General features: G+C 33.4%; 2 protein-coding genes across 3 annotated transcripts; one reads left to right on the forward strand and one right to left on the reverse strand.

Moving 5' to 3' along the window:
- Window positions 1-2,507: 2,507 nt before the first annotated feature.
- LOC148597601 (uncharacterized) lies at window positions 2,508-40,993 on the forward strand. Its single transcript, XM_088563053.1, has 10 exons — window positions 2,508-2,568; window positions 12,821-12,921; window positions 15,170-15,341; window positions 17,391-17,671; window positions 19,615-21,752; window positions 26,953-27,036; window positions 29,264-29,327; window positions 30,946-31,096; window positions 33,818-36,358; window positions 37,693-40,993. Exons 2-10 carry the CDS (start codon window positions 12,883-12,885, stop codon window positions 37,959-37,961), a joined length of 5,739 nt encoding a protein of 1,912 aa, XP_088419179.1. The 5' UTR covers window positions 2,508-2,568; window positions 12,821-12,882; the 3' UTR covers window positions 37,962-40,993.
- A 1,899-nt stretch (window positions 40,994-42,892) lies between these two features.
- On the reverse strand, window positions 42,893-59,632 carry LOC148597602 (uncharacterized). Of its 2 annotated transcripts, none has more exons than XM_088564397.1 (5): window positions 59,535-59,632; window positions 53,013-53,109; window positions 51,898-52,081; window positions 50,713-50,859; window positions 42,893-49,230 (listed from the first exon to the last, which is right to left on the reverse strand). In XM_088564397.1, the coding sequence occupies exons 2-5, from the start codon at window positions 53,100-53,102 to the stop codon at window positions 45,821-45,823; spliced, it is 3,831 nt and encodes a 1,276-aa protein (XP_088420523.1). In that variant the 5' UTR covers window positions 53,103-53,109; window positions 59,535-59,632; the 3' UTR covers window positions 42,893-45,820. The 2 variants fall into 2 exon arrangements, with proteins under 2 accessions (XP_088420523.1, XP_088420524.1); XM_088564398.1 differs by lacking the exon at window positions 59,535-59,632 and adding an exon at window positions 59,297-59,429.
- Window positions 59,633-61,230: the final 1,598 nt, after the last annotated feature.

A 61,230-nucleotide genomic window follows, 5' to 3' on the forward strand; every position in this document is an offset into this window, starting at 1 on the left:
TAATGTTTTCATATCATTGTTTCAATCGTGAGTACATTTTTATTGGAATGTTATTGATTTTGAACAACTATTTTTAGAACGACAACATTGACGATTGTTTACACATACATTTTCTTTTGAATTGGCGTATTTTGATCGTATGCATCCATATCTCATTATTTTGCGTAGATTTATAATTAATCAGCTTAATTCTATGATATTTCAAGTTAAAAAGTACTTTGTCAAGTTTGGTTTTTACGATTTTGTTGACAGGTAAATAAACGTGAGGCTCCAAGTAATTATTTTATTGATTTTTTTAGAAATACTTTATAACCGAATTTATCGTAATTTTTCATGGTAAATTGTGCGTTATTTCATATTGTTTTGATGCTTCATGAACATGGTTTTGTACTCACACAATTTTATTGTATTTTTTACAGTTTTGACGTAGATGTTTATATGCAGTATCAAAGAGATTTCATTCATGGATTATTGTTGAAGTGTTGCGTAATATTGCGTTTCTGATTGCGAATAGATAAATGTTATATATTGCGAAATCCATATATAATATTATTGAAATCACCTCACGTCTGACAATAAACATTTTCAGTACAAACTTTTGGGTTTCAATTAACAACTCCTCGCGGTGGTTCGATCACTGCCGTGATGAATAGGCTTCTGGAACAGGGTTATGTTGCTACAAAATTGAAGTCATCTCTACAGAAGTATTATGGTCGTCATCGTGAACTCGTGGATAGTTATGGTGCATCCATCAGCACCATGAAAACTGATTTATTCAACGGGTCATAGTTTTCCTTTCTTCGTTTGCCTACCCCGGACTTGACTTTTTATGAGCAACTCGGTGGGTGTTTCTATAGAAAAGCAGAGGACGCTTACCCTACCGGTGCACCTGGTCCATGCTCCCAGTTTTTAGTGGATTCCGAGTTGCTCATTTGCTTTTGTTACTTTGTATGTATGATTTTAGTTACTTTATGTTCTTTGTCGTGTGTGTCTGTTTTCCATGTCTGGTCTTTGTCCCTGGATTACATTCTTTTAATTACCGCTACAACCTTGGTTCCCTTGATTACTCCTACGTTTGATAACTTGTGCCATATCCCATTTGTTCTAGTTGAGCCAATGAAATTGTTTTAAAAGCATACAAAATATTATTCATTTTTATTGTCGAACTTTAACTATTGCCCTTTAGATTGGCATTCTTGTGGAGAAGGTACATGTAGCACGGAGGAAGTAGAGAAATTACAAGAAGGGTCCTAAGGTCGTCTATAACGACACAGACAGTTCCTATGACATTGTACTTGCTTGTGAATCTAAGTTACCTTTATTGAGATTCAGGAGGCTGCGTTTTATGGCATGAGAAACTTTCAAGATAATCAATAAATTTAAAAGTTCTGCATACATACATGATCAAGTAACAATAAAAGCCAATTCTTATACCTTTTGGTACAATGGTACTATAATTTTATCATGTTAACAGATATAGTCTACATTCACTGATAAATGGCACGGCTAATATGTGGAATGACCTTCCAAATGAGTTTCAGGGGGAAATAAGTTTAATCATTTAAAAAAATGGGAAGGGTGTTTATGCTATTTCTGCATCTATGCACTTTTTTATATTGGTGCTCTTTTACTTGAACAACAAGTCAAGTCTTGAAAAAGTTAAGTCAAGTACATTTTATTTAAAGTCGGTACATTTGAAACAGTACATGTACAACATAAGCCTGACTGTATGTCAAGCCAAAGTGGACAAAAGTACATATTTATTGATATTTATAAATAATTATTTATTAATATTTATAATTCAATTACAAATATTTAAAAATCATTTATTAATATTTAAAATATGGCAATTATAAATATTTATAAATGAATTATAAATATTAATAAAGGAATTATATATTTTTTAATTAAATTCAAAGTGGACAAAAATGCCTACTTATAAATAATTATAAATATTACTAATTCAATTATATATATTTATAAATGATTTATAAATATTAATGAATGAATTATTAATATTCATAAATTAATTATAAATGTTTAAAAATATAAGACAATTATTGATAATTATAATTCATCTATGATTATTTATAAATCATTTATAATTTTTTTAAATTGAATTATAGATATTTATAAATAACATCATTAAACATATTTATAAATTAATTATAAATATTAATAAATGAATTATGAATATTTATAATTCAATTATAAATATTTATGATTCAATAGCAAATACTTATAATTATTTATAAATATTTATAAATAGGTATTTTTGTCCACTTTGGCTTGCCATACGACTGGGCTTTTGAAATCAACCAGCAGAACAAACACACACTAAAAAATTAGCTCTAAAACCATTTTACTTACCCCAAATAAAATTCACTTAAACTTCTAACATTTTAATACTAGTTTTTACCTCTTTATTGTCGTAGAGAAAATAATTTTTTTCTAACGTAGACTAATTTATTCCAGTCGGATAAATTTTCTGGCTTCTGTAATGCGGATATACAGTTCAACTCCGATTTTGTTTTTGATTTAGAAAACTAGGTGCCATTTGCAATTTTCGTAAGTTTGGTCTTTTCTTAACTGTATTCAAACAATTCTGTGAGATACAGGCCTCATATTTATGTCTGCGTTTTTTCATTTCTTTTCAATGACTTCACTTTAAAAAATGTGTGGTTGTGTGACGACATGTAATGAATATAACCTATCGCGTCGTTGTGTCTTGTATCAACACTATAAGATAATTTCCGATCAACTATCAGGCACGAAACCACAATTAATTTTCCCACTGTCTTCTTCATAGCCTTTCTGTAATTTAAAAAAATTCCACCGGCGCAATTCAATTCAGATTTTCAGGGACGTTAATTTGAACCTTCCAACAACTTATATAAAAATATAAAAAAATTTACCATTATTTTTTCAAATTTTATGCATAAACACAGAGATACCCTAAAAAATGACCCAAAATGGCTTCTGGATGTCACAAACTTGACCTTTTTTGACCTCACCAAATCACAACCTAAATGTCAAATTTCTCATTTCAACACATCTACTAAAATAATTTCATTATTCCTCTTCCATTTGAGCACAAAAAGTATGAGAAATTCTGAAAGGAAGTGTTTCTAAAAATTTTTTGAAAAATCCCCTATTATTATAGGAACTATATTCGTATACAACGAAAAGCTAAGGGCAGATAATTGTGGTCTCGTACCTATTAGATGCGCTAAAGTTAAAATACTGTAATAAAAAACCATCTTCTGTTATTTCATCATATTTCCAATCATTCTGCAAAGTTTCGATCAAATCGGCTCATTATCATGTCCACAAACCAGCTTCAAAGACAGCTACCCAAAACTGTTTGCAGCTCTTCTTTCTTATCTGAAAAATTCCAAAAGTTAGATATGACCACTTTTATCAATATTGCAATAACTTTTTTACTTTTGGAGATATTTTCACAAACTAAAGTGTTTTTTTCTCTTGGATAATTATAGTATTTGAATTACAAATTTTCTTTTATCAAAATAGTTTTAAAGTGGTTTAATTTTTTTTTTCAAATTCCAAATATGGAAAAAAATAGAATTGAATCAAATGAAGCTAAAATTAAAAATACTTCTACTTCATAAAAAATATAGAAAAAAATATTGTAAATTACTTTAATAATTCAGAAAACAGCCCCAATTTACAGATTCTTGATAAGTTGAAAAGTATTTGTGTAAATAATTATTTTCTACAGGTGGCAATATGACCAATAATCTAAAGGCTCAGGGTTGCATACTCATACATAAAGTTCTTCAGATAAGAAAATTTTTGAATAATTACACAGGTATTTTAGGAAATTTTCATCACAGCAAGTTTTTTTCTTCACATTTTAAAGAAAACAAAATTGATTTATCACATTTGGGTCTCAAAGAACGAAAATTATAATATAGTGGTGCAAAAATGGTCAATTTAATTTTTTTTTTTTTTTCTAAAGGCATTTTATTTTTTTTTACTAGTATCTACTTAAAAAGTACAAAAACAATCCCAAATCAAATATTTGTTATCAATAATACGGAATTAAACCACCATATTGGCTTTCCTTTGATGATTCTTTGAAAACCCCCCATCACTCAGGGGGCAGTCTAGTATCCTATTAGGATCAAATTATCTGATCTAATGAGTAAAAGACTGCACCCTGAGCCTTATTAGAACTAAGTAAACATTGTCAGCATCTAGAAATTCTCACCTAAACTATCAAAAGAACCAAAAAGTACAAATAGTAGCCCTTTCGAGACTAAAATCATACCAAATTTTGTTGCGGAACCATACAAGAAGAAGATTCAAATATGTTTACTGATGGTAATACTCCACACAACAAAGGCAAAACTGGTCTAGCAGGAAGCCACAAGGTTAGTAATGCTGGACGGTTCAAGAAAGGTCATACTCCGTGGTCGAAAGGTCTCGTTTTTGAGAATGCAGTTTCATCAGATGAAGAAGAGTCAAAAGCTTACATCCGAATGAATCTGCAAGATCACCAACAAGACGACATCAAAGCTGATTCCGTATCCAGGACTGACAGCTCACAAGTGGTAAAAGAAGTTGGAAGTGGTGTGATTAAATCCAGTATGATCCTGCGGCCACGGTTCCTGAAAGCAGACAAAGAAAAGGTGACATCAAATAATTCTCATATTATTGAGAGTGAAAAGATGTTTGACATGTTCAACTTGGCGTACCAACAGCACAGGGAAACACCAAAAACTTGTAAGAGGCCATGGATGGAGCCACATAGTGACAGAAAATGGGGTGCCTGTATCATGTACAGAGTTCGGTGTGCAAACTGTTGGTTTGTGACTCCAACACTAGCAAAGTTGTACTCAGAAGTTGAAAACAACAAGCCAGGGCCAAATCCAGCCGGTACTAACATTGCGCTAGTTTCAGCAGGACTAGATAGTCCAATAGGAAGCACCAAGACCCAGGAGATTTTAGCGCGTGTAAGTGTTCCACCTCCATGCAAGAGTGGTATGCAGAGAAACACCGACCGAATTTCTAAAGTTATGGTAAAGCAGAACAAGGACGACATGAAAGATAAGGTTGAACAAGTGAAGGCATACAACAAAAAGAAGGGACAACCAGAAAATGTGATAGATGTGACCTTAGATGGCAGGTACCCAACTGCAACAAGGTCCAGCAGGAAGAAACCAGGGTTAAATGCATCACAGGCACAGATGCTTGCGATTGAACAAAATACTCCATGGCAGTTTGTAGTCGCATCATCTTCACTAAACCAGCTATGTTGGAAGGGAGCTTGGCTCAGAGGAAAGGGATTTGATGCAGAGTGCCCAGGCCATGAAGACTGTACTGCTACCCTTCATAGAACTATACCAATATCAGAATATGCCATGGGAAAAGAAATTGGAAATCAGCTTGCACTGCAAGGTATGCTTATCCGTTATGCCACAACAGATGGAGATGCACGTTCCGCTAAAGGAGTAGAAGATGCCATACATGTACTGTATCCTATGTGGGAAGTGCAGAGACTGGCGGACCCAGTACATCTAAGCCAACATCAATTCCGAGCGGGAATGCGAGCTGAGTTTAGTGAGACCATGTTTCATGGACAAACTAAAGAAGAGAACAAAGACTTGAAGAAAATGTTTAGCCTGGACTTGAAGTGTCGCAGTTCCATGATATTGAACCAGTTAATGAATGAATATAACAAGGACACAGAAAAAGTATGTAAAAAATTACCTACCATCCTTTCAACTACAGTCCAGTGTTATGGTGGAGACTGTTCATCTTGCCTGAAGGAGTCTGTGGTATGCAAAGGTACAGTCAGTGATAACTGGTGGACTAGATCCTTTTACCTAAGCACTTACAACATCACTGTGCTGAAAATAGATGAAATTGATGAAATTATACTGCTAGAACTACTGAAAATGATACTTAGTGAGGAAGCAGTCAATAGCATGAGAATGTTCCACACAACAAATAAAAATGAAGGAGTTCATCGTGCATTGAGTGTGAGTTTACCAAAAAATGTAACTCATGGAAAAAACATGGAAGGCAGACTTCATTCTGCAATACACAGGACCAACAACAGACCTGGTACATCAGCCAAGATGAAAAGCAAAGAGTTGAACATTAAAGTGTCCGAAGACTGTGAGACCTTCTTTGATAAAATGGACAGAGAGTATACTTACAAAAGGAATTATGAGCAGAAACCTGAAGTAAAGATAAGAAGGTTACAACAGACAGCTGTCAGACTGGAGGAACACAAGATTCATAAAGAGCTCCACAAAAAGAGACCAGACTATGTAAAAGGGCAACTAGATCCTGTACCAGATGAGCTGATGCATGATGCATACTGCAAGAAGAAGATGCCTAAGTAAAAGACAGACAGCTTAAAAAAATCAAAGGTCCTTTTAAGGACCACCCAAATCTTTCAAAAAGATTTCTTATATTGATACGAATAAAATGAAATTTAATGAATAAATGAACACTTTCCCCTGCCCATTTTCTTTTAAATCCATTAAAATACCTAAATTATTATCTGGCATCTTAAGGTGCACTAAACAGGGGGGAAAGGGGGCAATGTGACCTATACATTCCCCTTTCGACACACATGTTTGCCTACTGTTGTTGATACCATGTGGTTCCAACACCAGATGAGCTACATTTATGCATTTGGTATTGTGGCACAGGTGTGATACATCAACAGCTGCTAACTGTGCAGCCCTATGCTGTATCATGTATGCAAGCCTGTGCACATATAATAATTTCCACCCAATGGCACCAGGAAATCTACAATTTATGACCCCATATTTGCCACTTGGTGTACATGACCCTGTCCAAATAAAACACTCTCCATTTAGCCCAAGGGCACATTTTTCCTCTAGCTTTTGATGATACTTCTGAAAAAAGGCATCCATTTTGTAAAGTTACTTTTTCAAGCAAGATTGAGTAGGAATATTTCTCAAAACGAGGATTTGGTACTCCTCAAAACCACAAAAAAAGTCCAAATTTGAGATATCCATCTCCTATCTTTTGAAAAATGGCTAAATTATGCAAAATTTCCTCAAAATATAGTAAATTTGATATATTTCAATAGTACTGTACCTCTACTACACATATGAAACATAAAAATACTCACCAGTATAAAAATGTAGCCATATCAGCTGTTTTTGTATGCAAACATACCTCTCTATTAGGCACGAAACCACAATTAATTTTCCCACTGTCTTCTTCATAGCCTTTCTGTAATTTAAAAAAATTCCACCGGCGCAATTCAATTCAGATTTTCAGGGACGTTAATTTGAACCTTCCAACAACTTATATAAAAAATATAAAAAAATTTACCATTATTTTTTCAAATTTTATGCATAAACACAGAGATACCCTAAAAAATGACCCAAAATGGCTTCTGGATGTCACAAACTTGACCTTTTTTGACCTCACCAAATCACAACCTAAATGTCAAATTTCTCATTTCAACACATCTACTAAAATAATTTCATTATTCCTCTTCCATTTGAGCACAAAAAGTATGAGAAATTCTGAAAGGAAGTGTTTCTAAAAATTTTTTGAAAAATCCCCTATTATTATAGGAACTATATTCGTATACAACGAAAAGCTAAGGGCAGATAATTGTGGTCTCGTACCATCATTCTGGTTCTGTGCATCCTGAAAGAATGTTTTACCCAAAAGAAATTCTCGACCAAAATATCAAGCATTGTTTTCAGTGTGTGTTAGTTTTTAGTTTCTCCATGTCTTTGTCCTTGGGTTTCCGCTAGAATTTGATTACTTAAATTCAGGAATTCATTTTTGAGGAAAATGACTTAAATGTATGAGACTTGGAAGAGTTGTTAGATATATTTTTATAGATTTCTTTGACAATCATTTTTTTCATGAAAAAAAAAAGCATTTAACTAGAGAGTTTCTGTATTAGACATCTTCTTGTATAATTTCGACTGACCATATTTTGCTACAAAGTAACCTGAGTCCTGACTATTAAAGAACAAAGGGCCTTATGAAATTGGAAGTCAAGAACATCTATCATTATATATTTAATGAGTACAGCTACTATGTTGTCTCTTATTTACACAGAAGTAGAGAGTTTTTTTTCTCAGACCAAACTGGTGAAATGTACTGTCATAGAAACAAGATAAAACAGATCTCATTAAATAATGTAATTCCAGAGGTGAATTCAGACAAGGGCGTGGCAGGTGTGCGCCCTCTAAAATTAATAAGATTTTACATGTTAGACATAAATTGCACCAAGAAATGTCATGAAGCTCTGTCAAATTTATTTTATAAACTTAACCCTATACTACATGTAATTCAGTGAAAAAACTATAAAGTATATATTCATACATGTATGACTGTAAACCTTACATGTACTTGTAGAAGACCTGCTTCCTACCCTTTTGAAATCCTAGCTGTAACACTGAAATAAAATATAAAATATTGTTATTCATGTTACAAATGTCAGTGATTTTCCAACCCTTATTTTAGGTCCAAATTTTGGCCCCATTCTCAATAAGAAAAAGGCTCTAAAAATCCCAATAGTTGGTTGTAAAATTCTCAGTTGTCAGTAGACGTCCGGTCGCCTTGAGACTGCGATCGTGTTGTAAAAATTCTTCCGTATCATACTTTGTTTATTTACATTTGGATCATCTTTCGGGGTGTTTCGTTAGTTTTCCTTATACTATCAATGCCTTTATGATTACATTGCAATCTGTTCAATTCTATGGCATTGTTGCACTTTAAGGGGACTAAAAAAAGTTAACAGACAAGCCGAAAAATGACCCATACAATTTGTTAACAGAATATTTCTGACTGGGCAATACAATTGCTATTGTGGTGATGTCTCATAATTCCAAGTTCTATTTAAAAAAAATAAAAACTGCTCAGCTGATAGTGCTTAATGTCAGAAATTAGATTCATTTGGCTTAAAAAATCAACATGAAAGAAAACTTAAATTTTAATATATTATTAAATTCAAATGACAAATGTTTTTTTAATGTTTGAAACTAATGAAAAAAGAAAACAATGTGCATTATTGAGATGAATATTTGGTGAGAGATATATATGTACACACTTTTCTTCAGTCTCTCTTGTATCCAAATTGTCTTCCAAAGGAGATCTGCAATCTTCAATACTGAGGGAACTGTAGTGTTTCTCATTTATGTATCATTTCCCAAATTAGCGAGTTTACACGCTTTTTTCCCCAATTGCATGGGCCCTGGGCCCCTTCCCAAAAATCACTGAATGTATTTACTGCTGTTCAAGCACTTTTACAAAGAAAGAAACTAATTGATAAATATGACATTAATATCAGTTTCAGTATCAAAAACAAAATGTACCTCTATTTAAATCTTTACAAGGATTTTTAACTTAAAAAATTCATATTTTTACTATTGCTTGGACTGAATATGAAGCAATTGTCATATGATCTTGATATTGTTGCAGAACCAGGTTAACTCTCCAGCGCCACAAAACTTGAAAAATTACTTTATAGTTGAGTATCAGTCAATCCCCCTATTAAGTCGGACCCCCATTTCTGTCAAATAATTCTGGAACCTAGCCTTGACCCGCTTATAAGTCAGACTGATTTCCGACAGCTGCACTCTCCTTAGTTACAATATGTTCGTTTTGATACAATGCACCTGGTCCATGCTCCCAGTTTTTAGTGGAGTCCGAGTTGCTTATTTGCTTTTGTTACTTTGTATGTATGATTTTAGTTACTTTACATTCTTTGTTGTGTACAGTGTATGTCTGTTTTCCATGTTTGGTCTTTGTCCCTGGATTACATTCTTTTGATTACCACTATAACCTTGGTTCCCTTGATTACTCTTTCAATAAATGTTGAAATTAATTATTATAAGTCAGAGCTGTTTTTATAGTTGTAAGTAATTAAATTCTTGACATTTAGCCTGATTGTTGTATTAATACAGCCATTTTTTTATTCTTTCTAATTTTGATGCAACAACCCATAACCCAAATTAATATCATAAATATAGGGAACAACAAGGAATAAAGCCAGGAAGTTCATAATAATCTAACAACTTAATATTGATAAGATATTTCTGTAAGTTAAGAGGCTTTATCTTAAGAAAAAAGAAATTCACTAAAAGAATTGTAATAACCAACTTAAATATTGATTACTTTTGTCACAAATTATGGTACCCTATTGGGTTATGTTTCTATTACACCTTCAGGTATTTGGTTATATGAGTGTGCACAAGTAAAATTAAGCATTACACCACAATTAATTTTCAAGTGCATTTCAATGTACACATTTGAGCTGATTAAAAAAATCCACTGGCACAAACTGAATAAAACTTCTCCGGCCTAAAGATACATGTACCTACTAACAGGATTTTATATATGTGTCATAGGTGCAAAACTCATTGCACAAACTCATTGCACAAAATTTTAACATTTTTGTAAAAAATTTACCTGTACTGGTCCTCCAACATCAAAGCCGCTCATGATAGAGAGAGGCATATGCGTCAGATTTGGATAGCTAGTGGGCGACCTAGAAGTATGACTTTTGAAACTTACAAAAATTATAAACACACTAAAAGTGACTTTAGAAGGGTCCAGCAGGCACCTGCTGATGAATATATACGCAAAACATATGATGACATTAATAAAGCCGCTGAGTGTGATATCCACTTCTTCTGGAAACTTGTTAAGCGTAAAAAACAATCTCAAAGTATACTCTATCCTGAAATTATTTATAACCAGAAAGTTAGTAATTCTCCGGCAGAAGTTGTTGATTCCTTTAGAGAATACTTTGCTGACCTTTATAACGAAACCTCAAATGACAATTAAGACGTAGAGAGTAGAATCGTCCTATCTTGATCTTAAAAACTTGGCATTAGAAAGTGGGACGTTGACTGGTGGTGCTATAACAGAAGACAAAGTCAGTAACTTTATTAAAGACTTGAAGCATTGGAAAGTTGGTGGGTGTGACCGTATTCAATACGAACATTTTATTTATGGTGGAGATCTGGTTGTACAATTCCTGACATTTTTTTTTTAATTGTGTATTTTCTTGTGGACACATCCGGAAGTCTTGAAAAAAGGACTTATCGTTCTGTTATACAAGGGAAACGGAAAACCGAAGAACTCACCGGACAGTTATCGTCCAATAAGCTTACTTCCATGCACTCTAAAATTGTTTAAACAGATAATTTTAATTAAAAGTCACGAATGGAAGGTGTAATATCTGAAAACAGAATTTTTCCGAACCCTAAGCAGCAGGGATTTCTAAAAAGGTCTCAGTTGCCTTATGGCTTCCTTTAATTTGAATGAAACTCTATATTATAATTTAGAATTGTCGAACCGTGTATATGTTGCTTTCTTAGATAGTAAGAAAGCATTCGACACAGAATGGCGTAAGGATCTAATGTATGAACTTACTCAGTTAGGAGTTAAAGGTAAATTGTGGCAAATCATTGACGATTGTCACATTGAAACGCATAGTGCTATTGGAGTAAATCAGCACCAGTCACGTTTTTTCGAAGTATTTGAAGGTGTGAGACAGGGTGGGGTTTTGTCAGGTTTGTTGTATTTAGTTTTTATTAACGATTTATTGTATGATATTGAACGTTCAAATCCTAATACTAGTATCATTAATATTATTAGCTGTGCCCCGGGCCTAGCAGATGATATATCATGCATCGGTAATAACATGGCTACTGTCCAACGTACAAGTATGTTGAATGTCTGCTTCAATTATTCTAGGAAGTGGCAATTCCGATTCAGTGCAAAGTCTTGTATTGTTCGTTTTTTATTGAATTTTAGACCTACCCCTGTAGATTACGTATGGAAAATAGGTTGAGACATTGTACCTGTGGTAGAAAGTCAAACATATTTACATATTGAATTGAACTCGCAATTCAAATCATACGACAGAACTTCAAATTTTTGTAGTAAAGGTAGAAACTGCTACTATGCTTTAAAAGGAATTTCTTTCGATGGTTCTAGCGCAAATGTAATGTTAAAATTTTATTAATCTGTTATCTTACTGTCATTTCTATATGGCTGCGAAATGTAGACTAATTTGAAAACTAAAGATTTGTCCTTGTTGAATGTGTTCCAACACTTTATTGCAAAAGACATTCTTGCACTTTCTAGCATCGTCTTACAAAAAGTAGATCACATAATTAAACCCTCGGCACTGTGCCACAAAGATTATAAAAGTACTTAAGTCTGAGAATATTCTTACTGTAGGAAAAACAAACTTTGTCACCAGGCCCAAATTTTACAGAAAAATTGGATGAAAATCCATGAATTTTTTAATTATGGCCTTATATCTGTGTTTCTGCTTTTGATTTTGCTCGTAATAAATTTCCAGAAGACACATGGGAATTCCATTAATCATTCTAATATAGAGCACTAACAAGAAATCTATCAGAGCATGCTTTAAAATGGCTGAAAATGCTTGAAAATAACTAGTGTCAGATCACATTACTAATGATTAAGTTGATCTAAAATTTTGGCAGCATGGCACACATCCCACTGACCCCCTGTTGTTTCTCTAGGACATTAATAGATGTTTGCAACCAGTGTTTTCTTAGAATGGATGTACTGTTTGAAGGTATGGGAAGAACAAGCATTTTTGACAAGCACTCTGGGGTCTCTTCAAGGTGGTAGTCCTAGGGTAAGGACATAGCTATTGAAATCAGTGATATGTTTGTATTATATTCAATTTCCCCAAAGCCTATCAAGCTTTCATTTGAAACAGAAGTTACTTTGATGCTTACACAAGATTGATGTCAAATGAACTGATGAAGATGTTTCTAATTCAATTTCTTAACTATTTTAGCTTTACTGAGAGATGTGATTTATTTAAGAAACCCATGCACACTAGAAGTTCAGAACAGGATAATGGAACGAGAAAAAATATTTGAACAGATACAAGGGGCTGTAAGTATTTGTTGTGAGAATGTGTTATTATGGTCACCGAAATATCATGGGGAGGCTCAAATTATATGTATTGTGGTATCTGTCACTAAAATTGTTTGCTCAGTTCTGGTGAAAATTAGTTGTGCAAAATATTTTGCTTGGTGTTCACAAAGAATTTTTCAGCACACCCGTTGTACAGCATTTGCTCACCTGAACTGAATGTTGCAGCTGATTGAGCTTATAAAATGCCATCAGTTTGCATCTATTATCTGTCATCCCTTAACTTCATAATTTGCTCAACTGCATGAAAACCCAGCGACTAATTTTAACCAAACTTGGCAGGAATGATGTATATTGAAGCTTCCACCAAAGATCCATCATTGGTTCTGCATAAACAAGATTTCGAACATCAACTCCCCTGAAACTGCAGTGGCCAATGTTTTGAAACTTAATATGTTTAATGCATCTACAAACAATGCACTTTTTGTGTGGCTCAGGTGGCTGCAGCCACCTAAAGTTGCCATTGAAACTTTATGGGGACATACAATTTGGGCTTTATCTCTGCTTTTACTAAGACAATAGTGACCAACATTGCGGAAACAATAATGGGTCCGCTTTTAACATGTGATAACATTGATAAATGCGTTTTACAAACTTTCTACTTTTTTTTGTGGCTGAGGGGAACATCCCTGAGTCTGAGAGCTCCCCCATTATGTTTCATGCATTTTTAATTTTTTCTTAATATGATCACTATCAAATATCACTATCAACAGCTTTTGAAAAATATAAAAAAGATGTACATACTGTACATGTACATGTCATGTGGCTTATCTTGCTGCAACAAACAGGACAAATTTGATGTTGATCATAAGGCCAAACTTACAGTGATCAGGGCCGTAGCAAGGTTTTCTGAATGGGGCAGTGAACTGATTGTTGAGGGGTCTGGGGACCACTTAAGAACCCAGTGAGTCCAAAGGGGCAAAGCCCCTGGAAGCTCTGAAGCAGGAAAAGTAAATATCTCAAGGATTGTAGCTATATATTCTACTGAAAATCAGAAATATAAAAAGGAAAACAAATATGAAACATCATTTAATGATTCGTCTTTAGACTCTCGTTTCCTGCACACATGTTTCCTGAACACATGCAAAACACTCAACAAACCCATGAAAAATGAATGTTTCTATCTGTATCATACTTCAGTGTTCTTTCTATGATTGACAAAAACATTCTCGTTACTCCTGAAATCTAATTTTTCAATGAGAGGGAGTTTCTCATGCTAATCTCGTCAAGCTGCTTAAGCATTTAAAATTTGTTAAATAATATTCATTCTAATCCGGTAAGTTACTGTATTTAATCATTTTTCATTGTAGACTAGAAAATATTGCCACAAATTAGCCATTATTTCATACGCAATAAACAAACAGATGGTTATTTGGGTTGTCAAATATTCCTACGCTGTTGCTTGTATGTCATGCGGGGACATACAAACTAGCGATAATTTTCATTCTCACTTGTCTGGCATGAGGCTGAAAATTATCATATAGCAAGATCAAAGGGATTTTAAACAAAATAGTGATAAAGTATCTTACATCTAAATATTAAAGCATCACATTTGGACCCTATGGGATGTTCTTTTTAGATGGCATCCAAGTAAAAAATATAGCATCAGGGCAATGTGATGCCATAGAGAGATCACTGCCCCTGGCATGCATGTAAAAGAACCGTAAACTTTCCCAGCGTGTGTTTAAACACACTATAAACAAATGCTTTTAGGGTGCATGATAGAAAAGTGCCAATAGGTTACATTTAAGCCCAAGATAGATGAATGATGAAAAATGATAACATGAACAATGTCAAAATTTAAAAAAAAAAAAACTACTTTATATAAAAATACAAAAATATGTAAAAATTATAGCAAAAAAAAGGTGAATAATGAGTTTACTATAATCATCTAATGCTTCTATCAAGTGTTTAAACTATTGCTGGTAAAAAATATATTGTGTGTTAATAACACATAAAAAATACTCAGCAAGAGAACAATTAACAATGCACTAAGGCTAAAATGGAAAACTAGAACATTTCAAGGAGTGTAAAACAATACATATGTACATGATATAAAACTAATTTATTGTCTGTGTAAGATGTCCAAACTTGCCATGGGAACCATCATAATCTGACTGTTTTTAAAGTATGTACATGTACTTGTACCAATTAATCTGATATATTCTGGCAATCTACAAATAATTTGTTGTTTATATATCTGTTGCAGTGTCAGTCATTGATATCAGAGAATGAAGAGTTTGTATTCATCAGTGTCAACACCCAGACCAAACAATCTAAGTGTATGGCCTCACAGATTGGTGTAGACTTTCTCAACCAACAGCTAGTAGTTGATTCAGTAGACACTTGTTTCCTACAGCTGTTTAAAAATTTAGTCAAAGGTAATTACAAATAAACTAAGCACATTATTTCTATATGTAAACATTTTAGCTGTTAAAAATGTGGGGAAATAAGTACCACAAAAATATATCTCACAATGAAAAATCACACTTATCAAGTTTAAATTTCTTTCAAGCTTACAACCCTCCTATTTTGTAAGACTTTCAAAAATTTCAGTACGTCCAGACAATAACTTGAACACATTTGTATAAGGGAATTATTTCTTTGAAAATGTACATTAAAATGCATTGTCTCAAGAGGAAAGAGTAATCAAGGGAACCAAGGTTATAGCGGTAATCAAAAGAATGTAATCCAGGAAGGCTGGGATTGATTTTGGAGGTTGTGAAATGGACCTCTGTTGTCATATAAAGCTGCACTTTGTCAAACATTTTATATATTATACCCCACCTTGCAAGTGGGTGTATATAGTGATGGTGGGTCTTTCCTTCTGTACTTCCACCCTTTTGTTACATGGGGTTCTGAATCAATTACTACCCCCTACACTATATGGAGTTGAATGAAACTTTGACAAAATCTCTATCTTTCCATTGTGCACCTCTTTTTTTAGATTTTGATTTAAATCAATCTGGAGGTCAAAAGTTGCATGCCATCAAATGGGGAAGTTGAGGTATCAAGTATGTGGTCAATGCTCACAGTCTTTTTGTCTCGCCTGGGACGAAAGTCGCGGAAGACACAACTTAGGTTTTGCTTTTCAGGCAGCGGCAGCATCCACAAACTTAACATTAAGTTTTCTGACAAGTTCATTTCAGCATGAACCCCTTATGCTAGGTCAATGACATTTGGTGTACAGATGCATTACCATCATTGCATAAAAAATTCATGCCAATTTTATACATATTACCCTGGAGTCATGGTCTGTTGACTTGGAAAATTCAATGTTAAAAGTTTAATGTAAAGTTTTTTTTTAAGTGCATTTCAACTGCTGAACCCCTTAAGCTAAGTCAATGATATTTAGTGTACATCATTGTATCAAAAATGCATGCCAATTGCGTGCATATACCCCTGCAGTCTAGTGCATTTTGAAGTGGTAGCACAAAACTGATAATTTCATAATTTCATATTATTATATAAAATGTGAAAGCATCACAAAAAAACAAGTACAATATGTACTATCTTTAAAGAAAATATCTGATGCAGTAAAATTTGTTCTTTTTATTTATAATTTTCTACATTTCATTCAGGAAATAAAACATGACACACAATTTAAATTTTCAATGCAGTTTTTTTTTAACGCCACTAAGTTATCAGTAATTTGGCCAGTTGGAAACAGAATTTTGATCAGATGACTTGCATTTCCATGGAAGAGCGTCTTTAAGGTCAAAGGGAAAAAGCGAAAGTATACCAACTGCGTCGTAATAATATTTAACAAACACACCATTATATTGACAATAACAGCTTATTGTAGTTTTAAATTATTTTTGTGCAATATTTAAAAAAGCATGTAGGTAGGTCTTTGTGAGAATGATGTGCAATTTTAAAAAAAAGAAGTTGATTTTTTTTGCTGTACACTGTATTCACATCTTATACCACTTATGTTATTATCATGCAAGCTTAACATACATGTACTTGTTTATACCTACTATGGTTCAGAATTCATTTTCCTCCATGTGGGTTCAAGTATCAATTTTACTGCTGTGATTTCAGTGAAACTTAAATCATTTTACTCAAGAACCATAAATAAACCAGACTAGACTAGTTTTCAAGTTGTTTTTTTTTTTCAGTGAATCAACAAAAAAAATAATTGCATGTACATACAGTTTACTGGATTTGGGAAAGTAATTTAAAAATCCTGATTTTGTACAATTTGTACATCATGTATTTCTTTTCTTGCACTGTCACTTACAGCTACATGTAATTCTTTCTATTACTTAACTTGAAACCCAAGGTTCAGAATTTGAGATGAAACAATTTCTTCACAGCATTTTTCTGTTGAGAATATTACATAGTTCATATGATAAGGGTACATTTAGTAAGTATCAGAAGTACATGTGTTTCTTGTTCGATCATGGATTGTATTTCCTGTTTTCCAGTCCAGTACAGTGCAGATGTAGAAACAGTAACTGAGCAGGACTCTGTAACTAAGATACTACAGGATAAAAAATTAGACAGTCAATACAGCTCTGCTGAAAAACATGATGACAGAAGTTACCGGGATACAAAGCATGAGTCAAATATATTCAATGAAATTGAAGCTAATAAACTTGAAGGAAGTGAGACACAAACCAATGATAAAGTACTTGATAAAGAAGACCCAATAGTGAAAAGCAATGAAAAGACAGCCCCAAAGAAATGTGGGAGACCAAAAAAAGAGGTACACTGTACATATAAATATGCCTCTTGAGAAATGAATAGAAATTGAAATTTGAAAGTTATCTTTAAAAAAAACTGTTTATTACTTGTACATAAGGGTCAAAATTAGAGATAGGGGACACAGGTTTACAAAGGTTTACATGTATATTTTTTCTAATTTTTATGGCAAATGTGCTAAATGTCTGTGCCATCCCTCTCTGAATTTGCTAATCAATTACATAAACACATGAAACAATTCAAAAATATTAGATGTGATCTAATTAGACTTGAGTAGAAGTACCTCAGTGTACCAAATTTGGCTGGGATAGATTCTTGGGGTAATGATTTGAACCATTCATGATTAAGAGTGCAAAGCAAATATTCCTACTTTCTGGGCAAACCTTGTGTAGAGGAATGAGTGTGTATGAAATGGTACTACAATGTACATGGTTTCTTATCAAGGAAGGAAGGTTTTTTTTTTATTTAAAGGGCTATGGTGCAACTGTTATGAATTAGAGGCAATCCAAAAATGGGGTTAGGACCAATATTTTTCTTCCAATTGTTTAAAAATTTCCTTTTTATTTCATGTATATATAAATATACACTTTCAAGCTTGTCCGAATTTAATATTATGCCAAACAGTTAATGGCAAACCAGATTCAGGGCTTTATCAAGTTAATATATCATGTCCAATTTTTCCCCAACCTTTCAACTGATTTGTTCATTGTGTCATAAATTTCCTTTCCTCTTTTGTTTACCCCAGACTTGACTTTTTAAGAGGAACGCAGCGGGTGTTTCTAGAATAGCAGAGGACGCTTACCATGCTTATCCATGCTGCCAGTTTTTAGTGGAGTCCGAGTTCCTCATTTGCTTTTGTTATTTTGTATGTATGATTTTAGTTACTTCATTCTCTTTGTTGTGAATGTCTGTTTTCCATGTCTGGTCTTTGTGTTTGGATTACATTATTTTGATTACTGCTGTAACTTTGGTTCCTTTGATTATTCTTTCATGTTTCAACGTCTGTGGCTGTAGCAAGTTAGGCAGAACTGTTAACCCTTACATTTTCAGTGTAGTTTCTACAAATTTTGAATGCATATTATCCTCTACAATTTGTTAATCTCCATAATACTCATCTTGAAATGACACAAAGTTCAAGATTTTATGACTCATTTTTATAAAATACATGTACGTCTTAAATTACACTCAGTAACTCTTCTTAAATTAGATAAAACAGGCCTGGTTGTGCAAAGCACTCTTACATCACAAAAACAAATGCACACACAATATTCTGGACATACAATAACTGATCTCTACATAATATACGTGTGACAACTTGTGAATGACAAAATCTGACCCAAAAAAAAACATGAATTTTGGAGCAAATGAAAAGAAGCATCTCATTCCAAACTGTCAGACACAATTTTATCATGCTGAGCAATTAAAACTAAAAATTATGAAAAAATTTGAAAATTAAAAGTAAAATTGAATTACTACTATATTATTACATGTATATCCATTTCTGTGAATTATTAAATGTTCGTAGTATGAAAAAATATTGATAATTCCAATGTAAGAAACATTTTCACTCTTAGACTTCTCCTACCTAAATGTCACTGCACTTTTCTCTTGTGACGGGGAAGTTATTCAGGAGAACTGACAATTTGGGATATAATTCCACTGATCACAAAAACTCATAATTTCTTGAAAAAAAAATTAGTTGTAAAGAAAATCTACAGTGTATATAATGAATTCGGATAATGAATAGGTGACTAACAAAAATATAATTATTTGTACCAAGAATGCTTGAACTTATGCACAGAAGAATTTCAACGTACTCGTTAAATCTTGGTGTTCTTTGGGTCTCATGGTCATATTTGATTTTTCATTCTTTCCAATTAGTTATCCTGTTTATTTGTGTGCATAAATACAGTTTTTTGTTTATTTGAAAATAATTTTATTTTGTAGGAATCTGCAAGAAAAACAAACATGAGGCAATCAAAACAAGAATCAGTCCAGTCTAAATCTCAAACCTCCAAAACTTCTGTGATGCGATCCCGCAGTGGGAGGAGAGTCAGCATGCCTAAATGGTTACAAGAAGATTATAGAGAAGTAATGGTTAAAACAGAACCAGTTGAGGAAACCTCAGAAGGTGTGACAGGAAGTAGATCTTCTGCTGTAGTGGATAGAAGATATCCACAAAAAAGGGAAAAGTCTGCAAGTAACTCTTTAGATACTAAAAATGACAAGGAGAAAACTGTAAAGAATGATAACTCTGGTTCTGATGAAAAGAAAAACTTGAAGAGCCAGGTTGATGTTAGTGATTATTTCCATGAACCACCTTCTAAAAAGGCTATTAAAAGGAAAATCCAAGAGATAAGTCTGGAAGATACCTCCATTGAAGGCGAGCCAAAGGTTGTTAGGGTAGACAACTCTGGTGAAACTTTACCTACAGATGTTAATGTTGACAATGAGAGTAAGGTAACCTCAGAGGTAACAGAGGAATCCTCTATTCTGAATGATGATGACAAGTTCTTAGATGATGATGAGGAGGAGGATGTATTGAAAGAAGAAGATGTTGATGTGGATGGTGATGAGATTTGCAAGGAAGAGGAAGAAGATGGAGATGAAAACCAAACAAAGTTATTGTGTCACTGGACTTGTGCTGTTTGTCAAGTGAAACGAAGTAAATGTTTCCTTGTTCGTCGTCATATGAGAAGGATGCATGATGTTAGTAGTGAAGATCTAACGCCATGTAATAAATGTAAAACTGTATATGCTAATGAGATCTGTGGCTGTAGCTCAGAGCTTAAAAGATTTAATTGTGACGTCTGCGGTGCTGAGTTTAAATCACATAAATCATTACTGAATCACGAGGAAATACATAAAAACGAAACCGAAGTTCCTTGCCATATATGCAGTAAAAAGTTCCGGTCAATACGACATGTAAAAATGCATGTTTACCATACCCACAAACGACGCAACGGTAAAGCTTTGACAACCAAGATTGATCCAGCTATGTGTGACATCTGTGGGAAATGGTTCAAGTTCAAATGCAATGCACTTCGTCATAGAGAAATCCATTTTGATGAGAAAAGGTTCAAATGCTCTGTATGTAACATGAAGTTCCGTCACAGCAGCTCTTTGAAACGTCACATGACATCACACCAGGAAAAGTTGGACAAAATGTATGTCTGTGAACAGTGTGGAAGGTCATTCAAACTAAAACAGACTTTAGTCCAACACCATAGGGTCCATGTGAAGCAGTCATTCCTCAAATGTGAATATTGTTTTAAAGAATTTCGAACCTATAAGGGAAAAAAATATCATATTCTGAAATATCATCCTGAAAAAGCCAATAATTTTGGCTGGAAATCTTATGACTGTGAAACATGTGGTAAACAAATGTCAAGTCAGACAGAGCATGATGAACATCAGAAAACACATGACGAGACACGGCTCTACAGCTGTACAGTATGCAGTAGTCGTTGGGAGACTATCGCTCAAATGAAAGCTCATCTAAAAAGCCATAGTCACATTCCATTTAGATACAGGTGTAAAGTTTGTAATATATCTTTCAAAGCAGCATCAAAAGTCCGTCTTCATATGCTAAAGAAAGGTCATCTGAAAAAATGTCATGCAAAAGGACTTGATCAAAGTGCCGATTTGTCAAATAAAGATATAATAGAAGTTCTGGAGTATGATTTTGGTAGAATATTTGGCAGTGGAGAGGATTTAGAGAGAGAAATGGAGCAGTCTCAGTTCGAAACATCTGTTGACATATGTCAAGAAATTCAGCCAGAAATGCAGGAGATACCAGAAGAAATCAAGGTTATTCGATTGGAACAAAACGACTATGATGGTGTTGCAGCACAAGTCAAGATATTGAATGAGGAGGGAGTTGAGGTGCTTTACGATCAGATTAATCTCCCAGAGGAAGAGATTACAGTGGAAGGTGAACAGGTGATTTACCAGGTTGAGATCGATGGACAGAATACTATTGTATATGATTCATCATTGTCTTCTGATGGACAGAATACCATTATTTGTGACACACTAACTTCCCAAGCTGTTGAGTCCATTCTTAAGTTACAAACCCAGGGTTAGGGGGGAGGGGGTTCTGGCTGTTTAGACAGGAGAAACAGACTGTGACATTGGAGGGATAGCAGATAGAAACAAGGACGAGCCAGAATGGTAACAAATAGAATCAGGAATGAAGGTGTGACTGATAAAATCATTGAGGACAGAACCATTGAGAGGGGACAGGTGACAGATGGAATAAGGGATATGGAGGGATTAAAGCCAGAGCAAGGTATTGATGGGGTAACAGATGGAATGAGGGTTGGAAGACTGAGCAAGATATTGATGGGATAGATGGAATGAGGGATAGGAGGGGTGAAAAACAGAGTAATGTATTGATAGGGTGACTGAATGAATGAGGGATGGGGAGATATATGACAGATAGGAACATAGATTGGATGCAGTGGCATATATAAATATTTTTTTAATAACTATCTCATTGTCTCTATACTAGAAACAGACTTGAGGGTGGCTAATTGGAAGGGTGACATAATGAACTGGAATTGGAGGTCAACAAAATGTTATGATATGTGATGTATTGCCATCTTAGTGACAACCACTGTGACATACTTATTTTAGAGGGTCTGCCTTCCGTTGCATAAAGACATGGAGCTAGGGGTTATGGGTGGGATTTTTTGTCTGATATTTAGGATTACTATAGAAATACCCTTGAGAGTTTGCATCAAGTTAGCCAAGTGGAAAATTTTACATGGAAAGTACATTTTGTAGCATTAAACATGCAAAGTTACCTTGTATGTGCTACTTTACGTATATTTATTTTCATCGTTTTTTCTTTGTTTTGTAAATACAAAAATAAATTCTCATTGACTGTTTGTTCATTAAGTTCTGTAACATTGTAATTTATCCCATCAAATATACTCTGTCACACACAAACCTAAGAGGCTCTGGGGTTATGACCCCCTCTTTTGTGGAAAAAGTTTGTTACTGTTGCTGTTGTGCTAAATTTTGACTATAATAGCAAATATTTGCATGGAACTTGATAGTTTTTTTAATCTGCCCCTGAGGCAGTTATTCTGGTTTAGGATCCTACTACATTGCAAAAGAAATGAAATCCTAGATAGAAATGCTGTGGATATCAAAGACTTCATAACAATTCTAAAAATATTGTTGCTCACTTGGAGGACATAGATGCGTATTGCCATGCAAGAGAAAAAAAATTCCATTTTAAGATTGTACACCCTTCAAAGAGAAATCAAGGAAACCAAGATTGGAATGGTAATAAAAAGAATATAATCCAAAGATAACAACAGGGAAAAAATAGACAAAAAAACCCCACAAAATAACAAAGATAAGACGTACAAAGAAACAAAACTAAATGAGCAACCCAAACCACTAAAAACTGGGACATTGACTATTAATGTAAATCAATAAAAATATTCAATATTTCTTAATATGTTTTTGGCAGATTTCAGAAAAAAATCAACATCTTGAAGCTATAGCCCTTGACGTTTTTATCAATTGTGCATACGCCCGTCTAAGACGGGATGTATTGTGGTATACCGTTGTCCTTCCCTCCGTCGTCCACACATCGGACAATAACTCAAAAACACTTCATCTACTTTTATGAAACTTTGGTGAATTGTTCATATCTATTGACTTGCGTTCCCTTTCGATTTTTATGAATTTCAGATTTATCGTTTCCGTGTCATGATTTTTTTACTTCAAAAGGGGGATTTTCAAGTTTTCGGACAATAACCAAAAAACACTTTCACCTACTTTTATGAAACTTAGGTGAAGTGTTCATATCTATTGAAGCGAGCTCCCTTCCGATTTGTGTAAATGTCGAATTTTACGTTTCCGTGTTATGAAGTTTTACTCTTAATAAAAAAGGCGGAAACGGCCAAGGAAATTTTATTCGTTGAAAAATAGTTGAAAACGGACTATTTGTTATGATGATCGACTAGTAAATATAAAAGGTACTTGGTAACTTATGAACAAGATAGAAAAGTATGGGTGAAAAATCAAAACAAACTTATTTGAAAGTGCCAAATTTTTTTTTGTGCATTTTTTTACTTTTTTGTGGGGTGGGGGTGTTTGACAGGGCTCGCAGTATTTCTAATTGAATATAAATTCATTAAAAGCATTAGAAGAAGTGAAAATGGCAACGGGCGTATTATGCGCTTAAATCGCAGCTCTTTATTGCTTATTATTAGCACAATTGGTTTAAAGGCCGTTTGAGAAATTGAAATTTTGCATGTTTGTTTCTTGTGGTATCCTGTGCTAATTGATCGTTTAATTTTTTTTTTGTAACATCGTAAAACATGGCCACTGTCATCAAAAATTTGAAATTGGGGTCAAAATAACTCGAAAAGCGTTAGGCAAAATTCTGACATGGTAATATTGTTCACTATCAAAAGACGGACCTATGCCGAAATTTTTAAAGTGATTCGTCGCCTGATGTAGGTGTTGGGGCACTTTAAAAAATTCTTTGTCGTTTTTCACGCATACAACTTACAAAAGCTTTTTCCTTGAAACCATGCTTCAAAATTTAATGGAAGCTGGCATAACTGTTCCTTGCGGTTTCTGCATTAACTGATCGTTAAAAGTTTGTCATCGGCTGCAAAACATGAGAATCGTTACAAAAAATCGAACATGGTGTCAAAATACAGTTTTTGCACATACATGCAACTCAAAAGCCGTTGACTTGAGCAAAATTCTCATGGATAATATGGTAATATTTTTCACCATCAGAAGACGGACCTATGCCGAAATTTCAAAATGATTTGTTGCCTGATTTAGGAGTAATAGCCACTGAAACAGATTTTTCGTCGTTTTTCATGTGTAAAACTTTCAAAATCATCTCGGAAACCAAAAGTTATAGACTTAGGTACAGTAACTAGTGCAATTGAAAAGGAATTAGAATTATGTATAAAACTTTTTGACATCTTTTATACTGACGACACTGTCATTATGGCTGAATCGGGAAGTGATCTGCAATACTCATTGAACAAATTTAATGAGTACTGTAACGCACGGAAATTAAGGGTTAATGTCGAAAAAATAAAGTTAATTTGTTCGCGAAATAGAAAAATAAAGAATATGATTTTTGTCTACACTTATTCTGCTTTAGAAATCGTAAATGACTTTAACCATCTGGGTGTACATTTTTCGAAGAGTGGAAACTTTAAAACCTGTAAACATCAAATTTAACTGAAAAGGCAAATAAAGCCATGTATTGTCTACTGAAAAAAAGGAGAGTCCATAATCTTTAAATTAAATGCCAGCTGGGTCTATTTGAAAAACTTGACAAGCCAATCCTACTGTATGGTTGTGAAATATGGGGCTTTGGTAATAATGAAATTATAGAAAAAAATCCATTTTAAGTTTTGTATAGCTTGTTCATATCAATACTTGGATGATATTCATGAGGAGGCTTTAGTCTGACGGAACTTCTAACAATTGCCTATTTTCTTCCCCATTCTTGAGTTTTACAAACTGGCCGTGCAAAGAGGATCCACATATTTCTTATATAATCCCTCCTTGCCTTACTCCCTGCAGAATTTCATTTTTTTCGGAAGTAAGGCTATTACATTTTATCGCAGAGGTCTGCACTAAGTCAAGGAGTTAAATGAATAGATGCTATATATAAATCCTTGACTAAGTATTAGATTCCCAATATCAAATTCCGGATTTTTTTCCTTTTCCGAAATTTCTTATTTTATTATACTTCCGGTGCAATTGACTCCCAAATTATTCATTATTCTCCGATGTCCACGAAATAATATTGGTAAATTTGAGTCCTTTATGATGTCAACTATCCTTGAAATTACTTGTTTCGCTCATCACAAATGTCAAAAATACTATTATAAGGCAATTTTAGTGTTCGTATTCGTAGAAAATGAAAATTAGTGGCGTTTCCACTTGATCATCCGCGACATTTATTTTTTGGGCTGGACATTCGATTTTCCCCGGTAAATTCAATTATGTGTATTAAGTTTTCCGCATTTTGAAATTTCATATTTTGAGATATTAGAGTTGTGTAGTAATTAATGTTTTAGTTGTACCAACTTTAGATACAGCTTTTGAATATAGCTCTGAGTCGTCTGAAATCAAACAGCTGATTTGCCAGATAAACGGGGCCGCAGGATATCAGCTTGCCCCATATCAATACAATACAATTACTTTATTGTCATTTATAAACGCCAGTTACAGCACAACAAATAACCATAATTTCATATATTGATTACAGTAATTGAAATGTTTTTTTTTTGTGCATATAATGACAATATCAAAATTAAATCAATGACAGAATGAAGTCACTGCAAGCACAGTGATCTGTAGTTTAAAGTTAGGAAGCACAGCACAGTGATCTGTAGTTACACCATGTGTTTGGGTATATGATACTCAGGAGCAAATAATGCAATATGTTAAAATAACAAGAAGGATTAATGCAAAAATAAAACTCTAGACTAAGATAAATCAGAACTACTCTGCCATTTCCGCTACACTAAAAGATAACCTCGGATGCAGGAAGGAGAATTTCTTCTTGCATAATTTGCCGGACTTTGTAGTCATGCCTGAATAAAAGTAGTTCTATCCACCAGGTGGTGCTATGAAATTTGGTTGGATAGCACTAGAAATACAGAACAAAAACTATTCCAAGAAATTTGACACGAAGTGTGGAGCTAAGAAAAAAGTAATGGTAAAAAATTCAACCAATTTAACTATAATATTAGAATCGGATCGGTCAAATTCTGGACAGATCCATCCGCCTAGTGCCTCCGAGGGTTTTCTTTTGTGTAACTAGAAAGGCTGAGCTGTTCCGATTGGACTAAGATAGATAACATTTACATGTATATCTAATTCAGCTTTTCTTTCTTAATAAAAACATGCTGCTTATTAGAACTTCTGTTGACATAAGCCATTTAAATTGACTTAGAGCATCCAAATGTTTTAAATTTACATTTTTGTTTTCTAAAATGAAATATGATCTAAAACAGGACATTCTAACATAATTTACATGTTCCCTTTTCCATAATCCCATGTACTTTGGATTTTTTATGAATATAATTTCTGAAATTAATTTTAGAATTAATTAGTAGTTTGTTTTCTTTGATATCAAAGTATTCTAATTTTTGCATATATGAAATTAAACCATGATTTCATTTTGTCTTCATTTATTTGTATTAGATGACTAAATGATTTATCAACCAGACAGTTTTGCATATTCGATATTTGTATCCAGTATTTTAACATATTCTATAGTACCTCTAACACTAAGTTGAAGCTATTGAGTTCACCCATAACTGCAAAGTTTGGGGAATCTGTTGAGTTCACCGTACCCATGCAGTAACTGCAGAGTTTTGGGAATCTATCAAGTTAACTCATAACTGCAGAGTTTCGGAATCGATTGAATTCACCCATAACTACAGAGTTTGTTGTATGTCTACTGACCTCAAGTAAATGTTTGCCAACTTTTTATATGTAGCTTTTGTGCTTCAGACTTCAGTGATCAAATTTAAGGGGAAATACTTGCTAAATGCAAGTTGAAATTCAATTTTGCTAGTAAAAATTATTTCCACTTGCAAAAATTTGCTTGTGGAATTCTATGTGTAATAAAGGTAAAGTCCAGAAATAACTCATGAAAACTTAGTGTGAACTTTCAGCACTTGCTAAATTTAGGTAGTAGAAAAATTTCTGAAATTCAATCCCTGTGCTTCAAGGCCCTTGCAGAGCTTGATAAAATATGAACCCTTTTGATTTTTGAGCTTCTGAAAATAAAAAATCCCCCATATTTCACTACCATACAGTAATACAGGTTTCTCTGTATGGTCAGATACCTGTATATGAAATAAGGTTTTAATTTTTGGTTTATTTTGTTTAGATTATTTTCTAACTTTAGCATTGGCTTTTAGACCTCCTTTGTAACGTTCACATTTGCCTCCATAAAACTTCCTGTTATACTAGAACCAATGATATTTATAACTTCTTGCATTCTGTATAACTATATTGATTTTGTTGTGTCCCGGCTACACATACTATTAGAAACCAATGACTAGGTTTTCTTGATATTCACTTCTACAAATGCTGAATATCAGGTACATACATTACATATTCAAATTATTTATTGGTATAATAGGATTACAACCAGTTACAATACAGGACATGTACAAAACACATAATTCAATGTTAAAAGAGTAATCTAGGAAACCAAGGTTATAGCGGTAATCAAAAGAATGCAATCCAGGGACAAAGACCAGACATGAAAAACAGACATAAACAACAAAGAACATAAAGTAACTAAAATCATACATACAAAGTAACAAAAGCAAATGAGCAACTCAGACTCCACTAAAAACTGGGAATATGGACCAGGTGCACCAGAAATGTCTGTTGGTTACTGTGTAAACAAATAAACAGAAATAATGATTGTATTAAACACTTTTCACTACAGAGGAGAATCATAATAATTAATCACGATACATGTATACAAAGGCACACTATGGAATACCTTTCATTTCCAAATTCAATTTGTACACTTCATAAATACCTGCTGTACAACATGTACATATGCAACATTCATCATTGTCATTAGCAGAAAAAGTGAACTAAAATTTTTCATTGTTATCGATATCCAGAAATGATGAAATCTTTTCAGTTTTAATCTACATGCATACATGTTTTATTTAATAATCATGATAGTAACATTGACTATAATAGCAAAAATTATATTTAGACTGTGCCTTAAATACAGATTTTCATGTACATTTTGTAGGCCACCTTCATGTATCTGTACATGTACGCTTTACACAGTTTTGTTGTCTATACTACATACTCTAGATAGCTTTTTAAAATTTTGACAGGGGTTTTCCAGTGAAAGAAAAGTAGGATCAATGTTATGACATGGTTACCATGTACATGCAGTATGCTTTATTCAAATTCACTTGCTTATTTTATGCAAATATGATTACAGTTATTGAGAACATACATTATGGTCAATGCAAATTTTTAATTTCTCTACTCTTAACATTGAAGAATATGAGAGTGAAGTCACAGTCTTCACCAAACACAGTGAAATATGCCTACTGTTTACTCTTTTGCCTTCATACAAAAATCTATTAAATGATTCTTCATGTTTTTTTTTATAATTTTTCAGAAAAAAAATAATTAAAAAATGTTCAAAGAAAGCCAGTTTTATCTAAGTTTTTTTTCTTTGATGGAGACACAGTGGGTGGATTTTTAGAAGGGTGGAGAAATAAAAATTTATTTTGATGGTACCTGCTAATGTACATGTACATGTACATGTATTTGTGCCACTATTAGTAAAAACAAAATACCACAGGGACCAACAGACATTTCTGGTAAAAATGCCTTTGGTCCTGTAAAAAAATTGTTTTTTTAGTTGTTCAAATAGAAGAAAAGTTCAATATATGGGATATGGTTTGGTAATCTTTTAACCAATTTTGAACACATTGCACTGTTGGTATTGTATTGTATCCTTGAAGATATTAATTTAAACATTTAATTTAAAGATCAAAAACTACATATAAGATGAACCTTTTTTTTATTATTTCAGACTGATCAACAAAATGTATGACAAGAAGAAAATGAACCCACTTAAAGACCAGATTAACAGTATTGTAAGTGACCATACATCCACTTTGTGATATCAAGTTCAATATCAAATTTCTCCAGTTTAAAAAAAAAAAATGATAGTCATGATAATGGCATATATTTTATGGTATTTTTTTGTTACATTAATCATAATTTTGTCAATTTTGAATATTTTCCTAAAATTTCAAGTTACATGTACATGTATGTACTACAATTACATCATGATACTTCATTGAATGATTTGGCCCCAGTGTTAACAGTGTTAGACACAGGTCATGGAACTGATCATTGAATGATTTGGCCCCAGTGTTAACAGTGTTAGACACGGGTCATGGAACTGATCATTGAATGATTTGGCCCCAGTGTTAACAGTGTTAGACACGGGTCATGGAACTGATCATTGAATGATTTGGCCCCAGTGTTAACAGTGTTAGACACAGGTCATGGAACTGATCATTGAATGATTTGGCCCCAGTGTTAACAGTGTTAGACACGGGTCATGGAACTGATCATTGAATGATTTGGCCCCAGTGTTAACAGTGTTAGACACAGGTCATGGAACTGATCATTGAATGATTTGGCCCCAGTGTTAACAGTGTTAGACACGGGTCATGGGTTATTGTTGCTAGACTATAACCTGATTATTCTACATGTGTGGCAGGTGCCACAGGTGAAGCAAGGCATGCTTACCCTTCCCGAGCATCTGATATCACTCCTGTTTTTTTTTTTTTTGGGAGAGTTCACATTGCTAATGCTTTAGTATTTTGCTGTGACTTCTTGTTTCCCTTATCTTCAGTCTTTTTGTGTAGCATTCGCTGTTTGGTTCGTGTGTAATGATCATCTCTGTTTCTGCACATTAATGCCATGATTTTGGATTTTGACATAATTGGATCATCTCTGTTTCTGCTCATTAAGGCCATGATTTTGGATTTTGACTTATTTGGATCATCTCTGTTTCTGCACATTAAGGCCATGATTTTGACATATTTGGATCATGTCTGTTTCTGCACATTAAGGCCATGATTTTGACATGTTTACATATCTCTGTTTCTGCACATTAAGGCCATGATTTTGACATAATTGGATCATCTCTGTTTCTGCACATTAAAGCCATGATTTTGACATATTTGGATCATGTCTGTTTCTGCTCATTAAGGCCATGATTTTGGATTTTGACATATTTGGATCATCTCTGTTTCTGCTCATTAAGGCCATGATTTTGGATTTTGACATATTTGGATCATCTCTGTTTCTGCACATTAAGGCCATGATTTTGACATATTTGGATCATCTGATGTTTTTGATTTCTCCTTTGCTGATATTCTCCATCCAGAGAGAATGTTTGTAATGACAGATATACAGTGTATGTGTATTTGTCAAACCTACAAAAGTTGTATTAGTCATGTATTTATATGTAAGTGTACAAATTGTTGTATAAATGCTGTCATTTCCTCTTCCCCATTGTACATGTATAATGAGAATGGATATAGTAAATTTGTCAAAGAAACTACAACCCCACAGGGTTGGAAAATGTACATGCTATGAAGGACTGATTATTTGCAGTACAATATTTATCTTCCTGAGAAGAAGTTTTATTCTTAGTCAGATATTTGATAAAGCTGTTGTGATGCATACCTTTTACAGTGTAATGGTTTATCAGAAAAGGGAGAAGACTCATTCTTTGTATCAGTTAACCTGGAACAAACAACGTGTTTTGTGATAGGGTCAGAGGTTGGCTTGACATGGTTGGATACACAGAACTCCATGCTTCAGCAGTTCTACAGATACTGTGCAGGTATAAATGGGGAAAGTCAGGGTTTTTTTCCAGGAAATTGAAAGTTTTTGTCACTTTCCCATGAGAAAACATTGACAAATTTATTGGTATATTTTTTTAAGTAGTATTTACATCTCACCAATGATAAAAATCCTTGATCTGACATACAAAGAAATTTCAGAATCTTCTGTCATTTACTATACTATGTGAAGACCTTAAATGAAACCAATTTTTTATGGTATTTGAATAAAGAACATAACCTTTTTTCAACTATCATGAATACGTTTCTCCAGACAATCCAAATAGGAACTCCCTGAGCTTTTATCCAAAAAGAAAATGTCTAACCTTAAATCATATAAAATGGAACTCACTTTAAACTATTATACTTAATCAGGCTACACTCCTTGACTAAATTTATATTTTCTTTTATATTGAAAAAAAAAATGGTGATGTATGGTCACCCTTTACAGAAAAAAATACATATAGCACAGTGTAGATATATAGATGTGAACTACGGTAGAGAAAAAGGAAGTCCTTACACACCAGTATATTTAAAAGATGTGAACTATGGTAGATAAAAAGGAAGTCCTTACACACCAGTATATTTGAAAGCTTTGAAACATTGGACAGATTTTTATATTTTCAAAGAAGTATTTCCAATTATTAGCTATTGGAAGCAGACCAGTTAAATAACAAATTTACGTCATTTTTTTATTTTTCACAGTTGTGTTTAGTATTGGTCTCTGAGGAGGTCATTATTAGCAGAAATAATACTTTCAAGACTGCAAAATGTAATGATCAATTACCTACATTTGGTTTACAATCAATTTTGATGTAAAAAAATAAATCATTATAAACTTTTGGTGCAAAGTTAACAATGGGTTTGAAAACTTCACCATACACATTCCAGTTACTCATGGACAAAGTATTAAATAGTACTCCAGCTAAGAATCATGCAAAATGTGATTCATGGGTGAAAAGCTTACATATTTTTATTTTTTATATTTTGTTTGAATTGTCATAGTAAACAAATCAACATTCAGTTTTTCATATATCCGGTGCTCTTAGGAGATAAAAATTATATAGAATGCACTGTAGATTTCAAAATTAAGGGAGATAACTCTGTAAATGACACTCAAATACAATAAAATCTATTGGATATTCAATGTTGATTATCTCCTAAGAGCAGACAGATTTGAATGAATAATTACACATTTCGTGATATAGACCCATAAAACAACTTAATAACAAAAATAAAAATATGTGGCCTTTTTGGGGTGTATCACATTTTTGCAGATTTTGCATGACTCTTACAAAGACAGCTACTTAAAAGGAATTGTCCTAGCTAGATCAGCTTTTGACTTTAACTGTTTGCATTAAAGTTACACATGAGTGGTCAACATTTACTCCTAAGTGCCTGAATATGTGGTCTGATTACTGTAATTAGTGGTAAAAAAATTATGAGACCTGTATATAATTGTTATTAGCCTGGGGTGATAGAATTGTCACTTTTGCCACTTGAATCATTTGTGGGCTTTCAATTTTTCTCCCCCACCTCAACGTGATGAAGGGACATAGTAATGGTCCCAGTCTGTGTATACGTGTCCATGTGTTTGTGAACGCAACTATTCTGTAACCACTTGGCAAATTTCATTCCAATTTTGGAGGTATTTTAGATACATTATGTAGTCGATCATATCACACTGCCATTTTGTTTCAAACAATTCTATGGGAGTTATTGGACTTTTACCATTTTTTGTACATTGCTGCAATTGGAAGATTTTGTGAACACAACTCCTCTGTAACTACTGGACATGAAATTTCTTTCAGATTTTTTTAGCATTGTTAGATACGTTATGTAATTGATCATATCAAACTGCCATTTTGTTTTGGGAGTTATTGGACTTTGACCATTTTTTTTTCATTGCTGCAATAAGAAGATTGTGAACTTATGTAGTTGATCATATCACACGGCTTCTTTGTTTAGGACAACTGTCAAAAAGTATGAAATTCCTGGGAATAGTAGCATACCTTATTTCAAAGATAGCACTCCTTGGTTTCATGATTCTAAATTGCTGCTGTGGCGGGGGACATCTGGCTATGCGAAGCAATCTTGTTTCTACTTTTTAAGATTTTAGATGACAAAATGAGGTCATAATTTGTTAGCCTTCTGAAAAGTCTTTCATCAATGACAAAAATAGCAAGTGCCAGATTAATAACTGGGGGATGTAGTAAACAATGAAACCTGTCTAAACAGAACCCCTTTTGATCTGTTTACTAAGCTTTAAAGTACATGTACACTAGTATAAAGTGATACCAAAGGTTCAAAGTACATGTACACTAGTAAAAATGGATACAAAAAAAGACAGATTTCAGTCTACAGAAACTTTCTTTGTGAGCAGTTACTTATCATATTTCTAACCTGATTAACTAAAAAAAAAACATACATAAAAATTCTAGATTCTCAGCCAAAATTTTTCAAAATTAGGGGCTGGCTGGGTAGTTTTATTTCTATATTTTTTATCAATTTAAGTAAAAATACTTATACAATGGTAGAATCATTTACTGGAATATAATAATAATGCCCAATTGATTCTGATATTTGACACATTAAGTGGCTTCTTTTCTTTTGTGCCATTTTGGTTTTTTCTCTTGATCTAAAACACTCTGTGATAGATCAGCAATGTACATGTATTATTCGAGGTTCTATATCTTATATTGAATTATTTTTTATCTTAACAGCTGTACAAAGGTCTAAGAAAATCAAGGTAGAAATTGATAATGATTTTGATGGTGAACAAATATCATCTGCTGTATCAGAAAAGGATGAACAGATATCTAAATTGACAGATAAACCACCAGAGAGGATGGTGAAAAGTTCCCCTAAGAAACAACCAGTTAACTCTCTTGTAGAAAGCCCAACCAAAATGACCAAAGATTCAAACTGTGATGTATCCCATGATACAACAGTGATTGGAACCGTTACCATGGAAGTGCATGACACACCTGGAGAATGTAAGCCTAACCCTAGTACTTCTGACAATATTGAAAAACCTGAAGATATTCCAAATGAAGCTGATGATCACTATTTGATAAAAAATGAGAGGAAGTCATTACTTAAAACTATTAACAGGAAGAGAAAGCATACTGATGTGGATGTGCCTGTAATAAACATTGGTAAACACAGTGACATGAAGAACAAAGTACAAGTCAGAATGGGGTCCACTGAAACAGAAATATTGTCAGCACATGGTGGTAGACCACGACGGACTCCTAAGCCACGGAAACTCTTCAGTATGGAATGTTATGAGAAATCAGAAAATGTTAACAAATATCTAATGAATGATTTTATCCCAAAGTCAATAAGAGATGAACTAAAGGTCAATAGGTCAGAGGTTGCGAATGATAATTGTTCTGAAAAGAGAGATTCACATGACAGAACAAGTAGGGTCAAAGAGAAAACAGAAGCAGGTCAAGAGGTCAATAATGAATCTGGTACAAGTTCAAATGATGTGTGTGAAAAAAGTAGTAATGGCTGCATACAATCTCTTGCCAGTAATACTGAGAGTGTGCTGGGCATAGATACTGATGAAAGGAAAAACAAAATAACATTTAAAGAATTTCTAATTAAAAATGAAGTAGACATAGGGAAAACTGATCATTCGGCACCTGGTCCTTTAGAGAGACAGAATGATGACATAGAGGTTAAAGTTCATACCAAAAGTACTGAAAATGTAGTAAAGAAGTCTGATGAATGTGATTATGATGAAGATGATGATAATGGGAAAAAAAGAAGAAAAGTAAAAGTTACTAATGCTGAAAAAAATCATGATGTGTCATCGACGTCTAATGTACTAGATATGAACCTTTTGATTAAAAACTACCTAAACAACATGAGGAGTCGAGTCAAACGTAGTAGGAAGAGGAAGAATGGTCACATTCCCTGTCCAACCTGTCAGCTTTCCTTCACCAGTATGAAAGGTCTAAGACATCACAGTCGAGTCTGTCAACTTATCAAATGTCCACGCTGTGATAAACATTGCAAATCTATTGAAGATCTGAAAGAACATGTTGAAACTCATAAAGGTGAGGAACTGTACAGGTGTAAAGTTTGTGGCAAGCAATTTCTTCTCATCACTCAGCTTAAAAAACATGAGACCAAACATAATACCAAGAAATACTCATGTCCTCTCTGTCCCAAATCGTTCTTCTCTGCCACAGTGTTACGCCACCATGTAAGAGAGGCTCACAATGAATCACGATTCTGTTGTGCGGAATGTGGTGTATTGTATAGTGACCAATTTGAGTACAATAAGCATATAAGTATACACAACAAACGGAGGAAAATTCCTGTATTTACTTGTCAGAAATGTGGAAAGTCGTTTGAAATGTTGCTTTACCTCAAAAGACATAACAGGTTTTATCACCGAACAGTTGGGGAAAGGATCTGTAACTTCTGTCTTCAATTCTTCAAGAGTCAAGAGGAACTTGATGAGCATGTAAAGACACACAAGGGAGACAATCCAAATACGTGTAGATTTTGCCAGGAATCGTTCTCCACAAAACCAGAGTTAAATGTTCATATACACAAGGAACATAAACAAGGAACCATGTACATGTGTGATGTGTGTGGGTTTCAGGCTGACAGTGGTTTGGTCATGAAACATCATAAGTACAAACACGATGAGAAAATGCCATATTCATGTGACACATGTGGTAAAGGTTTCACACTAAAACACAAATTGAAAAGTCACATGATTTCTCATCAAACCGATTCCACATACATTTGTGAGGTCTGCGGAATGACATTTCGTAGAGAATCCACGTTAAGAAGCCATAAAGTTGTGCACTCTGAAGGAAACCAATGTCAGTTTTGTCCTAAAGTCTTCCGTTCTACAGGTGGACTGAACTACCACATCATAAGAAACCATACATCTCTTATTGATATAGAAAACTATAGACATAAAGTTTACCAATGTGAAAAGTGTAAAATTTTCTTTCCTTCTAAAAGTTCAATGCTGCAGCATAAGGTCCGTCACATGGAAAACAAAAGTTTTAAATGTGGAAATTGTGGGAAAAGATTTAAAACAGAAGAACATTTAAAGAGACATGCTGCCAGTCATTCCAATGTAAAGTCTCATTATTGTCAAGCTTGTAACACTTCATTTCTAACTAAGGAGAGACTAGCTGCTCATATCTTAACAGAAAAACACAAAAAAAATGTTCAGCACACTGAATCTTGTCCTGTTCATATTGATTCTGTTGGTCAGGCTAATCAACAAGGTAAGTACTCTAATACTCAGGTCTGCCTGTCTGTCAAAACTAAACTATATCGACATGTCTATATATGTGAAAGAGTAATCAAGAGAACCAAGGTTATAGAGGTAATCAAAAGAATGTAATCCAGGAACAAAGACCAGACATGGAAAATAGACATACACAACAAAGAACATAAATTAACTAAAATCACACAAAGTAACAAAAGCAAATAAACAACTCGGACTCCACTAAAAACTGGGAGCATGGACCAGGTGCACCGGTAGGGTAAGCGTCCTCTGCTTTTCTAGAAACACCTGCCAAGTCGATTATAAAAAGTCAAGTTGGGGTAGACAAATGAGGAAAGGAAAACTATAATCTGTGGAATAAATCAGTTTTCATGGTGCAGATGGATACACCATAACGATCCACGATTATTTTATGTACACAGCCAAATATTCCATGTTTATATTCTTATACTATACTATACCTGCATAAATACTATTGGTGAAATTTTGTTTACAATGAAATAAATGAAAAAAGATTGATATGTATTTAGAAGGAAGGGAAATTTATATTGTACAATCAAATGGTGCTGCATTAATATGTGTGACTCATGCTCTCCTCTAAAATACCTTTAACTATTCCAGATGCTTAGAAATAGTGTTGATATCATGGATACGGGATTAAGCAAAAGAAAAAAAAACCAAAATGATAATAGAATAAAACATTTGTCTTTTTTTTGGTAAATGTGAATGTTGACTTATGGTAAAACTTCAGATATTAACCTCGTCCTTTGTTAAACCCCAACAATCAATAAATCATTATGGGATAACAATATGTCAACTCAAAAGAAATTCATGATAATCATATCATGCTCAGTTCTTTTTCTTATGTATGACACTTGGCTGTTTTTGCATGGCATCACATAAAATGCATAGACCACCAAATCTTTTAATATGAATATTGATATCTCATGTATCTGTTCTCTGTCCTCAGTTTGGTTTTGTTGAAGTACATGTATAAGATACTACAGGAATAACAAGAAAACAGATTGTTGATATAAGCAGTAATTCATGACTAAATATAGATAATTCATTCTAACAAAAAAAAGGGTAAAATTATGTATAAAGATAACTTTTTATGAACCTACATTGTATATATATATATGTGTGGTAATAAAGATCAGCTGCCTTTTTCACAAAAAAGTCATAAGAGTAAAATTAGTCGTAAATTGTGATGTCACAATACTTAACTCTATTATGACATCATAACTTACGACTAATTTTACACTTATGATTTTTTGTGAAAAGGGCCGCAGTCTTTTAACATGATTTTATTTCTTTTACATTGCTTTACAGTGATTTCAAGTGAGGGATCCTCAATTATTTTGACAATTCCAGAAGAAATAAATGTTCCTGTGGGAGAATCAACTGAGCACACTATATACATCATTGGTGGTGAAGTTGGAGGTGAAGAAACTGGTAGTGAAATTCAGTATGAAATATCCAATGACTTGCCTACTGGAATCCAGTACATACAGGAAGGGAACCAGTTAATACCCTATGTAGATCCTGGATCTCTGTCTCAACCTATTCAGATCTTGGAAAACCAGTTAGAACCATCTTAAGTTTTCAAATCCATGATTATTATATGTATTGCCTCATACATTTGTTTTAAAAAAAGGCCACTCAAAGTTAATTGCTTCTTCAGACTGATCTAATAATATTGTCGACATGTATTTCTATAGGTTTCTTTACCAGAACTTCCAATGTAGAACATTTTGAAAACTGAATACCAATCTGTATTTTATTGTTATTTGGGGTACTTTAAAAATCTGTATAACAATGCAAAATTTTCTATTTTATGTTTTTTCTTACAACCTGTATCATGTAGAAATAAATAATTGTCATTTTTATTGGTATTTTTTACACAAAAAATGTTTTGTTCTTAACACTGAATTCAATGCTCTCAAGATGACAAATCTCCATGTTTTGAATGGTAGACTAGGACCCATTCTTGTGAAATCACTGGGTCACATGACTTACCAACCTTATTGATGTAAATAAACTACCTCCTAAAGTTATATACATTTCTTTTAATGGAATGAAAAAAATCTAAAAAAATGTAACTACAAAAGACTTTTTTCACCAACAATTGATGTTTGTTTTTTGTTTTTTCTATGAAAAGCTGGCAATAGATATTTTTTTTTCTATGAAAAGCAGGCAATAGATATTTTTTTCTATGAAGAGCTGGCAATAGAGATTTTTATTTATGAAGAGTTGGCAATTTCTATCAAGCATCTTATGATAATAAATAAATCAACTTTGAAATGCTTGAATATTTTTGTTATCATTAATCTTTTTTTCCTATGATTTTGGAGTTTACGAGAAACATATTGTGTATCTGTCTGTCTGTCTTTCTGTTAAGTTAATCGCATTAATTACAGGGGCAGATCCACTTTGCAAATGAGGGGTGCCAGCCAGGGCTCCTCAGAAAAAGAGGTGGTGCAAGGATATTTGCCATTTTTTTCAATGTTACACAAGAAGATGACAAATGTTCCATTTAAAAGGGGGATGCCTATCCCATGCAACCCCTATCGATACCCCACTGTTAATGAAACATACACTTATGAATTTTAAGCTTAATTTTCTGAAGCAGGACATTTCTGAATACAGAAAAAAATTATAGAGCTCCATCCCATATCTGTTTTTCAATGTTATTTCCAGACAAAGTGATTTAGGTATTTCATGTGCTTTGCTTGGGGCTGAATTTATATGGATCATGATTGTGATGAGAGATTTTTTTCCTCGTTAATAATAGCCTTAAACATATATATTTCAGACTGATATTTTTGAATGGCTGGCTTCCATAAAAAACTATTACATCAACAATATTCTACATTTTATCATACCCCTTTCTTGCAAAGTGGGGGTATATAGTAGAAGGGGGGTCCATTCGGCCTTCCATTACACAGTTACACAGAAATCCTATCTCTTATCTATATAGAGTTGTATGAAAATTAAACAGAATCTTTTATAAATTTTTACATGCTCCCATTGTGCACCACCTATTTTAGATTTTGATTTAAATGATATGGAAGTCAAAAGTGCATGTTATCAAATTAGGGGAAATGGGGGTATCAATTAAGTGAGAATTGCTCACAAATTTGTAGTTAAGTGGTTTTCTTTTATGTATCTTTTTTTTTTATTGAAATATCTAATTTTTAGAATATGTGGATATTTAAAATTTTTAACCATAACTAAGACCTTTCAACTTTTTATATTTTGGTGCTACATGTTTTGTAAATAAATGATTCTTGCAATTATTCATCTGTTAGGTATTTATTTTACAGGTCTCTGGATTTTTTTTTTAAATTTCTATTGCAAATCATGCCCTATGAATATCACAAAATTACAGAATTCACAGATAATCTTCACATAAATACAGCCAAAAATAATGATTAGCTTTAAGTAGTACAATTAGGTCTGTTTCCATCATTTCTTCGAGTGATAATTAAACAAGCATATGTTTAAATCTTTCTAACTTTTATCACAGTGCTGTGCACCACAAAATTTAGATCAAGTTTACATGTATACACAGCCAAATGTCCCTCATATGATAATCCTATGGTTCTTGATTCATATGGTTCATATGATTATCATATGTTTGTAAAATACATGATTATCATTATGATTATCATTCAATAATCATATGGATACTGAACTAAACAATTATCATATCATGCTCCTTTCATATCATTATCATATGTTGCAAATCATATGATTCTCATTTGTGGCTCATTTGGCTGTGTAATTGTGATGCAATTTGCTGGAATTATGTCTGTTTTTTCAGAGTCAACTTTTTCAAATGTATTTCTATAAAAAGAAGTGAACAAATGACACAGGTGTTAACTGTCATGCTTCCTGCAGAAGCCTCCCAATATTGTATGAAAAATTGAACTCCCACTGATATGTCAGATTGGGAGGCTAGCTGCAGTTACAGAAATATTTCCTGAATGTTTGGATTAATATCTTAATAAATGACCTCAGTTCTTGTCAAAACATCTTGTTAAAAAGTTTGCAAATCTTCTGCATTGAGAAAATTTTGGGAGGAAGATCTTCTGAATTCAGAATTGTCATAGGTAACACCTTTGAAACACGGTTTTACCATTTGTCATAAAATGTCATTTTCTTTTATACAACTACATTGATATCTTGCTTTAATGCTTTCAATAGGATTTATGTTTACATAACTTTATTAAAGCAACTTCTATATTTTCGGGTTATACATGTGCTGCAACAAAAAAGCAATATTACTTTTAGTAGAAGAAAGTATTTGTTTATTTTAAGAATATCAATTAAAAAGCATGTTTGAATAGTTTATTGTACATTTTTGAAACGCCATTTTGTTAAATATTTTCTTGGTTATAATGAACCTCAAGGAAATGAATATTGAATTTTTATTATACATTGTGTTTCTGCCTATGTTAGATGATGCATATCTGTGAAGAATCTGTTGTAGAACACTTATTTAATGTTATGTTGATATATCAAAGTGATATTTTGAGTGACGATATTGATAATGTTGAAAAACAAACTGCTTCAAAATATTTTTATAAATCATTAAGTATTGGACTTCACAGTTGTTTTTTTTTTCTACCAGTCACTATATACACTAGGAATCTGGTTCAATGGTTCACAGATGTGAACTGGTTCTTATTTCCCTTCAGGCGAAATAATAAAAAAAATATCCTAGATTCTAGACCCTATTTCCTGCCTCCCCCACCAGAAAAAAATTATTTTGATTTTTGCCATTTTTTTTTTTCAATAAATAATGAAAAAATAAAATTTGCTGGCCCCTACCTTTGAAAAGTGTTGAATGAGAACCTGAGTTTTTTTTGAATTGATTAGGAAAAAATTTGGTGGTCAGTTAAAACAGAGGTGTAATTGACGTTCTAGGTAGTAACTGCCCCTACACTTTGATATTGAATAATAAGCAGAAACTTGATTTTCAAAATTCACAATAACAGGGCAATAAACATTTCTTGACTGTGTAAGGACAACTTCCTTTATCCACACAAGAGATGCTCATGCAATTTTATAGGAAGGTAAGGCATCATATGTAGATGTGCATTAAGGAGTATATTTATTGTTAATTCAAATGGAACATGTTGAAAGGTTTTACATTAACATTTAACACCGGAGTATATGTTCTCTCAGTAAGCTACACTATTTCCAGTTTTACTAAAAATGACATTTTACACAGCAGGTTTGTTCAGAAAAGAACAGAATGCTAATTCTTCTAGTTCACCTTTATATCATCGAATGTGACAAAGTTTTCATGTCATTTGAGGAGTATAGTTGCTCTTTTATAGAATTAGTTACTTTCAGTTGCTAAATATATACAGTGTTTCTTATGAGTGTTTTTCTTTGTGTTGATTTATTCCCCTTTAATCTCCACTTAAGGTTAACAGAGTTATCTCCTCTTTTCAGCAGGCAGCTTGCATACATAGTGTTAGATGGGTAAATTTTTTTCAGATTAAAAATTTTCCATACAAAACATCTATTGCCCTTCAATGAAATTCATTCAAATATGACATGCTTCAAAGCTCTTTAGAACTACAGCCATGGTAAAAAAGCCATGAACATATGACTAATGTCATTGACTGTGTCTATTCAACAATGTTAAGGAACTAGTCCTACCGGTATTAGAATCAAAATCACAGAAACTCCATTTTATCATTGGTTTACCATGGGCTGGCTATTTATGTCAATATTTAACCCCTTGTTATTGCTCAGGGTAAATCAATGCGACATAAATGGCCAATCCGTGGTAAAATGATAAAATGGAGTTTCCACGATTTATTTCTTTATTTTACCTGACATGTGTAAAGGAAAGAAATTTAGACTGTAGTGTTGGTGGACTACAAACTGTCAGGTTCTTAAGTACTTCTGTGTCAAAGAATCTGGCAAATTGTGTAGGTCTGGCACATAAAAAAAGGACCAAACTGAAAATATTGATGTACCACCCTTGCCCGATTCTTACACAGAAGTGTACTTAAAAGTCCATGTGGGAAATAGCTGGGTCTTGAGTACAAGTATCATCGGTAAATGGTAAAAAATTGTGTATACAAACATTACACATGAATCTATTCTAATAAAATGTTTCTCAGAGCACTGGTTGATAGATCTGCAGACGTAAAACCCTGAACAGTTGAGTCAAGTACAGATACACCATTCAAACTTGGTATAACTTTACATTTTTATTCTGATTAGATATATGACACAGGATAAGAATTTGACCAGAACTGAAGTGGTCCCTTCTTGACCTCCTATTTTAAATGGTTCCAGTCAAAACTTCCAAAATCAATCCCAACCTTCCTATATATCCACATAAAAACCAAGGGGTCTATGGGCAACGACACAAATGACAGTGCCATACCCATTACAAGACTTTTTTTTTGGCAATCCTATCAAGAGAGACAACTCTTGGCAAAGGGAGATAATTCAAATTTTATATTTCATAACTAAAGAAGAAGGCAAATTAAGAAGCTATGTATCAGCAGCAGAATTGTATTATACATAAAACTCAATCACAATGTATAATAAAACAAATAGTACAATAATTCAGTCAAATTTCTTTATAAAACAATCTTTTTGAAATTAAGTGCAAGTCTCGTTTATATTTGGACATAATTTTTGTGGAACTATATCACTATATTTCCATGGTACATGTACCTACATCCAAGGTAGAAGTCACAAATATAATATTCCAGAATTAAGCTATTTATGAGGCTGGTTCAAGAATCCATAAAATTGAAGATGAAATTGCATCTGAGTTTAGATTTAGATTAGATCTCCTTTTTAATTCAGTTAACACTTTAGGAATGGCTGTTAACTAGCCCAACAGCATGATTTCCCATAACTTTACATCACGAAAATTCAGTAAAAACTTGTCGCAATTTTGCACAAGAAAAAATTCATACATTGAAAACTTCATACAAAAAAATTAAAATTTCAAATGTAAAGTGCAAATTAAAAGGAACAAAAAAGTGTAAAACACAAAATGAAGTTTATACAATTTACAGTGAAAACCTGATAACCACAGATAATCTGAAATCTGTCTGAACAGAACACAGATGAAATCTGTCTGAGGGGTTTCATTGACTTTTTGCAATGCAGGTACCCTGGTTTTGTAGGAGGTACTTTTCATCATTTTGTTTTATAAAAAATGTATGGTTCTGAAATTCAGGAGGTACTTTTCAGTAGATAAGGAGGGTAAAAGTACCTGGTTCTGCCTCTTAATGAAAGGCCTGCTGTCTAATGTGAACCCTCATAATCAGAAACCTGTCTGAATAAAAGAGACACTTTCTAGTCCTTTGTATCAATCTACACCTTACTAAACCAAACACATTTCTCAGTCCAAAACAGGTAGGATTGAGACTGATTTCACTGTATAATGGGTTCCAACCATGAATGGGACACAGATTAAGTAAGAAATAATATATTGTCAAATAGACCTTACTAGTTTAACTAAACCCTTGACAGTAGTCAAGCATGTAGACACTAACTATCATGAGATGGAAACTAAGGCCATCATAAAAAAAAATTCTTTGATACTCATTCAAAATTTCTGAAAATAGGTTGAACCAGACTTAAAAATGAAACCTGTCTACAACAATCCCCTTTTGAACAGAATGTTCAGTTCAGGTGGATGTTTACGCAGGTTCATGAGATATACAAAGATTTTTGGTACATTTTGTATAAAAAGCATTATAACATTCCAGGAAGGTTCAGAGATATTTGGTATATTGGTATATACACTTTGTACAGGTTTAAAAAGCATCATAACATTCCAGATGTTTGGCTTAGACAGGTTTGGTTGGAACCCTATCGGACCTTTTATTGGAAAAATGTCATTTTATCAGGCTAAACTTGAGCAAAATTGAGAAAATCCCTTTCAAATTCTCAGGATTCTGATCATCCTCCCAAGTCAGGGTTTTGAGTTCACCCTCGCTCCCTCAAACCCCTAACATCACTCATTCATATTTAGCAGGTATTGTACAGCGCCATCTAGCGAGTCACCTAAATTTCAAATTACTTGTAATAGAAACTCTTCGATATAACTTACAAAATGGCTACATACACATCATTTTTTTCGCACCCGGAGAAGCAACCAATCGGAATTGGCTGCATGATACTCGCTATATATGAATGACTGATGTCAGGGGTTTGAGAGAGCAAGGGGAAACTCAAAACCCTGACTTTGGAGGATGGATTCTGATGGGAAGTGTTATTTTAGATTTCAGGATATCCAATAACCATAGCTAATTAGCTTAAACACTGCTCATGTCCTCTAATACAATTAACAAAAAATATATCACTAAAAGACCCAACACAGTATGTACTCAAGAACAATAAAATGCCAAATTATGGAGGTAGACCTAGGGTAAGGGGCATAACTAATAAAGTCAGTGATATGTTTGTATCCTTTTCAATTTCACCAAAGGCTATCAAGCTTTCATTTGACACAGAATGAAATTAATCTAAGTTATTTTGATGCTTACATGACATTGATGTAAAATGCTGAATACAAACATTCCAATGATTTTTATGACTTGTGTCCCATACCCTAGTTCTACCTCCTTAAAAAAAAGAACAATGTGTCTTTCCTATTACTCTTTCCAACTTGTTTCTGCTAAAATTAATGTACTCAATAGTTTTTGTCTTTAGTTGTCATTTTTCAATATACACCAGAGTAAAGTCTCTCCTATACTATACTCAATGTAAACAAAACAGTAAAAAAATCCCTACCTTAATTTTAAAGGCATACATAGAAAACACACTTATTACTTGTTTGGCCTTAACAAACAAAACAAAACAAATCAGTTATACAATTCATTACAAATAGTTATAGTATAAGGTTTATACAAAGTTAGAACTCCTCAGAACTCTATTGACAGTCTGGTATTATGTAAACTATTACCAATAGTTTTAGAAAGTCAGAACTCTATTGACAGTCTGGTATTATATGACTGCAGACTGATCAGGTTTACCACTTCTTTAGCTCATATTGAACAAAACTGAACATAAATAAGGGTAAAAATTGATTCCCACAGCTGTTAATCAATATATTTGGGCAATCCTTTTAAAATTTCAGGGCTTTCTGCTTCCACTAATCCATAGAAAATCCACCTATTCAAAATAGTTTCCTTCTATGACAAAAAAAAATTGTAAGTTAAAGTTATCTTAATTTTTATTTAAATGAGGACCAAAACCCCCAAAAAGTGTTTTTTTTTTGTTTTTTTTAAATGAGGACCAAAACCCCCAAAAAGTGTTTTTTTTTGTTTTTTTTTTTTTTAAATGAGTTCACTTTATCAAAATGGTGTAATGCTGAATATCATATTAAACAATCCTAAAGTTCATTTTGAAGGTCAAGTATTACAAGTATGTTAATATTTTGACCTACAAGTCACCTTTAAATTTCCTAAGAATCTTTGTCTTCTACAGATGACCGTACAGCAGCATTTATAATAGAGCTTATTGTATCTGACAATGTTTCTATAGTTTTATTGTTATGAGAAGCCATTGTTTCTATAGAATTTTTTCCATTAATTTCACCATTTACAACAGGCTTGTCTCCCTCTAATTCTATTTCATTCTCGTTTGTACATTCTAACGCTACGTCTAATGAATTGTCATCCAATGTTAATACTTTAACAGCGGTTCCATGATTTGCTTCATGTACAATTTTTGCCAAATCAGAATTCTGAACTTCAGAGTCAGCCATTACCTCTGCGTTGTTTACATCTTCTTGTTCTACATTTTCAACCAAGGCTGATCCATTTTTGTCCGGTACAACAATGTCATATATCATAGCACCATCTTCATCAAGAAGACTGTTCTCTTCCTCAGGAAGATTTATTTCATAGAACATTATTTCGACCTTTTCTTCTTCATTTGTCACATTATCTATAATACGGGAACTTGATGGTGAGTCCTCGATCTGCGACGGTGGCGTTGAAACTTTGAGGGTTGTTGTATTAACAGGAAGGTTCTGTAGTTTACAGTTTTCTATGTGCTTAGAGGTACGTATGTGGCGTTTGAGCTTGGAGATTATAGGGAATTTTATATTGCAGACATTACAGTTGTGTCTCAAGTTTTCTTCGTCATGTTTCTTCTTGTGTGCATTCAGCTGTGACACTGTAGCCCATCGAGTATCACAGTAGTCACACTTGAGTGGTTTTTCATTGGTATGGATGCTGACATGACGGACATACTGCTGATGAGTGGCCATGTCTTTGTCACAGTACTCACATTTATATATTTTTAACTGTGCCCCTTTGAATGCTTCTTTATGATCTTTGAGCATGTGATACTTCAAGCCATCATATGCTCGAAATTCTTTGGAACAATATTTACATTTGAAATGACATTTCTTGTTGTGCAGACGGCGATGCAGACGCAAACTCTCAACCAGTTTAAAAGTTCTCCCACAAATTTCGCACATGAACTCATGGTAATCCCTATGTGTCATTAGGTGGGTTTTCAGGGTGGAGCGCAGACGGAATGTTTTCTGACATAAATGACAACAAAAAGGGTGTTCTCCTGTATGTAAAGTTTTATGGTTCTGAAATTCAGATTCCTTCTTGAATATTTTCCCACAAATATTACAAGTTGGTTGACCATCTGAATTATACTTGATTTTTATTTTGTCCATTCGCTCTCCATGAACTATGTCCCTATGGCCAGCCAGGAACTTCTGGGAGTAGAAACACAGCGAACATTCCTCACATGTGTATTCTGATTGCTTTGTAATACAACAGTGTAGTTCATCAGCGGCCTCCAGATGTAGGTGAGTACCACACTGTGTACACTGCTTCTTCTCCTCATTATTGTGCATCTTCATATGAGTATCAAAACCTTCTTTGGTTCTCATCCTTTTTGAGCAGATACTACAAGAGTAATCTCCCTTTTCATCTATCCTGACTAGTACAACCTGAGGATGCATCTTTGTACAGTGACTTGAGAACTCAACCTGAGAATCAAATTCCACATTACACAGAGTACATTTAAAGGTAGGGAGTTGAGGTTCTTCTCCCACTTTGTTTTCATGAGCTTTGGCCTTATGTTCAGTTAAATGGGCTTCTGTCTCAAATATTGTGCTGCAGACCTCGCAGGTGCGATCTTCCTCTTTGTTAGATGGTTTGCCTTGACCAATTTCATTTTCAAACTTTTCATTGATTTGTTGAACAAATTTTGACTTATGTTGTAGCATGTGTTGATTATATTCCTCGACAGAAGGAAAACTAGTCTGACATGATCTACATTTATATGCTATTTTTCCATCATCTTGAACACTTATCCAGTTCTCATTCATCAGCCGAACACCAGCCTTAGACACTATCTTATCCTTGTCGATACAACCAACCAAATGTTGGCTTAGACCTCTGGATGTTATAAAGGTAGCATTACAACGTGGGCAGCTGTATAACTCCTTGTGAACTCTGTTCAAGTGTTCTATGAGTGACTTTTTACACATAAATTTTCTACTACAATCAGCCACATGACATAAGTGTACTTTAGGATGTGTTTGTATGTGTAAGGCAAGCTCTTCGCGAGATGTACACTCCTTGTCACAGCCTTCACAGATGAAATAATGTTCCAAGAAATCATCGTGGCGGAAACAATGATCTTTAAGACCTTCATCATAGGGGAGAATTTTACTGCAAAGTTTACAGCAGAAATGTGGAGATCCCTGATACTGGACTGCATCAAAGACAGTAATATAGTCAAATCTGCCTTCAACAGATTGTATGGCCTCTACTGGAGGAATAGGTTTACGAGCTAAGCCTAATGAACTTAGTTTATCATCATATAGTTTTGGAAGAGGGGGACTATTTGTAGTAGAATTGGTCTTATTTTTGCCTTGGAATGTGAACTTAAATGGAACTTTGCTTGGGGTTGCGTCATCTTCTGAAGTCAACATGACAGTTCCTGACCAGCTAGAGTTGTCACTTTGGTCATCTAATGATTCCTTTTTCAAGTCTGCTAAGATGTCAAAATCAAATTCTACACGAACACCATCATCATCATCTTGGCCCATTTCAGGAAATGTTGGAGAAACTCTCTCTTGCTTCACATGAACGTCAGTAATTTCTTCAAGTTTCCTTCGATTATTTTTCAAATTATCTTCAAGAACATCCTGCCGCCATGAAGGAACTTTCACCTTCCGTCCACTACGTAAAGTAACTGTTTTGGAAGAATCGTTACTTTCATTTTCACTGGAAGATTCAACAATAACCAGACCAGCAGTTTCATTATCCCTTTTCCTTTTGCGAGTAAGTCTGGCTTTTTCTGCATTAGAACGATCCTGGATTCTCTGAATGGCCGGATGCATGGGTTTATTATCACTCGTGTATGTACTGAATGGTACCAAATTCATTCTGGTTCCATCTGTGGTCGGAGTAAATAATTTGCTCAATTTATTTCCTGGTGATGTCACTGTTGTATTAGATAAGTCACTTGTTGTCACAACAGGAGGTCTCTTGGTACCTGGCGTAAGAAGCTTTGTAAGCAGAGCTCGAATGTTGGTAGAGGCAGGAGTTGTGAATGATGGCTGAGTTGTAGGGGGAGGGTTATCTGGTCGTATTTTCCCAGGAATGTATGGAGGAAACTTCTTCTGGTAAGGTTGATTTGTTGGTGCTAACAAATTCCTCAACACACCACCACTTGGTACAGAGAATGGCCTACTGTTTGATGAACTTGTTGTGGTTGAAGCACCCAATCCTATAATTCTACCATAGTTTATGGAAGAGTTGTCTTCCCCTTGACTAGAACTACCTTCATACTCAGTATCAACAACTTCCTCTTTGATTTTAGGAACTACTGGTGAATCTGGAAAAATACATCAAAACTAAAAATATTACATTATTACAATTTCAAAAAAAACATAGAATCCAAATAGACTTCTTGTAACTTTTTCTAAAGTTGTTCCAGTAAAACATATGAGGGATTGGGGGAAGCCACTTATATTCTTTGTACTGTGAAAGTATTATTGTTTATTGGGTACACATTTTCGTGGTTTTCATTGGCTGGGTAAACCATGAAATTTGGTTCCCAATGCAAAGGAAATTTCCCATTCGTTTGTATGGTAGAGTTGTCAAATCAAAGAATTCAAGAATGAATCATTTTTCCCCTAAACTACAAAAATTGGTACCCACAAATAAATGTACTTTCACAGTATATGGGTGGGTGTTCAGGTCTCTTGATAAAATATGAAGTTTAATACAAAACATCAGTAGAAATTCTATGGATGGCTCTCCTGGTGAAAAAAGTGCCTTCCCAAGGTACCTCATATCTTTAAATAGAACAACCCTAAGAATAAGGCCAAATGGGGAAAATCTGTAACATGCATGTCAAAAACTCTTCTGACAATATACACATATATATATAGTCCATAAGGTGAACTCTACATCACTAGACATATTCTGTAATTTTTCATTAGAATGTTAGAAAATTGAGATATTTGACAGAGTTTTCTACTCTTGAAATGTTCATTTGTAGGACATTTCAATGAAATAACATACATATATAATTTTACAAAAAACAGAATTATAAATCTTGTCTGTATTTGTAACATGAATAGTACAAAAAGTGAAATCACTGTCAAAATAACGATCAATTTCAACTTCAGTTTAAAAATCACTAAGAATTTGTGTTTGTTTGTCCCTAGTTTGCCCTTGACATGCTAGAATTTTTCATTTGTATATGTATATAAAACATCTCTTTTCTCCTTTTAAGGGCAATAGCTCTTTCAAGGTGTTGCCCTATAACTTCAACACAACAAAAGCTTTTGAAGGCCTTATCATAAGGATAATTTGATCAAGTGAAAGTTTTCTATACATGTACCCCTACTCATTAGAGTAAGGACTATATTGCAATCACCTTATCTTTAACAGATTTCTCAGTTTCTGTTTAGATATTTGTTATAAATGTATTGTTTTTGAAGGATATCTTGCACATTGTCTCCCCTTTCAAAGTTCTTTACTCATCTACTTCCTATTTACCGTATGATCTGATAATTTTTAGATGCAGTATTATGGAAATTTTATTGACAGATTTTCAGAAGGAATGCTTGTATTGGAATATTTAGTATATATGACATGATGACTTGTACAGTGTTTTTCATTTCCAGGTTTGACAGAAATGGTTGAAGTATTTTTAGCAAGATGTAGCATGCCATATCTTGTTTTCAGTTTATTAAATTACAAACTGCAAAAAAGTTATTTTCCACTTTTCAAGGACAATAACTCTTAACAAAGAGTCCTCCTTCAACTACCACTCAACTGAGATTTCTGTAGTTAAACAGTCTCTTACCAGAATTGTCCTGACTTTTTGATTTATATGGACGAGGTGATGAAAATGGGGTGTAGGATGGAGAATGCATGATGACAGAGCCTCCAGGACTATCTGGGACAAATGGCTGTCCTGTGTCTCTCTTTATTGTTATCATCTCATAATGATCTGAAATAAAATACAAAGTATATCATATGTGTACAAATAATGTACAGTCATAGTCTTTCATAGAAGTTGATATGAGTTTAATGGACCAAAGAAACCAATATTGACTTAGGCTGAAGCCTTTAGTCAATATTGGTTTCTTTGATCCATTCATATCCCCTTTAAATGTAATATCTGCTTCCCCTACATCTGACATTTTGGGGGTCAACTCTAACTAATAATAGTGCATTACTTTTGATTGGACAATTATAAATAGAAACTGCATGGTTCTAAAAATAGAAAGTGAAAGTGAAAGCATTTCAATATGAAATTAATCAACTGTAAAATGAAATAGAAAGCAAGTCAATATTGTTTTTAAACAAGCAATACCAGAAATAACTAAATGTCATGTGATTAGTTTTCATCCAATGAATATTTAAAAAAAAAATCATTATGTAATAACAACATTTATTTAATAACTTTTAAATATCAGCCTAAATATAATAAAAACTGCAAACACAAAACAAAATACAAAATGTGCTAATACAGGATTTAGCCATCCAATTTCATTAATACAGCTTTTACCTGTCCACTACAGGATTTAGCGTTCAAATACAGCTTTTACCAGTCCAATATATCATCCTGGCCCAGGCGATAAAGACATGATTGCATAAGGTTTTCGATATTCGCTGAGTAATTGGTCCTCAGCTATTCATAGTGGACTTCAGCTACCCACTCAGTCCTATATAGCTAGCCTTAGACCAATAACTGCCAATATGGAAAACTTTACACAATATTACTATAATCTATGTATGAAAAAATGTGAGCAATGAATTCTATTTAACAACATGCTAATGCCCATTATTAGTGTCTAATAAGTTATTTAAACTGTGAATTAGTTCATTAAACAGGAACCGTGAAAATTATCAATCACGAAAAATCAATGTTTAAAGTATGTAAATCATTTCTCGTGTCATTTTTTTTCATATCTCTGAACTGTCCTTCTAAAAGGATGATTCAGTATTTTGCAAGTAACTTATATACTCTGTATTATTTACAAACCTTCAATATGGAACTGGAAGAGCTGTGATATACTAGTGGATAGTTGTGGCTCTGGGGAAATTTGTGGAAGGGCATTGTTCATGAAGTCAACACCCAACTGAGAACCGATACATGTGGTAGTTCTCTTGTTAAGATTAACTGTCATAAACATCATTTCATCTCCATCTGCAGCCAACTTCTTACACTGAAACAAAAAAATATCATTGGTCGTCAAGGTGATGTATTGATTGTTGTTAATACTCCTTGGATAGATACATTGTATTTCCTGCATTTCAATACAAAAAACATCTGATTTATTGAACAGATCTTATTTTGGAATACTGTAAACGTATTGATTTAAAAAAAAAATGGATTCTTTAACGCTATATATAACGTTAATTATATTTTTGACACCGTGAAAATTGATACCCGTCAATATGTTCATTTGACAGAATCCACAAAAAATTAGCAACCGCAAAATTAATACATGTACATTTACAGTAGCCCTACAGGACCAAGGCTGGATTTTAAAATGCTAGTTCTTAAATTGATAGATCAATTGGTAGTAGCTTTATGTTCTATGGCAGACATTTCTTGCATTTCTGGACAAGAACATTTGATGAATGGCACTTTGTACTGCACATTGAGCTGGATTTTTATTCGGTTGGCTCAAAGAAGTGACAGATCACAGATAAGTATGTCACGATCATTCTAATAATGTACTTATAACTTGAAGCCAACTAGCATGAGTAAAATCACTAAACAATTTCTCGTTACAAAAATCACATTGTAGTTTCAATGTAGGGTATATGTACTAACCTTACTAGTAAACCTTAAAAATGAAAACAGCGTAATTGATAAGATATCATATTTGTAAAGTACATGGCAAAATCTGTATAACATGCTGTATCACTTTCTAACAATATCATCCCTCGAGCTAGAGGCCCTCATGCTGATATCTCTGGATGATATGGCATGTGATACAGATTTTGCCATTTATAATTTTCTATGTACGACTCTCGCACACCGAATCACTTTCACACTAATCTTTATACATGATAAATTCATGCTACTGTTTCTAGTTGTGGTAAAGCTGGTACTCCCAACTGTAATATTTTACACTGCCCAGTACTTACTATTGCCTGAACTACTTCTAGAAGGTGATCTTTAGACAGGTCCAACCCACTGACGAGGGTAGCAACATCTACTGGAGGCTGGGCTGACATTCTTTATCTAAAAACAAGGTACAAGAAATTAAATATAACAAGAGAAGAATACATAACATTGAGTCACAGCTTGTTTATTTTAGAGTGGATAAGTACACGTAGCAGAATGGAATTGTAAAAGGTTCTATAAGATTTCAGTCTTACAGTAGCTCAAACATAATATTTCCATTAGATAAGTTTTCATAGTTTTTTTGGAAAATGAACTTGAACAAACATAAATGTACCATGTATTTCAGAATTTTTGTGTAAAAATCATAAGTCATTAAACCTTATTTCTAGATAATTGAGATTTAAAAAAGACATTTTTTTGCAAATTTTATATGGATTATGTAGGGAATTTTCACTATTTCTTGTACTATTAAAATATTCTTGATAAGTTTTCCTATAACTTTATATACAGAACTATTAACTGACATTCCTTCATATTTAAAAAAGAAAATTGAGGGTCATCAAACTCTTTTTCTTGTCATTTAAAAAAAAATAAAACTCCCATTACATTTCTGTTGAACATTTTCATGCCAATAACTCCCCTAAGAATTTTCCCCCAATTATCTCCATTTGAAAAGGACTTTTTACAGTTCATATAACTTTGTAAATCAACCATACAAATTTGTATGTAAAATTAAAAAAAAAAAAATGTTTTGAAAATTTTATTTTTACATTAATTAAGGTCAGTATTTAATTGAAAATATATGTGTCATATGATTTTGCAAAAGGTGAAAAATGCTGCATACATGTAATAGGTACATTGTATTATCTACATAATGTGCCTTAAACTAGACACCACCCTTAACAGGACTAATACCTCCCCAGCCAGTCGAACCTTGTTCAACTCAGGACCAAAATGGATAAACAATTCATACACAAGTTTGATGGGAGATAAACTTAGCACATTTGACACACAATTTTGCTGCCATTTCTAAAACATCAAACTCCAAACTGCAGTAAGTACTATTTTTGTTGTTGTTGACAACACAATGATAGAATATAACTGAAAATCTACTTTAAAGAGACAATATGCACGTCAAATTGTATGGTCATTTAACACCCAATTTTCATAACAATCCTTCATGTCGTTGATAACACGACACAAAGTTTGGCTGAAAAATGTCTACATTGAATGTACATGTAAGTTCTGCTGAAAAATACCTACATTAAATGTACATGTAAGTTCGACAGCCGTTATTTCTACACATTTTTCAACATAAATTCCTAACAGTATGCAAATCTCCATGTTGTTACATGTATATACTACATCTAACAAAGTTTTATAACAATGCTGGAAGCTGCTTAGTAAATAGTTCAGACAGACAGACAGAAAGGTATGAACTTCCCCAACTTTGTTGGATAATTTTAACTACTGTTTTGTTCTAAAAGTACCAGTAACAAGCTCTGCCTAACTCTTATTACATGTAATTTCTCATGAAATTTAGTGTCTAAAATCAACGAAAATACCAGCTATTCAAAACCTCAATAAAAAGTTGAATCTTTGTGATGAATATTGTATCATCATATGTAGAGAAAGCTAATCAAACGTGGCACATGTAAGTGTGGTAGGCTAGGTTTGAACTGGAAAGTCATAAGAAACAATTGAAGTGCTGTACCCTGTGCTACTGTAAAAAAATTCAACTTTTTGTATAGTAGGTCATTTTGACCCCCAACCAAACATACATGTATTAATATCCAAATTAAAAAAAGAGGGTTAAGGGTCAAAGGAAGTCCAGACTTTCTCAATCAAAACATTGAACTTGAACTTGTATTTCATTTTCTCAATCCTGAGAGAGAAATAAGGTTTTGAGGAGAATTTTACAATTAGCCTCAGGTGATGTACATGTTATGAGATAAGGACTCAATTCTCATCAAAGTACATCACAGTGTCCTCCCCAGGCTACTATAGTGCTGTACTTACAGCACTTTGCTTTCTTAGCATTTTGCTATCAGTAATTAATTTTAGTTAGAATGCACTATGGGCACTGTGCTATAATTTTAGAGGAAGGCCAAAAGAGCAGTGTTTTTCAAAAATTATGGGGAGAACACTGACATGTACATGTACATGTACATGTAGGTGTTGCATTTCTTTAAAGTGTGATTACTCTTTGTTCAAAGTGTGCTACAACCAATAAAAAAAACCCAACATATTCTGAAAATTTGGTTCCAATGCCATCTGTATACATGAAGGTTGACAAGACTAAGATGCCATTCTTATTATAAAATGTTGTATGATCTGACATAGAATGTTGTTAGATCCTACATGCAGTGACTAAATGGAACAGTTGATGGGTCTAATATTAATTAGATTGGATCTGATTTTCATTCTGAACTGTAGTTACCAAATTGTGTAATGTGCAATAGACAAATTTCACAATCACTTTTATTCCCAAAAGGTCCTATGATAACTGAGTTCTACCATGATGGTTGTTATATTTTGCAATATTTCATGGTAAGCAAGTTCTTTTGGTATAATGAACTACATGTACATGTATATGCAGTGCAAATAAATTCAAATCAAATCGGCAGGAATCTTGTTTGTCTATATCATAATGCATTTGTAGATGTACAATGTAATAGTTTTATTGTACTTTTTTTGGTAAAAATGTCTGCATATAACATGTAACATGTTATTATATGTTGATCTGATCTTCAATATTTTTTTATTTCTGTTGAGGTCAAAGTTCTGGCATTAGAATAAGTACACTGGAATTCCCAATAGTATTGGGAACCAAAAAATAGTCTATGAATCTTAAAATGAGACAGTCTCAGGTCCTTTAATATATTGACAATGGACAGGCACAACAATTTTCTTTGACTACTCTATTACTCAGTGGTCAAAACAATGATTTGTACATCCAAACTACATTGTACATATTTCTACAATGGCTTTGACCTGTTTTTGAGTTACATTATTTTTAATCTGCAATTTGACCCCTGTTTTTTTACCTTTGGTAACTGTAGCCATGTTTTCAAAAGATAAAAAAATCCCCACAGATGTTCTATAGAACATTCATGTTAAGTTTTGTTTCAATCCATCAAGTAGTTTCTGAGAAGATTTTCAGAACTGGAAACGTAACATTCATGAAAAATAAAATTTCAGGACCCTTCTGAAAACTTTGGTGTGTAGGTCCATCCCATAATGCTGAACAACTTTTCCCACTGCAAAATTTTAGCTAACCCAACCGTTTTTTAGCTCTTAGCAAAATTCTACAATTTGACCCCAATGATCTTTGTTTTAGTAATAACTGCCATGTTTTTTGCCAGATCAAAATTCCCACACAAGGATTGTCAAAAATCCCCAAAGAACATTCAAGCAAAGTTTGGCTACAATCTGTCCAGTAATTTCAGAGAAGAATATGTTTGTAAAAGTAAACAAAAGACAACAACCACGGCCATATGAGCTAAAAAATGTAAAAATAATTAAAAAGCCTGCGGACTAAACAGTCTAACAGAAAAAAAGAAAAAAAGGAAGCTAAGATTTTTTTTTCTATCCTAAGTGGAAAAACAGAGAGTAAGAAATACTAGTTGTTAATATTTAGAATTGATTGTAAACACACGTGAATGTGCTCCTGACCATGGACTAACTCTATTACAGGTTTTTATTGTATTCTAAGTTTGGTATCACATTTCAAAAATAAAAACAAAATCAATAAAAGTAAAAAATCCCACCCAGAACCGGCTACTGTCAAAATGTAGACAGTTCAAAAAGTGGAAATGGACGGTTCAAAATCACAATAGGCCCCCATCCCCCCTTTTTTAAACATAATTTTGAAGGTGTAAACGGTCCATTTTCTCTATTAAGCCTGTTCACTGAAAAGATAATGAAAGCCCTGCCTACCAACCCTATAAAATTTAAGAGGGGCGATCAGAAACATATTTATTTTGCCTAATTAATGTCTGTTTATGTATAGCAGGTAAGAGGTATTATTACATTTCTTATTTTGTAGTTTCTACTTTAACAATGTATTTCTGACACACCCATATTTTGTGATATTGCACGCTTGGTGACAGATGTCAAAAGAAGCTGTCAACTGGCAAAATTGGATGGTGAATCTTACTTTCAAAAGTGAGTGAACTCTTGCAAAATTTTATCAGTTTTCCAGCTACTTAAAACATCCCTGTTGACATTCTGATTACAAATGATATTGCATTCACAATAAAAGTGTTTTATTTAGCAAAATTATCATAGTGAATATCAATTGATACAGTTGTCATAGTTAAGCAGTTGTGAAGCCCAAGGCTTGTAAAAATGGAGGTGGGCCTGTAAAATTAACTACTACAGGCAAACAGCCACTATATGTATATGAAAAATTCTGTAAAATGTATTTCGGGCCTGTGAAATGGAAAGTAAGTTGTGCAGACTGGGTCAAATATCTAAGAGGAATTTGCCTTAATTTGATCACTTTAAATATAGGGTATACATACACTGTAGAAATCGATGGTAAAGGAAAACTATTGACCTAACTTTACGACAAACGTGATGACTTTTCATTCAGAATTGTCAACTTCCCTTTCATCTGTGGCAACATCCCTTCGGCTCCTGCGTATGGAGTGTTAATATCACAACTCATACGTTATGCCAGAGCTTGCCAAAACTACGCAGACTTTTTGTATCATGCTAGAACTCTAACAAATAGGCTTCTGGAACAGAGTTATGTTGCTACAAGATTGAAGTCATCACTACAGAAGTTTTATGGCCGTTATCATGAACTTGTGGATCGTTATGGTGTATCCATCAGCACCATGAAAACTGATTTATTCAATGGGTCATAGTTTTCCTTCCCTCATTTGTCTATCCTGGACTTGACTTTTTATGAGCAACTCGGCGGGTGTTTCTAGAAAAGCAGAGGACGCTTACCCTACCGGTGCACCTGGTCCATGCTCCCCGTTTTTAGTGGAGTTCGAGTTGCTCATTTACTTTTGTTACTTTGTATGTATGATTTTAGTTACTTTATGTTCTTTGTTGTGTATGTCTGTTTTCCATGTCTGGTCTTTGTCCCTGGATTACATTCTTTTGATTACTGCTATAACCTTGGTTCCCTTGATTACTCTTGTACATACAAAATACATACAAAAAGTGGTTATACATGTACAGTGCATCAAAATAAAAGTAAGAGAATTTCCCTCTCCGGGTATACTGTATATAAATAATGTACATGTACTGGACGTTAACAAATTAAATGACATGGCAAAAAGTCAGCCATTTTATTTATGGCAGTGTTTAAAACAAAAGTATTTTATTATATAGCAAATATCAGATGAAATAAACAATTTTAGTTAAATTAGTTTCATTTTGTTGAAAATGTTCAATATTCCACCTTCATTCAACATTACATATACATGTACTGTAAATATCGCCACATGTATTTGGTCATGGTTGTTACATTTGTTGGCTCACTATGAATATTTACATCTGATTGACACCACCTTTAAAATTAATTCGTGGGAACTCATTAAAAATAATTACAAATTGTCTTCAGATTCAGGCTTCAGTCATACAAAATGTATATTTGTCATCATAAATTGGTTAGCTTGTTTTGAGTCAATAATTGACAGGTTTCTCAAACGTAAAATACTTAACAAACCAATAATGGTAAAAATTCATGGAAAACATGAATTTAACCGTGACGTTGCTTTTCTAACATGTACATGTACCACAGCGGGCCACTAAAAGATTTATCATTAAATGATTGCCATCACCAGTACATAATAATAGTGAGCACCCCAAAGCAGTGTGAGCTCTACGGTTATTACGTTTACTTTCAAAATTTCTCTCAAGGTTCCCAAATATACTAACGAAAAAAAGTCATGTAAAGTATTGCGAAGTGCTATATAGAGTAAAATTTTGATCAAAGTATTGATTTCGCTTGCTGCTTGAATAAACATAAAAACATTGCACTTGCGATGCAGAAATTTTCCTACAGATCGATCTCCCCTCTTTGTAAAGTCCTTTATTATTTTAACTCGCACAGAAGGTACATGTATGGTAAAGCTCACAGTGCTCGCTGATTTAGGTATTGCCTACTCCATATTTTATTTTATTAGAAAAAAATTGAGTTGCAGCAGGGCACATCCAAATTTGGGATCACCCTTTTCGTGGTTATATACTAGTGGGGCTGCATACTTGATAGTGGGACTCACTGGCCCAAGCCCATATGACTAGATTACCAGCAAGGTTGGCATTATAAGGTACTTGTACCTACTACAAATCAAAGACCCTGTATCAAGATACACCTCATTTTTCGACTGGTCATTTCTAATTGACATAGAAAAAAACATAAGTAAGAAGCAGCAAAGGTGCCATTTAAGGCACCTCAAGTCACATGCTTATTCAAGCAGACCCTTGAACACAAACACACCAATTGTGAGAATTGTCAATTATAACATATGCAAATGATCATCTTATTAAATGCACAAAATATGAGTTGGGAAAATGCTTACGTTAATAAGATAATTGTTTCACAACGTGACACAATTTGACCCAGGAGAAAGTCGCATTTTTGCAAATGGCGAACGAGTCGAGTGTTGGCGGAAGAAGTGCTTTAATTATAACAGCCGGATCGGAAATCGAGTAAGAAATACACGGAAAACTTCATTACCGGTGTCAGTTTAAATTTCGGCTGTTGAAAATAAATCCGTGAAATCTATTAAGATTCTAAAGATATTGTGGCTATATATTAACAGAATTTTGACCCCGATAAAAGAAAATAAAATTGGAATTAAAGAAATTATCTATAAAATATACAGTTGCATTGGTTTAAAATGATACTGACTTTGTTTACGTTATTTACTTCGTTATTTACTTTTACCAACCTAGCTTGTCCATTCTATTTTTTTTTTGTTTTTTGTTTTTGTTTTATCTTTTACACTTTCACATTGCTAAGCGAGAGAAATGATCGGGAACAGATTGGTATGGATACTTGATCGTGACCGGAGGATATTATCTGGATCGTAAACTACAATTTTGTGATTGGTTGATTTTCTTTATTTCCTCCAAAGTTGAAGATGTGAAAAACGTTTACGTTTACGAAAATTAAATAAAAACTGCAACTTTAACAAAGAAAACAAGGATAATAATGAACAGATCTTTGACGAGTGCAGCTCAATTATAAACAGAGGATGTTTTACTTTAAGCATCGTGAAAAATATGTCTTTTTTTCGCTTCCGACAATTTCAGCAAAACTGCAACAAACTAAACCAAGGATGTCTGTCAAAGTGATAGCATTTCGCAAAGTCTAAACATTTTATCTGAAAATGCACACCCGGCCTACATTGTTTTTCGCAATTGTTTAGCCAATTAAGAATTTATCAATATTTAATTTTTCCATTGATCATTCAAACCAACTATTATGCTGTATATTTTTCCATTATTGATATAATATTTGTACGCATATCTGAAAATATAATGGGCAAAAAGTTGCTCTGCTTGATATGACGGAGAAACAATGGTTTGTTCCGGGCCATTTATTTCATACACGACTCACATTGACCAATCAGAATGCGGCCTTGATATTTACTACTAAGAAAAGACTGACGTGTTTTCGCTGTTTATTACAGTAATTGATTTAGTTTGTGACATTTTGACCTTGTTTATTTTTGTCTGAAATGTATATAAATATAAATTATGGTCATTTGGTAGTGTAACTTTTCATAAACATGCTTGGGAAATTTTCAGCAATCGTTGCTCTATATTTACTGGTAAGATAGTCTATATAAGTACTTATAATTGATTATCATTTTGTTTTGAATTTACGACTATGAAGGAAACTGCCAGTTAGTTGGTAATTACTGCACCAAAAGACTAGGTACGATAAGGCACATATTTGGCCCCCTGTATTACTGGATATTAGAAATTCGATATGGAGAACTTGTATGTGATATTTAGAATGTTAATACACGTTTAACATATATTGAACTACATTCATAAACATATCATCTTTCAATAATTGAAAATATGAGATCCCAAATTTGGAAATCTGCGAATTTCTATCAAAAATGTCGAAGTCAGACATTTTGGGGAAAATTTTTATTTCATTTTTTGAGTACCTCTGCCAACCTGACCCAAAATTATTGTTTATGATTCCTAAATGCCACTTTGATAGGAATCAAAATCAGTCAAGATGTCACTAGGTCACGT

The sequence above is a fragment of the Perna viridis genome, chromosome 15 (genome assembly GCF_037379345.1).
Source record: "Perna viridis isolate PV_CMFRI_1.1 ecotype Kerala chromosome 15, ASM3737934v1, whole genome shotgun sequence".
Lineage (NCBI taxonomy): Eukaryota > Metazoa > Mollusca > Bivalvia > Mytilida > Mytilidae > Perna > Perna viridis.

Coding starts and splice junctions, on each gene's coding strand:
- LOC148597601 (XM_088563053.1), top strand. CDS start 12,883: ATGGAACGAGAAAAAATATTTGAACAGATACAAGGGGCT. Junction 31,097..33,817: donor GTTCTACAGATACTGTGCAG/GTATAAATGGGG, acceptor TTATCTTAACAG/CTGTACAAAGGTCTAAGAAA. Junction 36,359..37,692: donor TGGTCAGGCTAATCAACAAG/GTAAGTACTCTA, acceptor ATTGCTTTACAG/TGATTTCAAGTGAGGGATCC.
- LOC148597602 (XM_088564397.1), bottom strand. CDS start 53,102: ATGTCAGCCCAGCCTCCAGTAGATGTTGCTACCCTCGTCAGTGGGTTG. Junction 52,082..53,012: donor TAGAAGTAGTTCAGGCAATA/GTAAGTACTGGG, acceptor TTTTTGTTTCAG/TGTAAGAAGTTGGCTGCAGA. Junction 50,860..51,897: donor CTTCCAGTTCCATATTGAAG/GTTTGTAAATAA, acceptor ATTTTATTTCAG/ATCATTATGAGATGATAACA.